Genomic DNA, 72,089 nt, shown 5'->3' with positions numbered 1-72,089 from the left:
TCTCAATCTAATCCCTTGTCAAAATCATTCCTTTCTAATCAATTCCTAATTCAATTCATTTACATCTTCATCCAAAATCAATCTTTCTAATCTTATAATTCAATTTTTCATAAAATCTTCCACTTTGTAATAGGAGCACTGTCATAAATCTTGGACTTTAATCCTAGCTATCTTTATTGACTCAAATCAATAATCATCAATCATCTTTCTCGTTCATCAAGATTCAATCCAATCTTTAGGTAGAAAGACCTTTCCAAAGTGTGATGTTAGACCTTTAGCCTTAGCAAACTTACTATAGTTGTACTCTTTCACTTGGGATCATTTTTTCATCGCCAAGTATTGAGTCATCTATTGTATATCCTATTCCAACTTGGGATCATTTGTCCATTTCCAAGTGGAAGAAGATATCATCGTTCAAATTCAACATTCAATTTTTTGCAATATCATAAGGTCTTTATCTACATCAAGGTTATCTCAAATCTTCATCTAATATCAAATCAAATCAAATCCAAATCAAACCTAAATAAAGTCCAAAATTGCTCGTAGTCCTAGTTCATATTTCATACATCATCAAATCTTTCATCACCACTCCTAATCTAAGTGCCATGGATAAAAATTGGCTTAACCAAATGGTTGGGGACCTTCAAAGGCAATATGGAGTCACACCTCCAACACAAACCCTATATCAAATCAATCCTCAAAACTTCATACTCAATTCTAATCCATCTCACATTTTTTATTATTCTACCTCTCACAAGGGAATTTTCCTCATTATCCTTCAACCACATATGATTTCATTCATAGCCCACACAATTCCTCAAACATAAATGTCATTTCCAAATAAATTGAGGAACTCAAGAATTCTATTTTTAGCCTAGCAAATCAAAAGGAAAAATCTACCTTCCAACACATATGTCCTTTTCCCCCATGTTTTGAAGATCATAATCCTCCTGTCCCATCCAACCCAAATCCTCCATGAAATTCCCCATATTTCTAGTTTAATGTCCAAATCCATCATCCCAATCCCTATCCATACCTCCACCTTCACACAATCCTAATCCTCCAAAATCAACATCATCCCCACCTTGTAATAGGTTTATCTCATTAGAATCCTTGTCAAAGTATAAAAACAAAAATAAAGTGGTCCAATCACCCAAATTCATACACCCAATTATATCTCAAGACCTTCCTCCAAAGAATTCCATTATGAATTCCTTTTCTTCTCTAGATTCGAGAATTTATCCATCTCATTATTCCCTTATCCCTCAAGATCCATTTATCCCTCTTAATCCATCTTATGACCCCCTTCTTAATCAAGATCAAGTCATTCCATGCATCACACACATTACTGATTCCATTTCATCTCAAGAGTTAGCATCCATAGATTCTCCACCTCATGAAGATGGTCCTTCTACAGAATCCACTAGCTCTCCCCATGTCAAGATAAAAATGTTCCATCTCAAAAATCCATTCCATCCACTCCATTATATTATCCTATCCCACTAGATGATCCAATAACTCCTTCCATCCCACTACATGATCCTCTTTTAACTCAAGATCAAAGTACCCCTTCATTTGCATTTCATAATCCCAATCCATTTCATGATCCTATTATCCCTCATGATTCCTCTCACGATATCAATCCTCCACAAGACCTTTACATACCTATCCAATTCACCCATGAACCCCCTACACATGGACTCACATCTTGTATTGAAAATGATAAGTATCCATTTAATAAATAATGTCTAAAGATGTTGGTACACCTTCCACTCCTTCCAAACCTAAAATTCGTCCATCCAAACCTAATGTTCCCATCATCCATATTCCAAGTCCATTTTGGGTCCTTATGGACCAAAGCCAAACCCTTCATCCCTTCCACCAGTTTTGGGTCCTTACATACATCCATCTACCATATCCAATTCTTTTGCTTCATCCCCTCATGCTCTTAATAAAGATCAACAAAGGCACACATCCTCTAATTCCTCCAATATTCACCCTCCAAATGCTATATTAATTCATTTAATATTTCCTTTGATGTTATAATTAATTAATTATATATGTCATATTCTTCTACTTATTTAATTAAATGTATTTAATTATATAAGTTCAATTTTTTAATGTATTTAAATTTAATTTAAATAAATCCCCTCTAATGCATTAAATTTATTTAATGCATAGTGCTCCATAAAGTCCTCTTCAAATAAATTCAAACTTATTTAAGTCCCTCCACTTTATTAAATTCTATAATCCTATGATTACATTAAATCCTATTTAATTAAATCCTAATCCCACCTAAAACCTAGTCTACCACCCATCACTCTCATCTTTCTAAGCCTGCCCATTAGTTAATCCCACTTAATTAATCCTAAACACCTTTCTAAACACATTTTAGTCCCTAAGTGTTTGCTCACATGTGTGAGAAACTCAAAGTCTAAGAAAGCTTCCCTTTTATTATTTTATCCAAAAAGTCTTACACTCTTACACACTTGTCCCCCTTCCCTTTCTCCAAGGTTTCTCACACATGTGTGAGAAAACTTGGAGACATCCCTTTCACCAAAAAGGCTTATGTTGACCTTTGCATGGCTTGTCCCCTTAGCCCATGTGTTTCCCTTGTGACACCTATGTGGATGCCACATAGATGCCACCTCCCTGAGGCCTCTCTCAATCCTATAAATAGAACCCTTGTCTCAAGCATTTCTCATCTCATCCGTATGCATTGTTATCGTGCTAGTTTAGGCTTAGAGATTTCTATTGAATATAGAGATTTTCATGTTTCATTACTAACCCTTTGATAGATGTTATATTTCTTGCATTTGTGCTTGCATGTTCATGATAGAATTGCACTCTTAGTTTTATTTCTTGTATACATCTCCATTATCCATTGAGTCCCAATGTAGTCCTTTTCATCAATTCAATCAATTCATTTATCCTCTAATGTAATTATATTCCCTTCTTCTAATCATTCAGACAAATCAATTTTCATAATCAATTCCTTCAATTTTCCATCTATTTGCATATACCTCGACCAAATTTCTAGTCTTCCATTAAGAAAACTTCCCTCTAGAGAACATTTAGCACTTGCTCTCTCACATTCCACTTCCATTCCAATTCAATTCATCCATCATCTTATCATATCTTATCGAAATTCTTCTATTATGCATATGATCTCATGACATTAAGCTTCACCCCATCAAACATAGCTCATCAAAATAGTGATTATAAACAAACTTACACAAATTCATAGTAGGACTAAATGATTTGAGAACCTTGTTCCTTCACACAATTTCTAGCAAAAAATAATAAACATTTCAATACAATTCAATCAAACAATTATTTTTCACCTTATAGGATGCATCCTTCCTACTTAGGCTTAGCAAACTTCACTATCAACATAACATTCATGGCAAGAACTATGGACTGAATGACTACTTGGTCATGAGGTCTTTTTGTTGATTTTATCTTTGTGTGTTAGCTACAGTCTTCCCAAGTGTGCCTCGATCTTCAATATCTTGGTATCATTTGCATGACTTAACCTAATTACATGTGTCATTTTGCAGTATCATCTATTTTCATGATTCTTTAGCACATCTATACTAGTTTTGAGTGATCATTATGCATTGCTCACTCGGGCACTGGGTTAGCACACTTTCCACCAAGATCTCTAAAAATAATTTGAGTGTGCCTAGACCTCTCTAGTGTGAAAATTTCATTTATTCCATCATGACTATGAAAACTACATCTATTGTCCTAAAGTCTCTATTTTGTTGAGAGTCTAGTTCTCACAAATGAATATTGTCATCTATGCTGCTATAGCATTTGGTGCATAACTCCTTATCCAAAATCAAACTAGGGTGTGCTCTCCCATATAAACACAATTGAATATCATGCATTCATGTAGTTAGGATTCATTTAGATTAATCATTATCCAATTCACCCTGCTTTATTCCAATCTTACCAACAAATCCTGCAAGGCCTTCTTTTAAACCTTTTTTGTTTTTTGTTTCCTTCCCATGTCTATTTTTGAGAAAATAGGGCAAAATATATTCCCCTTTCACCCCATTTCCTTGAGGGGGTGCCCTCGTCCCCTATCATCACTTCGACACAACTTGTAGGACTCCTATCCTCTCTAGGGCAACTTATATTTTTTTTTCTTTGATATAATTTCATTCTGACATCACATCAAAGATGGAAAAAATGTAGACACTTAAAATCATCCCAAATGATATATTAATTCATTTAATATTTCCTCTGATATTAAAATTAAATAATTATATTAGTCATATTCTTCTACTTATTTAATTAAATTATCTTAATTAAATAGGTTCATTTTCCTAATGTATTTAAATTTAAATTAAATACATCCCCTCTAATGTATTTCATTTATTTAATGCATAGTGCTCCATAAAATCCCCTTTAAATAAATTCTAACTTATTTAAGTCCCTCCACTTTATTAAATTCTATAATCCTATGATTAAATTAAATACTAATCCCACCTAAAACCTAGTCTACCACCCATCACTCTCATCCTTCTAAGCTTACCCATTAGTTAATCTCACTTAATTAATCCTAAACATCTTTCTAACCACATTTTTATCCCTAAGTGTTTGCTCACACATGTTTGAGCAACTCAAAATTCAAGAAAGCCTTCCTTTTATTATTTTATTCAAAGCCTCTTACAACTCTTAAACACTTGTCCCCCTTTCCTTTCTCCAAGGTTTTTCACACATGTGTGAACAAACCTTGAGCCATCCCTTTCACCAAAAAGGCTTATGTTGACCTTTTCATGGCTTGTATCCTTAGCCCATGTGTCTCCCTTTTGGCACCTATGTGGATGCCACAAAGATGCCACCTCCCCAAGACCTCTCTCAAGCCTATAAATAGAGCACTTGTCTAAAGAATTTCTCATTTCCTCCATATGCATTGTTATCATGCTAGTTTAGGCTTAGAGCTTTCTAGTGAATTTAGAGATTTTCATGATTTATTACTAACCCTTTGGTAGGTTTTAGATTTCTTGCATTTGTGCTTGCATATTCATGATATAATTTCACTCTTATTTTTATTTCTTGCATCAATTTCCTTTATCCATTGAGTGATCTCAAGAATGGTTGCTTGCATAGCCATCTCTCAAAGCATTCTTCATCATTTATTTTAGTTGCATATTTATCATTGCATGTCATTTATCAAATCATGGGATTCCACTTTGTGTTTGAGGAGAGCACATCCTCATCCCTCCAACTAGAGCACACCAACAAAGCCTCTTGTGGGAATCCTTGTTGAGCTGCTATGAGGATGCATAGGGACTCTTTTCTTACAGTTGTATTAGTGTAGTAAAATACAACGATAGGTAGTAGTTCTTTGTTTGATTTAAATCTTGATAAATGCACATGCTACTAATGTTTTCTTATTTATGCGTGCTCCCAATGAATTAGGTTTTCATTCATACACCTCCCAATATATATGATTGATTGTGATTATGTCAAAGGTCTAACATAATGAGAGGGTTCTAGATAAAATTGATTCTATTCTCCAATTAATGAGGTATTCTTTCCTTATAACATTTCTAATAATTGTAGAATCTCCTTCAATCTCTACATTCTTGCAACAAAGAGTTTTAGTACACATCTCTAGTCCTTTAACTAAAGCCATTAGTTCCTCCCAATTATTAGTTTTTGTTCCTATGTATCTAACTAATTTTTTTACCTCTGCACCTTCTAAGTTACGGATACTACAACCAATGCTCACTCTTGGATTCCCTCTTGAAGCTCCATCAAATCTAAGTTTGAAGCAACTATCCTTGGGTGGTTTCCATTGTCACTTCTCTCATTTTATTCTTGAAGTTTTCCCCTATTCCTATACAAGGGGCATAATTTTAGACCTATTCACTTGCCTCTTGCTTTGTCATCCCAATAAAATATTATAGCCTCCTCCTTTTATTTATACAAAACTCTATTGTTGGTAAGTTCAATGATAGAAGTCTCAATTTCTATTAGAAGTTGTTCTACATTCATCTTCTTATCTTGAAAATTTATTCAATTGTAATCCTTCCATAATTCTCACAAGACTATGCAAGGTGTAGATATCCATAAAGAGCTATAAATATTATATTTTTGAAGGAGGGAACATGCATGTGGAATATATGTTATAGTTATTGGAAATTTTGATACTCGCCCCAATTATGAACAAATCAATTTCCAACATTGAGTCAAACATGGATAGTGAACAAAAAGGTGGTCAATGGATTATTCCTCATTTTCGCATAAAGGACATCTACTTGGGCCTTGGAATTCCACTTTCTTAAATTTTTTTGAGGTAAGGACCTTCCTATTTAAAACTACCTAGGTGAAAAATCTTGCCATAGGAAGACAATCTTTACTACAACATTATGTTCTAGGGACGTAGTCATTGTGCTCATCTAGAGAGACTTGAGGAATTTATACTACTCCTTGAAGTTATATTCCTTCCTCTTCCTTTCATATCACAATAGTTTGTCCTGTTGAAAATATAAGAGGAGTAACTAAGAGGGGAGGGGTGAATTAGTTACTACAAAAATAAATCCCATATCCCTTAGATGTCAGTACAAAATAATCTCTATTGATGCTCGGTAAACACACTGGAAATGATGTATCTCGATAAATACTGAGAATACTTGGAAAAAACTTAGCATGAAAATCTTAAGATGTTATCTGAGATTACTTAATATGTTAGCTTAATTGTGAACACATAAAAGAAATAGCATGAATACATTTGACACCAAGATTTAATGTGGAAACCCAATTTGGGAAAAATCACCAATTGCAACTAGTTATTACTTTTTACTCTTCTGAAGTGAGCCCTATTAGGAGCCAACCTTGTTAAAAGTTACAAAACACACTATTAGGTGTGACCCTGTTAGATAATTTAATCACCTTGTTAGGAGTGGCCTTGTTAGAGATCTTTTGACACTTCAATTGAAATTCCACCTTGTTAGAGGATTTACAAATAGCTATTAAGCCAACTCTATTAGAGATTTAGATCACTTCTACAATGGTTAGCGAGTAACAATGGCATGACCTAATTGAGATGCAATTGAAATGCTGATCATAGATCTCAATTCTGGCTTGTATACTTGATCCTTCTTGATCAAATATATCTTTTCAGCTTCACAAGGATATTCTACTTATCCTTCTAATTATCTTCCTCTTAGCATCATAGGATCTTCAATTATCTTCCATGCATTCATTCTTCACACACTTCTCTCACTTTAACCCTCAACTTGACCTTTTATTTCTATTTTTCCTATAGTCAAGTCAGCTAGAATACAAGTTAGAATAACTAATATTCATTTTCTCAGTTGGCTAGAACCAATCATATAAATCAATTATGCCAAAAAAATAAAATCTTTCATTAGCCAACCCTTCTTAGTAGACACTAACTCAGAAATGATTTTCTTATGTTAACCAAGTGAACTTTGTCAACACAAAATATTCACAAAGTTCCTTTAGTAATTGAGTGAGCTAGGTTAGCACTAGTTTCATCCAACATTTCTTTCATTATCCGAGTGAGCTCGGTTAACAATAATCTTCCGCAAAATTTCCTATGACACCTGAGTTGACTCGATAGAAACTGTCTTTTGAACTGAACAAACTCTAGAATGCTTGGTAGTCATTGAAAATTGTCACCAATTCCTGAGTGAGTTCGACATACACTAACTAGTAATGATATGAATTTTTTTTGTAACATCAAAGACAATACAGAATTAATCAATTGTTTCATCAATCTCCCTCTTTGGCATTGATGGCAACACAACATGTCATAACACAATGAAATTTTTGGAGCAAGAATAAAATAAGAAACATATCCTTAATTCCATTCTAATTCTCATCCATGAGAACTCCCTCTATAAGTGTGAACTCTTTCTGTCTTTAGTTTCTTCCTCTATCAAAAAACTTCTCTCTGCTTAGAACTTCTATCACGTTCATTCTCCCTATTTGACAATTCTTTCTATGACATCAAAATTCTGTCTCTTTTCAATAAAAAAATTTCTATGAGATATGACAGTTAAATTCTCCCTCTTTAACATCTTATGCCAAAGACAATACTTAGTAAATATCAATGTACATCAAATATTGATTTATTTGAAATATGCCCATGTCAATATTGTACCAACTGATTGATTTTCAACATGCTCTATTTGATGCATCACTAAACTTCATTTAGTGAGTTTTAGATAGGGGAATGACCCCTAGCTTACCTCTTAGATACAAAAATACATCCTTATGTAGTGACTTGGTGAATATGTTTGCAATTTGTTCTTTTATATCTACATATTCACATATGACTTCTTTATCTTGTACCAATCCTCTCAAGAAATGATATTTTATAAAAATGTGTTTTATTTTTGTATGCATCACTATATTCTTTGATATGTTGGTTGCACTGGTGTTATCACAATATATAACTATTGGATCATTGATCTCTATCTTCATACCTATCAACAATTGCAATTGTTTGAACCAAACAATATTAGAACAATTGACTGCTACTACCACATATTTTGCCTCTATTGTGGACTGAGAGATATAATTCTATTTCTTGCTTGTCCAACACACCACTCTTTTTCTAATAAAGTATGCTCCACCAGTAGTGCTTTTTCTATCATTAATACTTCCTACCCAATCAACATCTATGAATACTTTTAAATCTAAATTGCCTCCTATTTTTTACCATAAACCATATTCTTTAGTACCTTTTAGATTTCTCATGATTCTTTTAACTACCTTCATGTAATTTTCTTTGGGATTTGCTGAGAATCTTACCACCATATTTATTGTTAATGCAATATCAAGCCTTGTGTGAACTACATACTACAATTTTCCAATCATTGATATGTATGTGGTTTGATCTACCTCTTTGGAATCATCATTCTTGGAAAGTTTATGTCCAATAGACATAGGGGTTCCAACTGGTCTTGAATCTTTCATTCCAAATTTTTTTAGTATCTCCTTGATATATTTAGATTAAGTAATGTAGATAACATCTTTCTTTTGTTTAATCTACAATCCAAAAAAGAATTTTATCTCTCCAAACATAAACATCTCAAATTCTTTACTCATTTCTTCTAAGAATGCCTTGTACAAGTCATCATTTCCTATGAATAGAGTATCATTAACAAATATTTCTTCCAACAAAATCCTTTTGTCTGATCCTTCTTTGATATACAGGCTTCTATTGTCATTAGTTCTTTGAAAACCAATCTATATCAAGTTGTTATGAAGTTTTTCATACCAAGCTCTGGAAGGTTTCTTGAGTCCATATAATGCATTGTGTAATTTGTGGACCATGTCTCTTTTGCTAGGATCTACAAAATCTTTAGGCCATTTAATGTAGACTTCCTCATCAAGAACTCCATTCAAGAATGTGGATTTCACATCCATTTGATAAAGTTTAAATTCTCTATGGGCTATTTATGCTAGTAAAGTTCTAACACCTTCTAATCTTGTAAAACAAGAAAAAATTTCACCATAATCAATACCTTCTTCTTGAGAATAACCTTGACGTACCAACCTTGCTTTCTTTCTAGAAACTTTTCCATCTTCATTCAACTTGTTTCTGAATACTCACTTTGTGCCAATGACATTTTTATCTTTAGGTCTAGGAACAAGAGTCCAATTTTTATTCTTTTATACCTATTTTATTTCTTCATTCATTGTTTCAATCCAAATTTCATTATCCAATGTATCTTTAACATTTATAGGTTCAAATTTAGCAAGTAAGCATGCAACTTTCAATTTTCTTCTTGTCATTCTTCCATCTGATTTGTCTCTAATGATCTGGTCAAGTGCATCATACCTTCTGACATGTTTTGCTAACACAAGTTCTTTGGATTTGGAGTGAGTTTCACTATGTTCATCATGAACTTAAATATCAAGCTTGGGTGCTATTGTCTGTGACTTGGGTCCTTCAGACTCAATTTGAACTAGCTCAATAGCCTCTAACTGTAACTCAGGTTACACTATTTGCAACTTGGTAGACGTTGGATATTTTGGGGACTCAGGAGGTGAAGCCTTAAAAGATCTTCTATAATCCTCAAGCTCTTTGTTGCTTTCTTCTTCACTCTTTTCTACAAACTCATCAATTCTCACATGTGCAATTTCTATGATGTTATGAGTAGACAATTTCAAACATTTGTATGCTTTACATCTATAAGAATACCCTAGGAATATGCCTTTATTACCTTTGACATCAAATTTTCCTTTACTATATTCCTTCAAGATGTAACATTTTCTTCTAAATACTTTAAAGTAACTTACATTAGGTTTATAGCCATACCATAGTTCATAAGGGGTTTGATTTGGGTCTTTCTTCAATTTTACTCTATTTAAAGTATGAACTATAGTGCTAATAGCTTCTTTCCAGTATTTGATTGCAAAATTCTTTTCTATCATCAATGTTCTTGCACAATCCATGATGGATCTATTCCTTCTTTCAACTATGCTATTCTACTAAGGTTTACCAAGAGCTGATACTTGTCTTTTAATTTCTTTTTCTATGAAAAATTCATTGAATTCATTGGAGATGAATTCACCACCTTTTTTTGGTCTCAAACATTTCAACTTCTTTCCAATTTATTTTTCTACTCTTTCCAAATAACACTTGAATTTTTGAAAAGCTTTTGATTTATCCTTTAGCTACATTGCAGTCATTATTCTAGAATAGTCATCAACAAAAAGAATGAAATTTTTTTCTCTAGTATAACTCTCTATTCCAATAGGTCCACACAAGTCTGTATAAACAAGCTCTAATACTTCTTCTGAATGATACTTCTTTCTTTTGAAACTATTATTTCCCATCTTAACAATTTGAAAATTTTTTCATAGACCCATATTAGGTTTCCTCAAGTTGGGAATACCTTTTACTCTTTTGCGTTTGCTTAACTTAACCAGATTATGAAAGTTCACATGACATAATATTTTGTGCCATAACCAAATTTCTTCTACTTGAGCAATAAAACATGAACTTTCACTGAGATCAAGATAGAATAGGTTAGCTTTTGTTTTGTTTCCCAGATCTAAATAGATTTCCTTTTCCATCCATTAGTTTGGCCTTCCCATTCATGAATTCTACCTTGAATCCAATTTTATTCAATTGTGCCACACTCAGTAGATTATGTTTTAATCCTTCAACCTAACAAGCATTATCATATACAAGTCCATTGGTTAAATAAATACATCCTTTTCCTTTTATGCAACAAGGTTCATTATTTTCAAATCTTATACTACTACCATCATAATATTCCATGTGCTCAAATTTTGTTTTATTTCTAGTCATATGATGTGAGTAGCCGCTGTCAATAATCCATGTATCATTTTTTATAACATGAGAGATAAGTGCCATCTCATCTCTTTTCATCATCAGATCCATCTTTTACAACAATAAATACCATTTCATCTTCATTGTTATCAAAAGCTTTAGCCATAAAACAAGATTTCTTACCTTTGTCCTTGCAACCCTTGTAGTTTTTGAATTCCTTCTGTCCTTTGTGCTTATTGCTTTTCTTTTTTTCCTTGTTTTCTCTATTTGGGCACCTAGTAGCAATGTGACCAACTTGTTCACAAGAAAAACAAATAAAAGGAATTTTACCTTTTGTACTTTCCTCTACCTTTGGAATATTTTCTTGCAAGTAGGACTTCAAAAACTTCAAGATCACTGTCAAAACTTTCTTCTATTTCTCCTTCATTTCCTGATTGATTGGCCTTTGATTTCTTTCTCTTTTTCTTGAGTGAGAGTTTGTCTTCAAATGTAGACTCAATACCTTTTGAACTAGGAACATAGTTATCATAGTTATCTAGCTCAAAATCTGTCAATCTTCCAATATAGCATCCAAAGTTATTTTGTTATTTGTATCACATCTCATCTCTTGAATATTAGACACTCTAATTTCATAAATAGGAAGAAGAGTTCTGAGTACCTTGCTTAAAACTATATTTTCATCAATGTCTCCTCCAGATGCTTTGATTGCACTCACACTTGCTTTCATTCTTTCCACATATTTTGCAACATTTTCATCTTCTCTCATTATTATCTGTTCAAATTTACCTCTAATACTTTCTACTTTAGGTCTTCTTAAATTTTCATCTCCTACATAAATGTCTTTTAGTTTGATTCACATTGCATGGGTTGTGGTTCAGTCTTTTACTTCATCAAATTCAACATAACTAAGAGTAGATGCAATATCAATCATTATGATGTTATGATTTTTATTTTCAAAAATATCTTCTACTAATAATGTTCCAGAAAGAGTCTTGTATTTGGTATCAAGATACTTACAACTAGAATCAATGATAGGTGCTAGATGTAACCTAATAAGTCCTTGTTGTACTATAAAGTTGTCTCTATTCAACTTGTGAATCTCTCTTCTATAAGACATTTTACTCTTTAGCTTAGGTCCTTGAAACCTTCACTGCAAGTACCAAAAGCTCTTATACCAATTTTTGGAAATACAAGAGGAGTAATTGAGAGGGGAAGGGTGAATTAGTTACTACAAAAAAAATTCTTAGATCACTTAGATGTTAGTATGAAATAATCTCTAAAAACTAAACTCTGTTGATGCTCGCTAAACACATTGAAAATGTTGTAACTTGGTAAATACTAAGAATGCTTGGCAAAAAATTAACATGAAAATCTTAAAATGTTATCTAAGATTACGTAATATGTTAATTTAGTTGCAAACACATAAAAGAAATAGCATGAACACATTTGACACCAAGGTTTAATGTGGAAACGCAATTTAGGAAAACCACCAATTACAACTAGTTACTATTTTTCCCTCTTATGAAGTGAGCCTTGTTAGGATCCAACCCTATTAAAGGTTACAAAATACACTGTTAGGTGTGACCCTATTAGAGGATTTAATCACCCTATTAGAGTGGCCTTGTTAGAGGTCTTTAGACACTTCAATTGAAATGCCACCTTGTTAGAGGATTTACAAATAACTGTTAAGTCAACTCTGTTAAGAGATTTAGATCACTACTATAAAGTTAGAAAGTAATAATGACATGACCTGATTTGGATGCAACTGAATTGCTAATTACAGGTCTCAATTCGGGCTTGTATACTTGATCCTTCTTGATTGAATATATATTTTCAGCTTCACAAGGATATTCTTCTTATGCTTCTAATTCACTTCCTCTTAGCATCAGCAGATCTTCAATTCTCTTCCATGCATTTATTCTTCACACACTTCTCTCACTTTAACTCTCAACATGACCTTTTATTTATATCTTTCCTATAGTCAAGTTGGCTAGAATAAAACTTAGAATAATTAATATTCATTTTCTCAATTGTTTAGAACTAATTAGATAAATCAATTATGCCAAAACAAGAAAATCCTTCTTTAGCTAACCCTACTCGGTGGACACTAACTTAGAAACAATTTTCCTATGTTAACCAAGTGAACTTGATCAATGGTACATATTCACAAAGTTCTTTTGGTAACAGAGTGAGCTTGGTTAGCACTGGTTCCATCCAATATTTCTTTCATTAACTGAGTGAGCTTGGTTAACACCCATCTTTCACATATTTTCCTATGGTGCCCAAGTTGACTCAATAGAAACTATCTTCTGAACTAAGAAAACTTTGGAATGCTTGATAGTAATAGAAAACTACCACCAATGCCCAAGTGAGTTCGATATACACTAACTGATAATGATATGATGTTTTGTGTAACATCAAAGATAATACACAATTAGTCAGTTGTTTCAACATGTCATTGCCAAAATTGAAAGTTATTTTCTTGTTTGATAATTTTCTTATTATATCTTCCACTTCCTTAGTGAGAGGTTTATGTCCTTAAAATCCTTCTATTTCCAACCTTTTCCTCTAGCCTCAAAGGCCACATAATATATGAATCATATTCCTTATCTAGATTCAAGAGTCATCCTTAATTGGGTTAGTTAATCATCCATTTCCAAATCACTATATCCTCCCCAAGAGTCTTCCTATAAGAGATCTTCCTCCCCAATCCCTAGGTTCCATGTTAGTCTATCCTAGATGGAGGATCTACAATCCATAATGAAATTCTCAATTCTTGATCCTCTAAGTAATGATTTCTCCTTGAATATGTTGATCAAATTAGTATTACTTAGGTATTTCTTAAAGTGTATATTTTACCACTTTAGGTGTGGATTCATGTACATTCTCTATACTAGTTTATCTACTAAAGATTTATCTTGGGTTTTTATGTCCCTAATCCCTACACCTCCCTCATATTTTGGCCTAGACACCTTATCCCAAATGAATAAGGATTTTTTTCTCTTTTATCCTATTCCTTGCCAATAGAAAGTCCTATGGAGTCTATTTATTTCTTCTCCATTTTGTCCAAGGAGATCACTAGAAGATAATTGATAAATAAGTTGTGTTGAAAAGACATAGTCTATCATCATTTCTCTACCCGCAGAATATATCCATTTTCCATTCTAGGAATGCATTTTTCTTTTTGATCTTTTCTATTATTTGATCCCACAATTTTGTGAAACATGCTCATTCTTCTAAAGGGAGAACTAGGTATTTACAAGGAAAACTTCCTCTTTTGAAATTTAAAATTTGGTAAATTTTTCGCTCTAGATTAGGATCAGTATTTAAGGAGAAAATTTTTGACTTCTAAGGCTTGATCTCTTAGCTTGATGTACTACTATATTGACTTAATATTTTTTTATATTTTTTTCCCTCCTCTTTGGTGCCTTTTACATAAAGCATAGTCTCATCAACAAATGTTTGGTGGATTGTTAGATCCATGTCACTAATGACCCTTATTCCTTTAATAGTCTTCTCATACCTGGCATTGTTTATGAATCTTCCTAACCCTTCTTCCATTAAGATAAAAAGAAAAAGGGATGTTGGATCCCCATGTCTAAGTCCCCTTCTTACTCCAAAAAATCCTTTGGATGGTCCACTTACCATTATAGATCAAATTTAGCCATTTTTTAAGGCTTCTAGGCACTTCCTAAAAAATCCCCTATCCACTCTACCACATGCCTTTTTAAAATATATTTTAATTAACATACTAGCTTCTTTTATATTTTGAATGGTATGAATGACCTCTTGGGAAATTATTACACCACCGAAGATATTTCTCCCTATACCAACCTTGTTTGTTCTTAACTTATCAGGTTTGATAGAAGTTTCTAGATTCTCATTACCATAGTCTTAGTAAACAATTTATAGAGATTGTTTCAAAGAGCTATGATATGATAATCATTAAAGGTATTTGATTTTTCCTTTCTTAGGATATGGGAAATAAACATATTATTTACCTCTTTGAGGAGTTTTTTGAATTTTGTCCTCCTTCCAAAGCCTTATTTACCTCCATGTCTATTGTAGACACCTAAATTTTATTACATCACTTTGGTAATCTTATTTAGTTATCTCTAAAGGCATCATTAATTAAATTCTTATTTAATTAATCCTTTGCCATCCCCTAGCTGATTAATTTAATTAATCATCTATAGTCCTAATTGATAAATCAAATAACCTATTATTTATCAATTAAATCCTATTCTTCTATCTAATTCCAAAATCCTCATTTATTAAATAAATCTATTTGATAAATAAAGCCCTCAATCTAATAACCCCTAACCTATTCCTAAATCCTCTATTTAGCCTAATCCACCCCATCCACCCATACTAACTAAGCTTAGTCACTAACTCACCCACCCTCATGAATGCCATCCACTTGCAAATCTCCAACAAGCTTAATCTAATCCTAAACCATCTCTATATCGCCCCCTAAACTTGTTACATTCCCTAAGCAAGCTTAAGACTTTCCTAAGCCAAGCAAAGTCAACAATCTCAACTCCCTCCAAAATATCCCAACCACCCAACAATGAATGCTCTTACAAAGGCAATAAAGACTCTGACAAGCTCTTACAAGCCATTTATGAAGGGTCTTTATGAAGATATTATCCCTTGAGCCTCCTTTGTTGACTCATCCTTCCCCTTTCCTCCATCCACTCACCCTATGACATGTGTCACTCCCTGATTGGTGCTAAACAAGCACAATCCATGTGCTCCCCTTTGAGTGCATCCTAGCCCTCCTTAAGCTTTCACCTCTCCTTACATCTTAGCCCTCCATCTCTCAAGCCCTTAGCCTATAAATTGGATCCTCTCATAAGCCATTTCAATCACAACCTTTTGAGCTAAAGTTATAATGCTAGTTTGAGAAGCAAAAGCCTTAACCATACCTTATAATGCCAAATTGAGAGCTCACAAAGCTACCAATTTGCCATTTCCATCTCCATTGAAGCTAGTTTGAGAACCTTGAGCATACATCCCATATCCACATAATAGACTCATCTCTAAATCAAGTGACCATTCTCATTGGGAGAGCCATTCCATGGCTCATATTCTCATTTGAGGGTTTTCACTTTGTCTCTCATATATGTTATGATTTTTATGCTAGTTAATGCTTTGTTCTCTTGATAGATTAGTATTACTTGCTATACATATTTCTCATATACATTTTGGCATGCTCGGTGGGACCCCACTATGGGTCATTTAATCATCAATTTCTATCTATATATTATTTTTTCTAACAATCTAATGTTTCTTGTTCTTTGAGTGAGTTGTAGGGTGTTTCACTTATTTTTGCAGGTTGAAAAGCGCACTTAGGAATAAGACATACCATCAAAAATTCAAAAATAACAAAAAGTTTAAAAAGTTCTGGAAAGAATTCTGCATTTTTTAGCTCTTTTCGTGTAGTGTCATTTCTGCAGTTTGGCATCTGCGCCTGCAAACTATTGTCTCTATCAGCTACTCTGTCGTCTCCACAACCAAACTGACATCTCTGCAGTTTGGCATCTCTGCCTAGTTTTTTGCTGTCGGCATTGCCACTAGACTGTCGTCTGTGCATTCTCAACTGTCGTCTCTGTAGATCGGCATCTCTGCCAGATACTCTGTCTTCTCTACGCCCACCTCTCCTGTTATGTCGTCTTCGCTACTGCCAAGACAAACCATCATCTCCGCAAATTAGCGTCTCTGGAAATTAGCATCTCCACTTGTCTCCTATTTTTTGCACCACCAAACTAACCTATCATCTCCGCATCTTTCTCTATCGTCTCCACAGATTGGCATCTCTACAAATCAGCGTCTTCGAATTTTGTCGTCTCCACCTGATGAACTATCGTCTCTGCCTGTTTATGTTGCATTTCTATTTTAACATCTTTGTTTTAACCTCCAAATATATAGAGGATCAAACCCAAATGACCCTCTCTAAAAAAAATTTAATTAGGCTTTAGTTAGGACCATCGAGTTTTCCTAAAAGTTACTTCCATTTTTAGCTATCATTTCTTTCTTGAACTTCCCAAAGGTCTCAATTTCTAATTCTTATTAAAAATCCTATATTTGTCCTATTTACCCATGAAAGAATAAAATGGGTTAGTATTTTTCAAAATCTATTTTTTTTAAAAGGACGTGCCACAAAAAATATGAGAGGAAGAATTATCATTTAACATTGGTATATAAACTATAAATTCTTTGATGTGGACCAAAAATGATAAATAGGCATGGTACTCATAAACCAACCCTCACAATTTTGGTTTGGATCTACGATTTGCAAACAAATTCACACTAGGACTAAATGAAATGTGAACCTTGTTCCTTCACACAATTTCCAGCAAAAAATCATAAACATTTCAATACAATTCAATCAAACAATTAATTTTCACCTTATAGGATGCATCCTTCCTACTCAGGCTTAGCAAACTCCACTATCAACATAACATTCATGGCAAGAACTATGGACTGAATGACTACTTGATCATGAGGTCTTTTTGTTGATTTTATCTTTGTGTGTCAGCTACAATCTTCCCAAGTGTGCCTCAATCTTCAATATCTTGGTATCATTTGCATGACTTAACCTAATTACATGTGTCATTTTGCAGTATCATCTATTTTCATGATTCTTTAGGATATCTATATCAGTTTTGAAAGATCATTATGCATTGCTCACTCGGACACTAGGTTAGCACACTTTCCACCAAGATCTCTAAAAATAATTTGGGTGTTCCTAGACCTATCTAGTGTGTAAATGTCATTTATTCCATCATGACTATGAAAACTACATCTATTGTCCTAAAGTCTCTATCTTGTTGAGAGTCTAGTTCTCACAAATGAATCTTGTCATCTATGCTACTATAGCATTTGGTGCATAACTCCTTATACAAAATCAAACCAAGGTGTGCTCTCCCATATAAACACAATTGAATCTCATGCATTCATTTAGTTAGGATGTATTTAGATTAATCATTATCCAATTCACCCTGCTTCATTCCAATCTTACCAACAAATCCTGCAAGGCCTTCTTTTAAACCTTTTTTCTTTTCCTTTTCCTTCCCATGTCTATTTTTGAGAAAATAGGGAAAAATATATTCCCCTTTCACCCCATTTCCTTGAGGGGGCACCCTCATCCCCTATCATCACTTCGACACAACTTCTAGGACTCCTATCCTCTCTAGGGCAACTTATATTTTCTTTTCTTTGATATAATTTCATTCTAACATCACATCAAAGATGGAAAAAATGTAGACACTTAAAATCATCCCAAATGATATATTAATTCATTTAATATTTCCTAAATTAATTAATTATATTAGTCATATTCTTCTACTTATTTAATTAAATTAACTTAATTAAATATGTTCATTTTCTTAATGTATTTAAATTTAATTTAAATACATCCCCTCTAATGTATTAAATTTATTTAATGCATAGTGCTCCATAAAATCCCCTTCAAATAAATTCTAACTTATTTAAGTCCCTCCACTTTATTAAATTCTATAATCCTATGATTAAATTAAATACTAATCCCACCTAAAACCTAGTCTACCACCCATCACTCCCATCCTTCTAAGCCTACCCATTAGTTAATCCCACTTAATTAATCCTAAACATCTTTCTAAACACATTTTTATCCCTAAGTGTTTGCTCACACATGTTTGAGCAACTCAAAATTCAAGAAAGCCTTCCTTTTATTATTTTATTCAAAGCCTCTTAGAACTCTTAAACACTTGTCCCCCTTTCCTTTCTCCAAGGTTTTTCACACATGTGTGAACAAACCTTGAGCCATCCCTTTCACCAAAAAGGCTTATGTTGGCCTTTGCATGGCTTGTCTCCTTAGCCCATGTGTCTCCCTTTTGGCACCTATGTGGATGCCACAAATATGCCACCTCCCCAAGACCTCGCTCAAGCCTATAAATAGAGCACTTGTCTCAAGCATTTCTCATTTCCTCCATATGCATTTTTATCAAGCTAGTTTAGGCTTAGAGTTTTCTAGTGAATTTAGAGATTTTCATGCTTTATTACTAACCCTTTGGTAGATGTTAGATTTCTTGCATTTGTGCTTGCATATTCATGATATAATTTCACTCTTATTTTTATTTCTTGCATCCATTTCCATTATCCATTGAGTGATCTCAAGAATGGTTGCTTGAATAGCCATCTCTCAAAGAATTCTTCATCATTTATTTTAGTTGCATATTTATCATTGCATGTCATTTATCAAATCATGGGATTCCATAGTTGTGTTTGAGGAGAGAACATCCTCATCCCTCCAACTAGAGCACACCAACAAGGCCTCTTGTGGGAACCCTTGTTGAGCTGCTATGAGGTTACGTAGGGAGTTTTTTCTTTTAGTTGTATTAGTGTAGTAAAATACAAGGATAGTTAGTAGTTCTTTGTTTGGTTTAAATCTTGATAAATGCACATGCTACTAACGTTTTCTTATTTGCGCGTGCTCCCAATGAATTAGGTTTTCATGCATACACCTCCCAATATATATGATTGATTGTGATCATGTCAAAGGTCTAACATAATGAGAGGGTTCTAGATAAAATTGATTCTAGTCTTCAATTAATGAGGGATTCTTTCCTTATAATATTTCTAATAATTGTAGAATCTCCTTCAATCTCTACATTCTTGCAAGAAAGAGTTTTAGTACACATCTCTAGTCCTTTAACTAAAGCTATTATTTCCTCCCAATTATTATTTTATATTCTTATTTATGTAACTAATTTTTTTACCTCTACGCCTTATGAGTTACAGATACTACAACCAATGCCCACTCTTGGATTCCCTCTTGAAGCTCCATCAAATTTGAGTTTAAAGCAACTCTCCTTGGATGGTTTCCATTGTCACTTCTGTCACTTTCTTCTTGAAGTTTTCTCCTATTCCTATACAGGGGCATAATTTTAGACGTATCCACTTGCCTCTTGCTTTGTCATCCCAATAAAATATTATAGCCTCCTCCTTTTATTTATACAAAACTCTATTGTTGGTAAGTTCAATGATAGAAGTCTCAATTTCTATTAGAAGTTGTTCTACATTCATCTTCTTATCTTGAAAAATTATTCAATTGTAATCCTTCCATAATTCTAATGGGACTATGCAAGGTGTAGATATCCATAAAGAGCTATAAATATTATATTTTTGAAGGAGGGAACATGCATGTAGAATATATGTTATAGTTATTCGAAATTTTGATACCCACCCCAATTGTGAACAAATCAATTTCCAACATTGAGTCAAATATGGATAGTGAACAAAAAGGTGGTCAATGGGTTATTCCTCATTTTCGCTTAAAGGACATCTACTTAGGCCTCAGAATCCCAGTTTCTTAATTTTTTTTGAGTTAAGGACCTTCCTATTTAAAACTACCTAGGTGAAAAATCTTGCCATAGGAAGACAATCTTTACTACAACATTGTGTTCTAGGGAGGTATTCATTGTGCTCATTTGAAGAGACTTGAGGAATTTATACTACTCCTTCAAGTTATATTCCTTCCTCTTCCTTCCATAATACAATAGTTTGTCCTATTGGAAATATAAGAGGAGTAACTAAGAGAGGAGGGGTGAATCAGTTACTACAAAAATAAATCCCATATCCCTTAGATGTCAGTACAAAATAATCTCTAAAATTGAACTCTACTGATGCTTGGTAAACACACTAGAAATGATGTATCTCGATAAATACTAAGAATACTTGGAAAAAATTTAACATGAAAATCTTAAGATGCTATCTGAGATTACTTAATATGTTAGCTTAGTTGTAAACACATAAAAGAAATAGCATGAATACATTTGACACCAATATTTAATGTGGAAACCCAATTTGGGAAAAACCACCAATTGCAACTAGTTATTACTTTTAACTCTTCTGAAGTGAGGCCTATTAGGAGCCAACCCTATTAAAGGTTACAAAACACACTGTTAGGTGTGACCTTGTTAGATGATTTAATCACCTTGTTAGGAGTGGCCTTGTTAGAGGTCTTTCGACACTTCAATTGAAATGCCACCTTCTTAGAGGATTTACAAATAGCTATTAAGCCAACTCTGTTAGATATTTAGATCACTACTACAATGGTTAGAGAGTAACAATGGCATGACCTAATTGAGATGAAATTGAAATGCTGATTACATATCTCAATTCTGGCTTGTATACTTGATCCTTCTTGATCAAATATATCTTTTTAGCTTCACAAGGATATTTTGCTTATCCTTCTAATTTGCTTCGTCTTAGCATCATTAGATCTTCAATTATCTTCCATGCATTCATTCTTCACACACTTCTCTCACTTTAACCCTCAACTTGACCTTTTATTTATATCTTTCCTATAGTCAAGTCGGTTAGAATACAAGTTAGAATAATTAATATTTATTTTCTCAGTTGGCTAGAACCAATCATATAAATCAATTATGCCAAAAAAATAAAATCCTTCATTACCCAACCCTTCTCAGTAGACACTAACTCAGAAATGATTTTCTTATGTTAACCAAGTGAACTTGGTCAACACAAAATATTTGTAAAGTTCCTTTAGTAATTGAGTGAGCTTGGTTAGCATTAGTTTCATCCAACATATCTTTCATTATCCGAGTGAGCTTGGTTAACAGTAATCTTCCACAGACTTTCCTATGGCACCTGAGTTGACTCGGTAGAAAATATCTTCTAAACTAAACAAACTCTAGAATGCTTGGTAGTGATAGAAAATTGTCAACAATGCTTGAGTGAGTTTGACATACACTAACTAATAAGGATATGAAATTTTTGTGTAACATCAAAGACAATACAAAATTAATCAATTGTTTCATCAATCTCCCTCTTTGGTATTGATGACAACACAACATGTCATAACACAATGAAATTTTTGGAGCAAGAATAAAATAAGGAACATATCCTTAATTCCAATCTAATTCTCATCCATGAGAACTCCCTCTATAAGTGTGAACTCTTTTTGTCTTCAATTTCTCCCTCTATCAAAAAACTTATGTCTTCTGGGAACTTCTGTCAAGTTCATTCTTCCTATTTGACAATTCTTTCTATGACATCAAACTTCTCTCTCTTTTCAATAAAAAAATTTCTATGAGATATGACAGTTAACTTCTCCCTCTTTAACATCTTATGCCAAAGACAATACTCAGTAAATATAAATGTACATCAAGTACTAATTTATTTGAAATATGCCCATGTCAATATTGTACCAACGGATTGATTTTCAACATGCTCTATTTGATCCATCACTAAACTTCATTTAGTGAGCTTTAGATAGGGGAATGACCCCTAGCTTACCTCTTAGATACAAAAATACATCCTTATGTAGTGACTTGGTGAATATGTTTGCAATTTGTTCTTTTATATTCACATATTTCAATTTGACTTCTTTATCTTGTACCAATCCTCTCAAAAAATGATATTTTATAGAAATGTGTTTTATTTTTGTATGCATAACTAGATTCTTTGATATGTTGGTTGCACTAGTGTTATCACAATATATAATTATTGGATCATTGATCTCTATCTCCATACCTATCAACAATTGTTTGAACCAAACAATATTAGAACAATTGACTACTACTACCACATATTTTTCCTCTATTGTGGATCGAGAGATATAATTCTATTTCTTGCTTGTCCAAGACACTAGTCTTTTTTTAAGAAAGTATGCTCGACCACTAGTGCTTTTTCTGTCATTAATACTTCCTACCCAATCAGCATCTATGAATACTTTTAAATCTAACTTGCCTCCTATTTGTTTACCATAAACCATATTCTTTAGTACCTTTCAGATATCTCATGATTCTTTTAACTACCATCATGTAATTTTCTTTGGGATTTGCTGAGAATCTTACCACCATATTGATTGTTAATGCAATATCAGGCCTTTTGTGAACTACATACTGCAATTTTCCAATCATTGATCTATATGTGGTTTGATCTACCTCTTTGGAATCATCATTCTTGGAAAATTTATGTCCAATAGACATAGGGGTTCCAACTAGTCTTGAATCCTTCATTCCAAATTTTTTTAGTATCTCCTTGATATATTTAGATTGAGTAATGTATATACCATCTTTCTTCTATTGAATCTGCAATCCAACAAAGAATTTTATCTCTCCAAACATAAACATCTCAAATTCTTTACTCATTTCTTCTAAGAATGCCTTGCACAAGTCATCATTTCCTATGAATAGAGTATCATTAGCAAATATTTCTTCCAACACAATCCTTTTGTCTGATCTTTCTTTGATATATAGGCTACTATTGTCATTAGTTCTTTCAAAACCAATCTATATTAAGTAGTTATGAAGTTTTTCATACCAAGCTCTAGAAGCTTTCTTGAGTCCATATAATGCATTTTGTAATTTGTGGACCATGTCTCTTTTGCTACGATCCAAAAAACCTTTAGGCTATTTAATGTAGACTTCCTCATCAAGAATTCCATTCAAGAATGCGGATTTTACATCCAATTGATAAAGTTTCAATTCTCTATGGGCTACATATGCTAGTAAAGTTTTAGCACCTTCTAATCTTGTAAAAGGAGAAAAATTTTCACCATAATCAATACCTTCTTCTTGATAATAACCTTTACATACCAACCTTTCTTTGTTTCTAGAAACTTTTCCATCTTCATTCAGCTTGTTTCTGAATACTCACGTTGTGCCAATGACATTTTTATCTTTAGCTCTAGGAACAAGAGTCCAAGTTTTATTCTTTTCTACCTGTTTTATTTCTTCATTCATTGTTTCAATCCAAATTTCATTATCCAATGTATCTTTAACATTTATAGGTTCAAATTCAGCAAGTAAACATGCAACTTTCAATTTTCTTCTTGTCATTCTTCCATTTGATTTGGCTCTAATGATCTGTTCAAGTGCATGATACCTTTTGACATGTTTTGCTAACTCAAGTTCTTTGGATTTGGAATGAGTTTCACTATGTTCATCATGAACTTAAATGTCAAGCTCAGGTGCCATTGTCTATGAGTTGGGTCCTTCAGACTCAGTTTGAACTAGCTCAGTAGCCTCTGACTACAACTTGGGTTACATTTTTTACAACTTGGTAGATGTTGGATATTTTGGGGACTCAGGAGGTGAAGCCTTAAAAGATATTCTATAATCCTCAGGCTCTTTGCTGCTTTCTTCTTCACTCTTTTCTATAAACTCATCAATTCTCACATGTGCAATTTCTATGATATTATGAGTAGACAAATTCAAACATTTGTATGCTTTACTTCTGTAAGAATACCCTAGAAATATGCCTTCATTACCTTTGACATCAAATTTTCCTTTACTAGATTCCTTCAAGATGTAACATTTTTTACTAAATGCTTTAAAGTAATTTACATTAGGTTTATAGCCATACTATAGTTCATAAGGGGTTTGATTTAAGTCTTTCTTTAGTTTTACTCTATTTAAAGTATGAACTATAGTGCTAATAGCTTCTTTCCAGTATTTGATTGCAAAATTCTTTTCTATCATCAATGTTCTTGCACAATCCATGATGGATCTATTCCTTCTTTCAGCTATGCCATTTTGTTGAGTTGTACCAAGAGTTGATACTTGTCTTTTAATTCTTTTTTCTATGTAAAATTTATTGAATTCATTGGAGATGAATTGACCACCTTCTTTTGGTCTCAAACATTTCAAATTCTTTCCAATTTCTTTTTCTACTCTTTCCAAATACCACTTGAATTTTTGAAAAGCTTCTGATTTATCCTTTAGCTACATTGCAGTCATTATTCTAGAATAGTCATCAACAAAAGGAATGAAATTTTTTTCTCCAGTATAACTCTCTATTCCAATAGGTCCACACAAGTCTTTATACACAAGCTCTAATACTTCTTTTGAATGATACTTCTTTCTTTTGAAACTATTCTTTCCCATCTTACTAATTTGACAATATTTTCATAGACCCATATCAGGTTTCCTTAAGCTAGGAATACCTCTTACTCTTTTGTGTTTGCTTAACTTAACTAGATTATCAAAGTTCACATGACATAATATTTTGTGCCATAACCAAATTTCTTCTACTTGAGCAATAAAACATGAACTTTGACTGAGATCAAGATATAATAGGTTACCTTTTTCTTGTTTCCCGGATCCAACTAGATTTCCTTTTCCATCCATTAGTTTGGCCTTCCCATTCATGAATTCTACCTTGAATCCAATTTTATTCAACTATGCCACACTCAGTAGATTATGTTTTAATCCTTCAACCTGATAAGCATTATCATATACAAGTTCTTTGGTTAAATAAATACATCCTTTTCCTTTTATGCAACAAGGTTCATTATTTCCAAATCTTATACTACCACCATCATAATATTCCATGTGCTCAAATTTTGTTTTATCTCTAGTGATATGGTGTGAGCAGCCACTATCAATAATCCATGTATCATTTTTTTATAACATGAGAGATAAGTTCCATCTCATCTCTTTTCATCATCAGATTCATCTTTTAGAACAATATATACCATTTCATCTTCATTGTTATTAGAAGCTTTAGCCATAAAACAAGATTTCTTACCTTTGTCCTTGCAACCCTTGTAGTTTTTGAATTCCTTCTTTCCTTTGAGCTTATTGCTTTTCTTTTCATCCTTGTTTTCTTTGTTTGGGAACCTAGCAGCAATGTGACCAACTTCTTCACAAGAAAAAAAAATTAGAGGAATTTTACCTTTGTACTTTCCTCTACCTTTGGAATATTTCCTTGCAAGTAGGACTTCAACAACTTCAAGATCACTATTAGAACTTTCTTCTATTTCTCCTTCATTTCCTAACTGATTGGCCTTTGATTTCTTTCTCTTTTTCTTGAGTGAGAGTTTGGCTTCAATTGTAGACTCAATACATTTTGAATTAGGAACATAGTTATCATAGTTATCCAACACAAAATCTGTCAATCTTCCAATAGAACATCCAAAGTTATTTTGTTATTTGGATCACATCTCATCTCTTGAATATTAGACACTATAATTTCATAAATAGGAAGAAGAGTTTTGAGTACCTTGCTTATATTTTCATCAATGTCTCCTCCAGATGCTTTGATTGCACTCACACTTGCTTTCATTCTTTCCACATATTTTGCAACATTTTTATCTTCTCTCATTTTTATCTATTCAAATTTACCTCTAATAATTTCTACTTTAGCTCTTCTTACATTATCATCTCCTACATAAATGTCTTTTAGTTTGATCCACATTGCATGGGCTATGGTTCAGGGTTTTACTTCATCAAATTTAACATAACTAAGGGTAGATGCAATATCAATCATTATGATGTTATGATTTTTATTTTCAAAAATATCTTCTACTAATAATGTTCCAGAAAGAGTCTTGTATTTGGTATCAAGATACTTAGAACCAGAATCAATGATAGGTGCTAGATGTAACCTCATAAGTCCTTCTCGTACTGCAAAGTTGTCTCTATTCAACTTGCAAATCTCTCTTCTATAAGACATCCTACTCTTTAGCTTAGGTCCTTGAAACCTTCACTGCAAGCACCAAAAGCTCTGATACCAATTTTTGGAAATAAAAGAGGAGTAATTGAGAGGGGAGGGTTGAATTAGTTACTACAAAAAAGTCTCCTAGATCCCTTAGATGTTAGTATGAAATAATATCTAAAAATTAAACTTTGTTGATGCTCGATAGACACACTAAAAATGTTTTAACGTGGTAAATACTAAGAATGCTTGGCAAGCAATTAACATGAAAATCTTAAGATGTTATTTGAGATTACTTAATATGTTAATTTAGTTGCAAACACATATAATAAATATCATGAACACATTTGACACCAAGGTTTAATGTGGAAATCCAATTTGGGAAAACCACCAATTGCAACTAGTTACTATTTTTCACTCTTATGAAGTGAGCCTTGTTAGGATCCAACCCTATTAAAGGTTACAAAATACACTGTTAGGTGTGACCCTATTAGAGGATTTAATCACCCTGTTAGGAGTGGCCTTGTTAGAGGTCTTTAGACACTTCAATTGAAATGCCACCTTGCTAGAGGATTTACAAATAACTTTTAAGTCAACTCTATTAAGAGATTTAGATCGCTACTATAATGGTTAGAAAGTAACAATGACATGACTTGATTTGGATGGAACTGAATTGCTAATTATAGATCTCAATTTGGGCTTGTATACTTGATCCTTCTTGATTGAATATATATTTTCAGCTTCATAAGGATATTCTTCTTATGCTTCAAATTCACTTCCTCTTAGCATCATCAGATCTTCAATTCTATTCCATGCATTTATTCTTCACACACTTCTCTCACTTCAACTCTCAACTTGACCTTTTATTTATATCTTTCCTATAGTCAAGTTGGCTAGAATAAAACTTAGAATAATTAATATTCATTTTCTCAATTGTTTAGAACTAATTAGATAAATCAATTATGCCAAAACAAGAAAATCCTTCTTTAGTTGACCCTACTCAGTAGACACTAACTTAGAAACAATTTTCCTGTGTTAACCAAGTGAACTTGATCAATGCTACATATTCACAAAGTTCTTTTGGTAACCGAGTGAGCTCGGTTAGCACTGGTTCTATCCAATATTTCTTTCATTAACTGAGTGAGCTTGGTTAACACCCATCTTTCACAAACTTTCTTATGGTGCCCAAGTTGACTCAGTAGAAACTGTCTTCTAAATTGAACAAACTTTGGAATGCTCGATAGTAATAGAAAACTACCACCAATGCTCGAGTGAGTTTGACATACACTGACTGATAATGATATGACATTTTGTGTAACATCAAAGATAATACACAATTAGTCAGTTGTTTCAACATGTCCTTGCTGAAATTGAAAGTTACTTTCTTGTTTGATAATGTTCTTATTATATCTTCCACTTCCTTAGTGAGAGGTTTATGTCCTTGAAATCCTTCTATTTCCAACCTTTTCCTCTAGCCTAAAAGGCCACATAATATATGAATCATTTTCCCCATCTATATTCAAGACTCATCCTTAATTGGGTTAGTTTATCATCCATTTCCAAATCAATATATCCTCCCCAAGAGTCTTCCTAGAAGAGATCTTCCTCCCCAATCTCTAGGTTCCATGTTAGTCTATCCTGGATGGAGGATCTACAATCCACAATGAAGTTCTCAATTCTTGATCCTCTAAGTAGTGATTTCTCCCTAAATATGTTGATCAAATTAGTATTACTTAGGTATTTCTTAAAGTGTATATTTTACCACTTTAGGTGTGGATTCATGTACATTCTCTATACTAGTTTATCTCCTAAAGATTTATCTTGGGTTTTTATGTCGCTAATCTCTACACCTCCCTCATCTTTTGGCCTAGACACCTTATCCCAAATGAACAAGGATTTTTTTCTCTTTTATCCTATTCCTTTCCAATAGAAAGTCATATGGAGTTTATTCATTTCTTCTCTATTTTGTCCAAGGAGATCACTAGAAGATAATTGATAAATAAGTTGTGTTGAAAAGACATAGTCTATCATCATTTCTCTACCCACCAAATATATCCATTTTCCATTCTAGGAATCCATTTTTTCTTTTGATCTTTTCTATTATTTGATCCCACAATTTTGTCAAATGTGCCCCTTTGTCTAAAGGGAGAACTAGGTATTTACAAGGAAAACTTCCTCTTTTGAAATTTAAAATTTGGTAAATCTTTCACTCCAGATTAGGATTAGTATTCAAGGAGAATATTTTTGACTTCTAAGGCTTGATCTCTTAGCTTGATGTACTACTATATTGACTTAATATTGTTTTATATTTTTTTCCCTCCTCTTTGGCGCCTTTTCTAGAAAGCATAGTCTCATCAACAAATGTTTGGTGGAATGTTAGATCCATGTCACTAGTGACCCTTATTCCTTTAATAGTCTTCTCATACATGGAATTGTTTATGAATCTTCCTAACCCTTCTTCCATTAAGATAAAAAGAAAAAGGGATGTTGGATCCCCATGTCTAAGTCCCCTTCTTAATCCAAAAAATCCGTTGGATGGTCCACTTACGATTATAGATCAAATTCACCCATTTTTTAAGGCTTCCAAGCACTTCCTAAAAAATCCCCTATCTGCCCTACCATATGCCTTTTTAAAATATATTTTAATTAACATACTAGCTTCTTTTATATTTTGAATGGTATGAATGACCTCTTGGGAAATTATTACATCGCCAAAGATAGTTTTCCCTATACCAACCTTGTTTGTTCCTCACTAATTAGGTTGGATAGAAATTTCTAGATTCTCATTACCATAGTCTTAGTAAAAAATTTATAGAGATCATTTCAAAGAGCTATGAGATGATAATAATTAAAGGTCTTTGATTTTTCCTTTCTTAGGATAAGGGAAATAAAGATATTATTTACCTCTTTGAGGAGTTTTTTGAATTTTGTACTCCTTCCAAAGCCTTATTTACCTCCATGCCTATGAAGTCCCAAATTGTTTGAAAGAAACATGTCAAAAACCCATATGACCCTAGAGATTTATCTAGATTCATTTGATTAAGAGCCATACTTACTTCTTTAAGTTAAATTTTTTGAGAATTGGCTATATGTAGTGATTTAATTGTTGTCATTAATGGCAACACATGATGTACATGTTGTAGAAAACCTCAAAAATAAAGATACTTAGCTTTTGGTATTGGGCAAATTGTCTAAGTATGAAATTGGTTTACAATAGTGTATTGTTTTGATGCATAACTTTCTTATATGATGTTATCTTGAGAGAGAGGTCAGATGAAAAAAAATCTACATATTGATGATGATGTGTATAATCTTAGACATCAGTACGAATAGTACAAAAAAGAGATATTAACAATTTACCAGTGAAGAGAACATTAAAATTAAAGGTAAAGGAATTATTTTATTTACAAAATAATCACTTGACCAATTAGGGCTAGAATCCTAGATGTTTACTCTAAGTTGGAAAAGTATATTGTGGTCCTAGTTGACCCAATAGTAATTTATATAAAGGCATGATATTTATGCAAAGACATCTTGTGAAGTCATTTGGGAAGTGATAGGAAAATTATGTGATTAAATGTGAAGTGATGTTATATGTGAATGTGAAGTTTTGTATCATATGTAGAAGCGATATTGTGATTCGAGATTAAGCCAAGGTCAGTGGTCAGCTAGAAAGAATGTACAACATCTATATACTTGAGGATTAATTACTTGTTTGGGTAGTGAGCTCTTCTTGCATCCATTGTACTACAACTCTTAATAGGATTGGAATCTCCTAATAGGGGCTCCTATGTACTGAATTCTTTTATAGACTCCTTATAGGGTCCATTCTCTAACAAGGAACATTTATATTAGTACATCATCTAGTGGGTATCATCCCCATTGGGGTTTTCCCTTGGCCATGGTTTCCCTAGTTAACAAAATATGGTGTTATGAGTTCTTTTTATGCATGGTTATTATTACTCTTCAAAATTACTTGTTTACTTTCTTATGCATGGTTCAAAGTAATAAATAATATCTAGTTGGAATTTTTTTATAGAATACTGATTCACCCCCCCTCTCAGTATTCTCTATTTATAACAATTAGTATTAGAGCACAGTTACTTAGAAGAGGTTTAATAGCTTGAGGAAGATCCCTATGGATATGGAATACTTGATGAAGAAACTTGAAGAGGCACTTGAACAAATTGACCTCCTTACTGAAGAAAGAGATAAACTGAAAGATAGCTATGAAGACTGCAAAGTATACATTGGACAATTGAAGGACAAGATTGAACATCTCAAATCTAAGCCTAAATATACTAAATCTTAAACTGGTGATGATGAATATTCAAAACTAGAAATAAAGTACAAGATCTTGAAGCATTAATTGAAGATTACCAATATAAAGTTGAGTTTGAAGACTAATCCTAGAAAAGTTGAATCTGATTTGAAGATTGAAAACTTAAATCTTAGATAAAATCTAGTAAAGAAGACATCTAAATTTGAAACATTAAAATAAGATCATGAAGAACTTCATAAGTACAACACTATTGTAAAAGGTGAACTAACCAAATTTAAGCTATAACTTGAAAAGCTTTATACTAGTAGAGAAAAGCTTGAGGAATTAATGTCAATACAAAGACCTACATATGATAAGACTAGTCTTGGCTGCCTATTTAACATGTTTGCAAAGAAACCTAAAAGTGGTCAGATCTAGAAGAAAAAGATAAATATGATGATAAGATTGATTCCAGTCAATCTTTTGATAAATCCAGAGAAGTTGAATAAGAGAATAAAACTGTGAAATTGGATGAACCTAGGCAAGTGTAATCTCCTAAGGAAACTAGTTATGAATTTAGAAGTAAGTGTTTTTCATGTAATGAAATTGGTCATATGAAAAGAGATTGTACAAATAAGTCATTTAATCATGTTATGAAATTTTACTGTCATAATTATCGTGGTATTGGTCATAATGCAATTGATTGTAGGAAACCTAAATATGATAATGATAGAAAAAATGGTAGAATGTCTGGAAATACTAACCCTATAGATAGAAGATGATATAATGAGAGGTCATCAAGAGAAAGTAGGCCTTATGAAGAAAAAAAGCAAAATGTGTGTTATAAGTGTAACAAATTTGGACACATAGCCCAGAATTGTCAAGCACCTATTGATTAGTAGAATCCTAGAATCAAAACCCTAGTATGTCAATTATGTAACAACTTTGGACATTAAAAAAAGTACTATAGAATGGACAAAAGAAACAATGTAAGAAACTTCAGAAATGACAGAAGGAATCATGAAAGAAACTTCAAGAATCTAAGAAATAATGAAAGAAACTTTAGAAATGACAAAAGGAATCATGAAAGTAACTCTAGGACTAAGAAAGAGAATGAAGATAAAAAAATGTAGTTAGTGAACTTCGAGAAGAACTTCATGAGGCATTTGTAAAGAGATTAAATATTTATGAGGAAAAGTTAGATGATGCCAAGATAGGAAATTGAAGTCAGCAAATTAAGCTTGTTCATAGCACTAGAATTGGAAACTTCATTTAGAGATCAAGCTATGAGTGGCAAGGTTGAGAGAAAATGTATTTAGATGAGTTTAGATTGTAACTAAGCTTGCTTACAATTGGGAGCTTATCAAAACAAGTTACAAAGGAAATAAGAGTTATTATTATAGTAGAGAAATTTTATTCTATGATAGAATATGAAATCTATGTTCTCACAAAAAATTTCATAAATTAAAGTTTTGTGGAGCATTGTCATGATGAAAGGAAGCTATGGTGAACCTTGGATAGCATTTGAAGATCGAACAGATGATCTTGAGTAGATATTTGATTTTAGAATAAAATAAATAGCTTTTTCAAGTTAGCAAAGTATGTAATTAATGCAAGTTCTAGATGGATAAATAGAGTACAAAATTGATTATTTCCACATTGTGATTATCTCAGAAGCTTAGAGCACCCAGAAGTAAATTAACATAGTGATTTCGGGCAAAACCCTACTTCAAAAGAGGTATTTTATCATTTTTCAAACATAAATTCTGTGATAAAATTCCATTTGGTGTAATTATGGATATGTCTATAGTTCAGAACATTGAGAATGTTGAGAGATCCAAATTAAAGATTGTTCCTGTGAAACCCTTAGAGGAAAACCCTAATTCAACTTTATCAACAACTCTGAACAACATAGTATATTTGGAAGATGTAGGAAGCTACTTGTTTAGCAAGTTTGAAACTATTGGAAGTAAATTTATCAACAAAGATATGGAAATTTTTTTCAATCAGGTTATGACTATTAAGCCCAGATATGAGCATTTGAAGGATTTAGACTTAGTTAGATATCACTTTTACCATGAACTTGATATCAAAGAGTGGAGTCATATTATATTAAGTATAATTCATAATGGAAAGATTTGGATGGGAGAAGATGTAGTTGACATTTTAGCTAACCTTATTCATGTGGTTACTAGTCTTAGAAAACAAGGAAGTGTACATATTGGTGAGAAATTAGTTAAGAAAAAGGTTGAAAGTTATACAAAGGAATTTTATAATGGTAAGGCAATGGTGATCAACACCATCAAACATGATGTGGGATTCTTGAGCAAAATCATTGCATATTCTATTTGTGCAAGTTCTAAGAGTGATGAGTTATCAATAGGCTTTATTTGTGTAGCCTAGAAGATTTGTGTTGAGAAGGAACAAGTAAATTTAAGTGATATTCTGAGAGTACAACTCCTTTAGAATTTGAAGATTAAGAGAACAAAGAATGGTGTATTTAGATTCTAGTCTCTAATTAATAATATTTTTTTCATGTACTTATTAATCATATTTTTTTTCATGTACTTAAGAGATTTCCATTTTTATTAGTTACAAAGATTATGAGCAATGAAAGATGCACTATGGATAAGATAACAGATGTATGCAAAAGGCATCCTATAGAAAAAATCTTGGATAGTGGTAATTTAATCATGAGGACATTTCAAAATGAGATGAAATAGAGATTCAAAATTGCACTTGGAATTGTTGACAAATTTAAGAATGGTATATTTTTTATGGTGGATATAGACCTAACCTATATTGAAGCAATAGAACCTTGGGGAACATTTTTTGAGCCCTTAGGTTATGAGTTAAGTAATGATGTAGCTATTGGTTATATTGATTTAATGTCAAAATCTGAAATAGATCAAGCATCTTATAGATTTGGAACATATAAGGAATTAACTTAGTCATCTTACTAGGCATCATTAGAGAAAGCATCTCATAAAAAGGTTGCAACTATAATGAAGAAAGCACTATTTGAGGCTAGTATGTGAGAAAAAGAATCATAGGTAGTTAGACAAACAATCTCTGGACTGAAACAAACTGATGAACAAGGTGTAATATATGTGACACCTCTGTTAGTTGGCCAAGCATCCAGTGTATCCATTATTGAAACTCCTATAGGACAAAGCATCTCATATGCCGTAGCATCAACCAAGAAACCAAGTGGATCTAAAAGGTAGTCAAATAGAGTTAAGTAGAAAGCTACTAGACCAAAGAAAAGGAAGAAGACATCATTGAAAATTGAAGATTCCATTGATGAAGAAGAAGTAGAGGAAAAAGAAGACAAACAACTAGAAAAGGTTATTGTTTCCAAGTAGCCAATGAGTAAAATAAGGCAACCCTAGGAACCAAAGATAGAGAAGATTAACACAACTATTGTTAATAAAGGGAACTTTGTGCAGATGAATAAGTTTTATGATTTGTATAGTGATATTGAGAAAGAATAGATTGATATCTCTTCTATGAGATATATTAATCTTAATAAGTTGAAACTTGAATACATTAAATGTTTTGTCAACCAGAAATTCTATGATAGACTTATAACAAAGAAGGCACCAGATCAGGAAGAAGATATGGAACTTCAAAAATTGATGATAAGAAATATGTGTAAGATTGGAAATGAAGAAGAAATAAAGAAATTGATGAGTAAACTACCACCCTATCTACAGAACAAAATAAGGCCAATTCTATTCATTGGTGGTGATAAGAATACAATAAAATGATGATTGAGGTAGAGACAATCCCTACCACTATAGAGAAAACTTTAGAAGTATCAATAAGTGGTAATACTATGAAAATTGATCAAAAAAGTGTTACAATTAACATTGATGATAATCCTTTCACAAGTTTTGATCAACTTGAGCTGCCCCACTCTGAACATATTCAAGATCAGTTGGGACTAATTGAAGAAGAGAAAAGATAGTTAGTTGAAGAAAAGAAGAAGATTGAGGAAGCCAAACTAAAATTTCTTGAAGAGGAGAAAAATAAAAAAGATGAAGAAAAGAGGAGAGAAGAAGTTGAAAGAAGAAAAGTTAGAAGTAGAAAAGAAAGAAAAAGAAAGAGAGGAGAAGGAAGAGGAAGAGAGAAAATCAAAGAAGGTTGTAGAGAAGAAACAAGAGGAAGATGAGGTGAAAGCATCTAGCTCATCCACTCCTATATATCTTTCTAACCTTATAGGTGATGATGATGATCAATATAACTTGATCTCATCTTTGAACAAGTTAATTGAGAAGAACAAATCAGTCAAGAGTTTACAAAGAGAATTAATGAAGGTGATTGATAGATTGCACAACACCCTCATAGCCAAACATATAGAAGCAAGCCCTGAATAGGGAGCTAAAGTAGTTGTAGATCATTTGATGAAAAGTTTACAATTTTTTTGAATGTTGTTGAGTCTAAGGCTCAAATTTCACATGATACTAATCATTTTAGCACCATTTGTCAAAATATTTAGAATGATTTGTTGATTCTTGATAATTGTATCAAGGAACTCCAAAGATGTCAACAAGTTGGTGAGGTATTGTACATCAAATGTACTTTATCTCATAAATTTACCAAATATTTGGATCATAAGATTCAAGGGAAGCTAAGTGAGCTAGAAGCTCTAACTAGTTAGATATAAAAACCCTCTTGCAAAACCAATGAGTTTGTATGACAAGTTGTCGGTGTTCACATAGACATTAGGAAACTATAACTTGAAAAAGAGAAAGTTCTAAGAAGACTATCAAAATTTAGAGAGTCTATTGGTCTGAATATATCAACCATTGAGAGACAGTTGGAGGAATGTGTCAAAGCAAAGGAAATTTATGCCAATTTCACATACTCTGACATTAATGCAGTTGAGATTGCATCATATGCCTTATGTGCAATGCTCACTACTATTGAAGTAGCAAAGGACACATGGGAGAAAGGTATGAATAGTATAAAGGAGAATTTTGATGATTGCATGAAGATAATAGTAGTTCGAGGCAACAAGACAAAATTTTTGATAGTTTTGAAAGTCTATTTGATAGCAAATAGACATCACTTTTTGAAAATTTTTGGACATTATGACCTTTGCCATTGATGTCAAAGGGGGAGAAGTTGTAGAAGAAAATTGTAGTAATTTATGTATGTAGTAATCATATCGAAAGGGGGAGAATTTATAATATGAAGTATATGAATAGATGATAAGTATTGTAAGTTTTGATAAAGTTTTTGTTACTTAGCCAATTTTCCTTACCTTATTGCCATCAATGCCAAAGGGGGGGATTATTGACAATTGGCTATATGTAGTGATGTAATTTTTGTCATTAATGGCAACAAATGATGTACATGTTGTAGAAAACCTTGGAAATAAAGATACTTAGCTTTTGGTTCTTAGAAAGTTATCTAAGTATGAAATTGGTTTACAATAGTGTATTGTTTAAATGTGTTGTTACATCCCATTCCTTAAATCATACCAATAGTATCAGAGCAATGACGCTCCCATATGCCAATTCACACAGGAGCCTATTATCAAAGATTAGGATTGGACACATAAGATTTGTCTAAATACCCTTCGTTAAGATGCAAAAAACCAAAGATGTCAGATAATTCATCAGACACTGTTAAAGGATGTTTGAAGAGGCTTTAGCTAGGCAACGAGAAGAGATGATGAATCATTTTTCACACTTTTTACAGAACTAAAAACCGCCAAGTCAATAGCACTATTCCATTGAAATGCCCCTTTTAAAGTACATGTAAAATTTTATATCCCAAATTTTGAAGGAAAAGTTGATGCTGATGTTGTTGATAATTGGTTATCAAAATTGGATCGATACTTCTCTATGAATCATTTATCTGGTCTAGAAAATATAATATTTGTTCTCTTGAAAGCCAAAAGCCATGTAGAACTAGCATGGGAAATGAAATTGTTGAATAAAGATAGGGAATCACTTACAGGAGATGAGTTGGGAATACTCTTTGATAACAAAGCCCGAATGGGGAGAATTTGTGGAATGCATAAAAGAGGCATATTTTCTTGAAGATATATATGAACATAGATATATAGAATGACAGTTTCTTCAACAAAAGAGGGATCTATCTGTATAAGATTATACCAATACATTTCATGCACTTTTAGTAAAACTTGATATAGAAGTTTCAGAGTAGTATCAAATTTTGAAATATCGTAGTGGGCTTCATAAATATATTCAAAATGAGATGAAATTCTTGAGTATTGAAACATTAGCAATTGCTTTCAAATATGCTACACAAATTGAAGAAACATTCAAATAGAAAACAAAAATAGATTACTTTCCAAATAATAAGCCAAGGGGTGAAGGTAGCAATTTTTTTCAAGAAAATATGTGGACAAGGGTCCTCCCCCAAATCCAGCTAAGAATATGTAGTGGGTTGCTAAAAAGACACAAACATATATATGCATGTGTTGTGACATACATAAGAGCCAAACTCATAACACAAAGGATTGCAAAATCATTAAAATTGTGATGACAAAAATAGGAGACAAATTTGAGCCTGAATCAATGTTAATAGAAACTTTTAAGAAATAAGGGAATGCTTTAGTTATAGAAGCAAACCCGTATGCCATAGTTGCAACTGCCAAAGTATTGCCACATGAAGATGAAGAATGATCATTTCATTCACAAATGTGGGTTAATGGTAAACCTCTACATTTTATTGTTATAGTGGTAGCCAGAATAATTTAATTTCCAAGGAGATGGTCAAAAGATTGAGTTTGAAAATGACAAGACACCCACAACATACTCAAATGGATGTGTTAATGAGGGGTAAGATATTCATATAAATCAACAATGTCGTCTACCATAATCAAACCATTCAAGGATGAAGTAATTTATGATGTGGCACCTTTAGATATATGTGATGTTTTTTTGGGGCAATCATACATGTATAAAAGGCATGAGGTGTATGAAACTAGACCACACAGTGTCACACTCAAGCTTGGTGAAAAGAAATATCGAATACTAGAGGTATGTCAAACTCAAGATGCTTCTTTGATTAGTACTAAACAATGTTGATTGCTCAAACTAGAACTTTTGTTCTTCTTATGATTCATCTTGAGCAAACAAAGTTAGTGGTTCTTAACACACATGCTAAGGTGACCACATCAATATACCAAAAAAATGGGATGGATGAAATTTTGAAAGAGTATCATAGTGTGCTTAAATTACCAATAGGGGTCCCAACACGTTATCAAGTCAAGTACTCTATTGATTTAATTCTAGGAACACCACTACCACATGAGCCAATATATAGGAGGCCATTATTGGAAAATGATGAAAGTATGAATATCAATTGCAAACCTTAAACTTGCATAAATGAGTAAACTAAAAAGTAATAACAATCATAACATAAGGAAACTCAAACACCATGTTTTGTTAACTAGGGAAACCTTGGACAAGAGAAAACTCTGATGGGGATGGTAACCACAAAATGATGCACTAATAAAACATATCTTGTGAAAGATATTGACCCTATTAGGAGTCAATATAGTGTAGTTTTCCCCTTTAGAGGACTAGGCCTTGTTAGAAGCCTTAACCCCATTAGGAGTTATAAGTAAAATACAAAGGTGATGTTCACTACTCATACAAACATATACAACTTTACAAGTTATATAGATGAATACCAAATCCTTAACTTTATTGGTATGTATAATATCTGACCAGTCCCTTGTTGTTGCTTGTATCAAAACATTCATATCACTTATCTTCTTTGTTGTAGCCATCAAATTCACTTGTATAAAATACCAAAAATGCATACGTGAGTTAATCATATCATTACAATACAATTGCACACCTCACTTAAACAAACTTTCCTCCCTTTATACTAAAATATTTAAATTGATGACCTTAATCTTATTCACATGTTTCCATATTTCAAAATCATAATCTTCCATGTGAGGGCTAACATATAGGATATCATCCCTACCTTATCGACTTCTTGATTTGACAAATTAAATCAATTCCTTGACCAAAATGTCAATATATCATTGACTTCTATGTTCTTGCAATGTCAAATATGTAACTAAAAATCTATCCAAAACATATGCAAATATGAATATAATACTTAGCAGCCTTAAACACATCTTCTATGATGTCCAAAATAACTTCTTCTAAGCTCACAATCTTATATATGCTCAGTGTGAAGCTCACTAAACAAAATAGCCTGATTGTGCATTGTATCATTGCCTCATAACTAGAGAATTTATAAGTTACTTCATACTAAACTTGACTCTTATCATTAATAGCCTGAATATATCACAATGTTTCCATAAATGATAACACCTATCAACTTAACCAAATTACCAAAAATATTATGGCATCTAATTGTGAAATGTCATAGTTTAAATTTCATTCTTGACCCTAACTATAAAATAGGCTATTTAGGCCCATCTTTGTAGTGAAAAGGCATTTTTTAGGGAAGAGGTATTGTTGTCACAAAAGCTGGCACCCTTGTCCAAAGTTTTTACCTAAGGACAACCTTGTGAAACATGAAAATAACCTCTAACCTATGGGAATTGAACCATGAGGTTGAGTCTCTGGAGAAGGCCGACTTCCTCTACTATTAGGATGCAGTTAAACTATTGTTGAAGAGAAAAGGGAGAAGGAACACATGAGAGTAACTACCTAATCTACTCTAAGGAGGTGATTCACCAAAATAGGGTGTTCAAACTAATCTCTACCCATACATGCATAGTAGCATTATCATGACAATCCAAGGATATAAAGATTCAAACATGCTTTAATCTATTATCTACATATAGATCAAACAACCAAATGAGTGACACAAGGAAAAAAAAAGCTTCACTTCTTATCATTCAAAAGCCAAAAGAGATACAAAAATATAGATTATAGATATCCACAGTACATCAAAGAGAGGCAGACAAAGCTTGCACAATACATTGGTGGCTGAAGGAGATAAGATAGGATGTCATATAATTTAGAGGCAAAGAGGGAATTTATGATAGTCTGTTGGGGCAATACTAGAGAAACAAAGAAGTTCTGACCCTAAGAAAGAGTACAATATCTGCTCTTATAGTTTAAGCATAGCTTAGATAGCTTCCACCCTAAGATAAAATTCAACCACTACAACTAAATCTACAGAGAATAATCACAACAAAACTAGAAAAGATATGATCACAATGCAAATCCATACGTGAGAAGATCACTTATTCACCGAACAAAGCTGTGAGAGGTCAGGAATGATGGTCATTAACATCTGACCGAGTAATGGATCAACCAATTGTGATGGAGTACATTCCTTTTCATTTATTAGACCTAGGGAATGATGAAAGTGGTTGCAGGAGATCGAAAAGCTCAGATCCATCATCAAGGAGCTACTTTCGTTGTCATCAACTTGCCAAATTAGCCATGTTATTTGGCCAACTGGAGTCAACCATCAAGCCTTTCCACATCGACCAAACATTTCTTACTATTCTACCACTCTGTCAGCATTCAACTTTATACCTTATGTTTGACCACCCATGATCGCAGCTTTGCCACCACCTTTCTTCAATAATAGTTCTTGCTTGTGAAACTATGACCAGTTAGTTATCATTGCTTTGTAACCCGCCCTAACATCTTTCATTAAGTATCGTGAATCTGTGAAGACTAAGATTTTGAGCCCATCTGCACTGTCACCACCTTGACTTGACATTCACCTTATAACCTTGCGACCAAGTAAAACAAGGGAAATCGCCTAATCAAAACTCTAACCTTATCTTCTTCTTAACCTATTGTGAACATGTACTAACCATAGATATCAAAGATATAATAGTGCAAAATGTATCCTTGAAAAACTAAAGACTTTCCCTTTTTGTATTTTCACAACTTAAACCATAGTATGTCAATATAGCCTTGCAACCAGGCGAAAACAAAGAAAACACACCTTCACCACTCTGACCTTGAGCTAGCTAACTTTGCAACCATGTGAACACAAAGAAATCACGCCTTTGTCATCTTGACCTTGGTTGAGCCAACTAACTTTGTGACGATTGAAAAACAAAGAAATCGCGCCTTTGCTATCTTGACCTTGGTTAAGCCAACTAACTCTGTGATGATGCAAACACAAAGCAATCACACCTTAGCCATCTTAACTTGGTTTAAGACTTAACCAACCGCAACTATGTGAATTTCATGGTTGCGACCTTTGAAATTTTCTAAAGCATAACATGAAATAAGGGATATAGATAATGTTAAATTATTTCATTAAAAACTCTAGGTGACTGTTGAATCGATTATCATTTAAATTTGATTTTTTGGTGGGAAGGCATTTTTGGCTAACATCTCTAGCGACTCAAAGGGGATGCAAGCCTACTTGGCATATGACCAGTGACCACAAAAAGATCCATTGGGCTATGGAGTCTCTGAATTTTAAAGAAAACTTATCCATTTCATCACCTTTGTGATATTCAGAGCAATAAAGCATGCCCCTCTACCTCTGTAGGTCTGCAAAAAAACTGGGACCAAAACTATCTGCTACAAAAAAACAAAACATGTGCCCGTGCACTTCTTGGAAAATAGGAAAGAACAAGAAGAAAACTAACCAACTATATACATGGACATTTATTCCTATAAAAAATAGGGCTTGAGATATATTTTATTGACTAGAATAGGCAAGATCTCACCATTAGGCCTACTTAACTGGAAAACATTGGCTTGCTTGCAACTAATAATTACACAGGGACCACTCCGTAAGGCATCAAATTTTGAGTGTCTCACTTCTCTTTCTTTGTCTACATCCTATTTCAACACAATATCATCCTCTCTAAAAATTTTGGACTTAGCCTTCCTATAAGTTCCTCTTCATCTATTGCTGATGTATTTCTAAGGTCTATGTGGCCTAATTTCTTTTCTCCTCTAGCTCCATCAAATCTACCATTTTATAGACATAGCTTCATTTTCTATTAGTTCCAACTGATGAGCTAGCTCAAGGACAAGAAAATCCAATGAGATAGGAAGTCTAGCTTCCCTGCCATATACTAACATGAACGGACAATTTCTAATAGCCCTCTCAGGTGTTATTCTATCAACCCACAAGGTTGTCTTCAATTTCTGCTGCCAACATCTTTGGTTATCTTCAATAGTCCTCTTGATGATTCTGATCAAATTCTTATTGGATGACTTAGCCAAACCATTACCCTTAGGGTAGTAATTAGAAGATGTGCTCAAGTAAATGCCATGATCAATTGCCCATGCACAAATTTGAGCTCCTACAAATGATTTGGCATTACCTAATATGGTGGAAGGAGCACCAAACCTTGTAGCAATTCCATTAAGGAATTCCACAACTAAAGCTTTTGTAGAATCCTTCAAGGCTATTGCCTCTATCCACCTTGTAAAGTAGTCTATTGCAGCCAAAATCCACCTATGACCAGAGCTAGAAGGTAGATTAATAGGACCAATAGAATCTAATTCCTAGTGGGCAAAGGGTTGTCGACTTGGAGTGGGTGAAGTGGGAGGGTTGCAAGTATTTGTTTACCTAAGAAGAAAACACACTTTTCTCACTTCCTAACATGTCTATGGTAGTCATGGAACAAGGATGGCCAGTAGTAATTGGCTCTCATGATCTTCATTATAGTGGTTCTTGTTGAAAAGTCACCACCATTAGGACCATCATGAATCTCCTTAATCATTCTCTCTAGTTGATATGCATCAATACATCTTAGCAAGGCTCCATTGAAGTCCTTCCTAAAAGAACACCGTCAACTATAGCATAAGGAATGGATTGCAATCTGAACTATCTTCTTTTAGCTTTATCCAATCCTTGAGGATATCCATTCCCAACTAAGAAGGTCTTCATGTCTTCTATCCAACTCCTTGGGTTATCATTACTCACCTTCTGTTGTTCTGCCAACACCAAGACAACTTCCTCACCAGGTTCGCAAGATGAGATCATCTGTTTGCACAACCCTTTCCCCCTTACTAGTTTGGTAGTCTTGATTTCTACATCATACTCCATCATATTAGTGATCCAACTTGTCTATTTCTCACTAATATCTCTGCTCAACAAGAAATCTTTAACACTTGCATGAGCAACTAATAAGTGGATCCTATTGTGGGATAGAAGATGTCTAAATTTCTTCAAAGATCTTATGACTACAAAGGCTTGCTTTTCACATAGTTGTACTTATTTTCATATTCTTTCAGCCCTTCACTAAAGAAAGAAATAGGCTGCTCTTCATCCTTATCATTTTATTGAGTCAAAACAATAGAAATACTTGACTCACCTCCTAAGGTGTAAAGAATGAAATCCTTATCAAAATTTGAATTGATGAGAGTAGGAGTTAAAGCTATGGCTGCTTTGATCTCTTCAAACCTTGCTTTCCCTTCCTTGGTCCATGAGAAAATCATATTCTTTTTAAGCATGGTTGTAAGAGGTTTCACCATGGTAGCTAAATTAAGGATAAGTCTCCTCACAAAATTTAATCAATGAAGAAAACTTTGTAGACCTTCCTTGTGACTAGGAAGGGAAAGTGCAAGTATTGCTTTTATTCTTCTAGATCAATGGTCAAACCATCCTTAGATACAATATGTCCTAATAATTTCCCTTGATTAGTGGCAAAGACACACTTTCTTAGATTTAAAGATACCCCATACTCTCTACATCTTACAGATAGTTATCTAAGATGACCAAAATGCTCTGCTACATCTTTTGAATATATTGTGATATCATCAAGGTAGACCAACAAAAACCTTTCAATCATGTTTTTGAAGGCCATCTCCATTGCCTTTTGAAATGTAGCACCTGCATTTGTTAGTCCAAAATGAATTTTACTATAGGCGCAGGTGCCCCATTTAGTGGTGAAAGCAATCTTATATCTGTCGGCCTCTTTGACTAACACCTGATTATAACCCAAGAATCCATCCAAGAAAAAGAATCTCTCTAAACCACTACCTTTGGACAATATATGTTCCATGGAAGGAAGGAGATGATGATCTTTAAGGGAGGCTTGGTTAAGATCCCTAAAATCTACACAGTCTAATTTCTCCATTCTTTTTCCTAACAGGGATAAGGTTTTTTGCCCAAGAGGAGTGCTTAATAGGGAAAATCATGTTGGCCTCAATTAATTTGGACAAATCATTTCTCATTAGTGGTTTGATCTTGGGATTTACTGGTCTCTACTTTTTCCTAACATGCTTGACATTGTCAAATAGATCTATGGTATGTCAAAATAAGATAGGCTCGAACCCCTTTAAATTATCATATCTCCAAGAAAATACATCATTCAATTCTTGACATAAATGAATAAAAATCTCTTGCTCAATTTTAGAACATACATTCCCCATGTTTAGCATTCTTCCATCAACAACTGCAACTAGCATATGATCTCCTTTGTTTGCAGCAAGATTCATGCCTCTATCCCTTGCTTGATCAGCAGGATTGAAGACACTCTCTAAGGTAATAAGACCCTTAGGCAACTCATTGGAGCTGAGGTTGCTAATTTGATCACCATATTGGTCATGCAATCTCGACTAATTTCTATCTGAGAACTCTACTTCATTCTGCAAGAAACTTACAATTTGTGCATCAGAATCAAAGACTTGCCAATTAACGTTATTATCTAGGACAACAGTTCTAATTTCCACTTTAATTTTCTACTTCTTATCATATTCAAGGCTCCTTGGGACATCATAAGATGCTCCCACTACCACCAATCTGTCAACATGTCTATTTCCTTTTCTAGGGATGCCTTGAATATTAAAGGCATTGAAATTTTTTAGCAAATCCCACACTTTGTGTTTATAAGACCTGGGAAAACAATTCTAAGTGATATTTTGATTCTCACCTAATTGACCACCAACTCACTATCTCCATATACACTTAATGCTCAAATTTCTCTCTTTTGAGCAAGTAAGAGACCCTGAATCAATCTCATACTCGGCCACATTATTAGTGCAATTGAATTGAAACCTAAATGAAAAGTAGTAGGGAAATTAGGTATCTCTATTAGGGAAGTGGCAGGCTCATTTGCTATGTCATTTTCATCTATCTCTAGGATGGTGTAGTTCATATTGATGAGATTAGGAGTGTAGGGCTCAATATGATGGAGGGCCAATGGTTCTGCTTTGATTGAAGCTTTGGTTCCATATCTTGTTCTAAAAAACATGTATGACCAATCAAAAGATATGTAACCACCTATTTGGGTAGTGAAATCTCTTGAAAGACAAATGAAAAAGTGTGGTTTAACCTTAGCAATTGATATATCTTGAACTGCAGTACATCAAGGGCATGCATATAAGGCCATTTCAAAATTTCTAATGACAATACTACCATCTAACTACAATACATCCTTAACAATGGGTTCATATTTCACTTCTAAAATATCAGCAACACATTTGGGCATTACTGAACTACTGTCCCCTGAATCAATCATGCAGTTGTGGACTAGCTTAGCTCCTATAATCAAAGAAATATAAAATGGAGGAGGTCTAATCTTTTTTCTTGTTTCTACCTCTTTTGATGGTTTTACCAAACTCATGAAATTCTCCATGCTAAGTAGTTGATCTCTGAGTTCAATGCTTTCCAACTCTTTTTGTAGTAGCCTCTTTTGTGATGGTATAGTACCAACAACATCCCATATAGAAATGTTCACATTTGTTCTCTTCATCTTCTCTACACACTAAAAGATGCATTAGATGTCTTAGTAGAGACCCTAGATGTAGAAGGTTGAGATGGAACAATTTGAGGGTCATTCACATCTCCTCTACTTCCATCTTATCTTCATTGCCAAGGGACATTAGTAGGCTGACTAGCATTATGTTGTTGGGTAAGTGTTTTTACATGAGGCACTGCACTTGATGTTGAGGCCTACTTAGGAGGAGGAGTAACCTCTTCCACTACTCTTCTCTTGTTCCTGGTATTGTAAGCATAGGAATCCTAGTTTATATTACAATGCTCTTCTGCCAAATGATTCATGAAAGAAAAACCATCCTTCTAAAAAGTGCTAGCAAATTGATTACCATTATGTTGTTGAGCAACTACTTGCTCTGGTATAGTTAAAGGAAAATAGGATTTTTCCTTCTAACACATGCAATATCCATAGGAGTAGTTACAAGAAGGGTAGAAATTTTGATCTTGGGAAAGATTGTTTTGAGGGACTAAGGCCCTATTTAGGTTGGTGTTTGAAGTATAGGGGTGGCTGATAGTTCTATTCTGATTTTGAGGGTGGTTGATAGGTTTATTCTAATTTTAGGGGACATGACTTTGGTTTGGAGGTCTACCATGAATGGGACCTTGATTTTGGAGTTGGGGAGGCCTATTATTTTGAGCTTGCTGGCTTTTCATAGCTACCAACTCATTTCCCATCTTTTGTACTACTGCACTATTGTCCTCCATCTTCTTTTCTTGATCCTACATCCTCTTATCCACATTCTGCATCAGTGTCTACATCATGGCCTCAATCTTATCAACTCCATTAGAGGATGTAGAGGCTATCAGGATCACATCAAAAGGCTGACTTGCAGAGGAAGTATGAATAGGGGCTATAGTAGGCTGATGATTGGGCATGTCAGGGAAAAAATGCATTAGGGGTCTTGGAGCTAACTTCCCTCCTTGTATCAAAATATTTTCTGCCTTTATGGAAACCTCATAGGCATTTGGTAGAGTGTCTCCTCCTATAGATTGCAAAGTGATAGCAATATCACTATTGAAGGTTCTGAGATAATACAAGAATCCATTACCAGGAGAGGGCTTCATTGTAGTAGATATTATGTTTCATGTCTTCTAATATCTATAGTTGAAATCAATGATACATTCATGAGGTTCCCTCTTGATAGTTTTTAGCTATACTAAAAGTGATAGGTGATCACTTTTGTCCTCAAAATGCTTGCATAGGGCTGCCCCTAACCCATCCCAATTAGTAATAGAGTTATGACACAAACCTATATACCATTGTATTGTCTTCCCTTTCTAAGATGAGGCCAGAAGCCTGACTTCTACATCATCTTCAGTGATGCTATGAATATTGCAGATGTTAGACACCTCTTGAATGTGCTCGATAGGGGAAATGAAGGTTTCACCAGTAAACTTAGGTATACTTTTATGAGTTGATATTGGTATGTCATGCCTTTGGGCTAATAAGAGGGGACTTTCCCCATTAAAGGTGGTGAAAGCATGAGCTCTAGCCATGTAATCAAGTGATCTATTAATATGAGCAAATGGTATTCTAGACTAAGACCTAACAATAGGAGGAGTGGAAATAGATCTTGCAAGGGTATGTGCTACTACTGCACTCCTAACTAGTGATAGAGATACCCTAGCCTTTCTTCTTGGATTAGAAAAAGAAAGCTCTTGGTATTGGAAATCACCTTTGGAAGATGCCCTTGTATGTGTCTTGGGCATGAATCACAACAGCTTTGAATCTAAAACCTGATTGTGCTTGAAGTTTGGAGTTGCCATGCACTTTTGAATGAATGAGCCTCTTGAAATCTTTATACTAAAGGTAGTACTACCTCCTCAACATGAACATGGAATCTCTCTTTGACACTAGTGAACTTTAAATGTTTTAATATGTGGTTCCACCAGGTGAGCCAAAAACTATTGTCACAAAATCTTGCACCCTTGTCCAAATTTTTTACCTAAGGACAACCTTACAAAACATGGAAACAACCTCCAACCTATGAGACTTGAACTATGAGATTGAGTCTCTAGAGACGGCTTTCTTCCTCTACTATTAAGACGCACTTAAATTATTCTTGAAGAGAAAAGGGAGAAGGAACACATGAGAGTAACTACCTAATCTACTCTAAGGAAATGATGCACCAAAATAAGGTGTCCAGACTAATCTCTTCCCATACATGCACAGTACCATTATCTTGACAATCCAAGGATATATGAATTCCAACTTGCTTTAATCTATTAGCTACATATAGATCAAACAACCAAATGAGTGACACAAGAAAAAAAAGGCTTCACTTCTTATCATTCATAGGCCAAAAGAGATACAAAAATGTAGATTATAGATATCCACATTACATTGAAAGAGATGTAGAAAAAGCTTGTAGAGTACATTAGTGGTTGAAGGAGATAAGAAAAGATGTCATATAATTCAGAGGTAAAGAAGGAATTAACAGTAGTCTGCTGGGGTAATACTAGAGAAATAGAGAAGATCTAACCCTAAGAAAGAGTACAATATCTTCTTTTATAGTGTAAGCATAACTTAGATAGCTTCCACCCTAAGATAAAATTCAACCAATACAACCAAATCTATAGAAAATAATCACTGCAAAACTAGAAAATATTTGATCATGATACAAATCCATACGTGATAAGATCACTTATTCGCCAAACAAAGCTTTAAAAGGTCAGGAATAGTGGTCGTTAACTTTTGACTGAGTATATGGATCAACCGACAATGATGTATTCTTTGCATTTATCAGATCTAGGGAACAATGAAAGTGGTTGTAGGAGATCAAAAAGATAGGATCCATCATCAAGGAGTTTCTTCCACTATCATCAACTTGCCAAAAAATTTATGTTATTTGGTCCATTGGAGTCAACCATCAAGCCTTTCCACATGGACCAAACATCTCTTACCATTCCACCACTATGTTAGCATTCAACTTTATACCTTATGTTTGACCACCTGTGATCGCAGCTTCACCACCAACTTTCTTCAATAATAGTTCTTTGTTGTGAAACCTTGACCAATTGGTTATCGCTGCTTCACAACCCACCCTTAACATCTTTCATTAACCAATGTGACTCTGTGAAGACTAAGATCCTGACTGCATCTGCACTGTCACCATCTAGACTCAAGGTTTACTTTCTAACATTGTGACCAAGAAAAACAAGGGAAATCACCTGATTGTAACTCTAACCTTAGCTTCTTCTTAACCTACTATGACCATGTACTAGCCATAGATCTAAAAGATTTAACGGTGTGAAATGTATCATTGAAACACTAAAGACTTTCCCTTTCCACATTGTCATGACTTAAACCATAGAATGTCAATATAACCTTGTGACTAGATGAAAAAAAAGCAAAGGCACCTTTGCCACTCTGGCATTGGTTGAGCTAGCTAATTCTACAATGATGCGAACACAAAGCAGTTGAGCCTTCTCCATCTTGACCTGGTTAAGCCAACTAACTCTGTGATGATGCAAACACAAAGAAATCATGCCTTTGCCATCTTGACCTTGGTTAAGCCAACTAACTCTATGATAATGCAAACATAAAGCAATTGTGCCTTCACCATCTTAACCTTGGTTAGCACTTAACCAACTATAACTGTATGAATTGCACAATCATGACTTGAAATGTTCTAAGGAATAACTTGAAATAAGGGATATAGCCAATGTTAAATTATTCCATAAAAAACCATAGGTGAACATTGAACGAATTATCATTTAATTTTGATTTTCTGGTGGGAGGACATTTTTGGCTAATAGGTGTTGTGAGAAGGGCCTTCAAAATTTGGTAATATCATATCCCAAAGGGCATTTAACTAGTTCTGTTAAACTAAAATGCATGTAATAATTTCTTATTTCATATAATAGAAACTTCATTGTCTATTGTGTTCAGTTCTTTCTCTTGAGTGAGTGTTTCAGTTGCTCCCATGATCAAAACTATGGAGACCAGAAAGGAGGAAAAAGAGGAAGGCATGGACAATGACCGAGGAGAGGTAGTTTTATAGTATTTTTTTTCCATTACAATGGAGAAGGGCATCAAGCCTATGTAGTGCCCCCTATGTTTGCATTTTGTACCATGACCTATGTTTATTTGACATATACTTTATGATATTATTGTATATATGCATTTGAAGGGCTTTGATGATTTGACATTATTTTGATTTCTTGTATCATAGCTAATAGTTGTTAGGTTCTATAGTGTTTAGCATGAGCATATCTGCATGATGATGCTAGTGATGTGACATGATGCTTTATGATGATATCTAGTTATTTTTTATTTAGATATAAACTATGTTTATGGTTATATGATGGACATTATCAAATTTCTAGTTGATGTGCCTCTGCTACAGACATTTTCTTTGTTCCTACAATAAACTCTTATTATGATACAAACAAAGGTTTTAAATGGAAAATTTTAATGAATTAAATTAAATTATTATTTATGCAATTTCATGCACTACTGTTTCGGCTATATTATTTATTATGCATCTCATAGAAACATCTCTCCACCATTGATATATTTCCATCAATATTCATCCATCTCTAAGTAACACTTCTCTTCCAATAACAAAAATACCTTCTCCCTTATATCCAGAGGATTTTTCATGTACTTCTTTCCTCCATTGACATTAAAAAAAAAGGCATCATTATGTCAATCTACTAGAAAAATATCTACATCAAGCTCAAGTGTCCAAAGACACTATTAAGTACCAGTTACCAAGAGTCCTTCCTGACTCAGTTCAAACATAGATACTCCCCCATAGAGGAAGCATGAGCATCCTGTCTAGATAAAAAATAGTGATCTATACCACTAGACTGATGCAATATTTGCATGACCTACTCAAAAGTAGGTAGGGGCATAACCCCAAGCATACCTCTCAAATACTCAAATGTATCCATTAGAAAAGGTTTTGTAAAAATATCTTATATTCGCTCCTTTATACTAATGTACTCCAGCCTAATCTCTTTGCAACCTTGTCTCTCAAAACATGATACTTAATAGATATGTGCTTTGTCTTAGAATGCAATACATGATTCTTAGACATACTCATTGTACTTGTGTTATCACAATGTTTGACAACAAGCTTTGTAAACTAAACTCCAATATCCTTCAACATTTGCTTCATCCACACAATCTGACTGTAATTATTTTCTATTGCTTCATACTCTACTTTTTTTATGCTTTGTGAAATGCAATCTTGTTTCTTTCTTAGCTAAGAAACCAATCTTCCTCTTATGAAAAATGCTCCACCATTTGTACTCTTTTTATCATCCATATTGTCTCCCCAATTCACATCAGTAGATGAACATTTAGTAATTTCATTTGATTTGTCATACCACAACCCAAAATTAGGTGTACCCTTCAAATATTTGAAAATCATTTTTACTATTTTATAATGTGCCTCTTTAGGATTAGCTTAAAATCTCATGAAAATGCCAACTGCATTAGCTACGTTTGGTCTTGTATGAGTCAAAAATTGTAAACCCCCAATCATGGATTTGTACTTCTTTTGCTCAATAGTAGGTTTCTCATCTTTGCTAGAAAGTTATGACCAATTACCATAGGTGTACTAACATGTTTACAACTTTCCAAACCAAATATTTTCACCAAGTCCTTCAAGTACTTAGTCTATGATAGCAGAGAGAATATTGCTCAATATTGCTCTAGGATAAAAGATGGTGTTAATGCAATTAGAGGAGCTACTAGTAAAATAGATGATGATATTGTACTAAGAAAAGTTTTGAGAAAACTATTGCTCATTTATGCTATTAGAGTTTATGCAATACAAGAACTAATATGTATGCTAGGGAATGATCTAACTCTTGAAGGTCTAGTAGGTAGGCTCACTACTTCCGAGCTATTTAATTTTGATGATTACAAACCTAAAAATATCAAATGTACTTTCAAAGCTAAATTGTCATTAAAAGAACCTTATGAGAAGAAGAAGAAAAATGAAAAATATGTGTCCAATGACAGTGATACAGATGAGGAAGATGTAGATAAACTTGAAATGCTACTAGCAAGGAGATTTCATAGAGGTAAAGGCAAGTTCAAAGCTAAGTTACCTATCATATGTTTCAATTGCAATAAGGTTGGTCATATTGCTACTAGATTCGTAGAGAAGAAGAATTATAGAGGTGGAGACAAGTACAAAAGTAGAAGAGATCAAGATAACAAAGATTACAAAGACAAAAGCAAGAAGTCTTGCTACATTGTTGAAGAGGATGAGTCAACTACAGTAGTGTCTTGTGTGAACAAGAATGATAGATGGATCATTGATAGTGGGTGTTCACATCACATGACATGAGATAAAAGTAAGTTCATTACCTTGAATTATTATGATGGAAATAGTGTAAGGTTTGATAATGATGCACCATGTTTGAGAAAAGGAAAAGGTTCTATCAAACTCACATAAAATATTTTATATGACAATGCTTATTATGTTGAAGGACTTAACTATAATTTATTGAGTATGTCACAATTGAATAATTTAGGTTGTAATGTTGAGTTTGAAAATAAGATTGCTAAGATATATGATACTGATGGAAAAATAATTGGGAAAGGTGATCAAACTAGAGGTAATCTATTCTACCTTGATATAGAGAATACTACTTGTTTAGTTGTAAAATTTGATGATGTGTGGCTATGGCACAAGAGGTTATATCATGTTAATTTTGATAACTTGATTAGTATTAGTAACATGGGAAGAGTTAGAGGTTTTCCTAAGTTGAAGAAACTTGAAAGTATAATTTGTAAACAATGTTAGCTAGGTAAAATGAAAAAGTCAAATTTTAAGAGTAAGACTCATACCTCTAAAGGAATATTAGAGATTGTTCATACTAACTTGTGTGGACCAATTGAAGTAAAAAGCTACAAAGAAGATAATTTCATTATGCTATTTGTTGATGATTATTCTAGAATGATGCCAGTTATGTTTCTGAAATAGAAATTTGATGATTTCCAAATGTTTAGATGGTACTTAGAAAGAGTTGAGAAGGAAACGGGTAAAAGTCTAAAATGTTTGAGATCTAACATAGGAGGAGAATTTACATCAAATGAGTTTGAGATTTTCTGTAATAATAGAGGAATCAAAAGATAAACATCTGCTCCTAAAACCCTTCCACAAAGTGGAATTTCTGAAAGGAGGAATGGGTCTATAATGGACTATGCTAGGACATTCATGATGGAGAAAAATAGTTTTTTGAAATACTATATAGAAGCTATAAGTACAACTGTCTATACCTTGAATCATGGGCAAGTAAAGAAAGGTACTCATTCAACACCTTTTGAACTATGGTATGGATACTCACCCAATGTAAAATATTTTAAGGTATTTGAAAGCAAGTGTTACATTCTCAAAGATTTCAGGAATGGTAAACTAGATGCAAAAGGTGAAGAAGGTATATTCCTTGATTATTCCACAAGAAGTAAAGCTTATAAGTGTTTAAATACTAACACTAACAAAGTTGTTGAAAGTGAAAATATTAAATTTCATGAATATACATAAGTACATGAGGCTAAACCTGCGAAGGAACTAGAAGAATACAAATCATTTGTATACTTTTATGAAGGTATGCTTGCTGATAAAGATGTTGTAAATCAAGTTGCAAACCAACAACAACTTTTAGTGATTGTTGATTCACATACTATGGATGTCAAGTTACATTTAGGAACTGAGCTACATTCAGGTGTCAAGTTACATAATGAAGTTGAGGCACATTTTGATTCAGAGGTTAGTGTACATGAAAGAGATGTTGAACTACCTAATAGAGATATACATAATGATTCACATGTTGATAAACCAAGTGAAGAAAATAAAGTAGAACAAAGATTGTCTAAGTATGTCAAGAGACATCACCTTGCTACACAAATCATTGGAGATAAAGATGCTAGACCAATGACAAGGAACAAGTTGAGAAATGATACATGTTTGATGAGCATGCAAGAACCTAAAATAATGAAAGATGCCTTAGAAGATGTGGACTAGAGTAAAGCCATGGAAGAATTGATTGAACAAATTGAGAAAAATAAAACATGGAGTCTAGTTCCTAGACCAAAAGATAAAAATGTGATTGGTACCAAGTGGGTATATAGAAAAAAGTTATATGAAAATGGTGAAGTCACATGGAACAAGGCAAGATTAGTTTGAAAATAATATGCATGAGAAGAAGGGATTGAGTATGGAGAAACATTTTCCCCTATTGCAATATTGGAAGGAGTAAGAACTCTTCTTGCTTAATCTGCATACAAAGGTTTCAAAGTTTACCAAATGGATGTTAAGTTTGCATTTCTGAATGGTATATTAGAGGAGGAGGTTTATATAGAACAGCTAGAAGGATTTGTTGATGCTAACAAAAAAACATGGTATGTAGACTACACAAAGCTTTATATGGTTTGAAGCAAGCACCAAGAGAATGGTACGACAGGCTTCATAATTATCTTGTAAAGATTGTATTTGAGAGGAATGATGATAACAACAATCTGTACTTGAAGATAGAGAAAGGAAAAGGTATTTTACTTTCTAAAAATTTTATTTAGGAGGTCAAGATACTTTATGTAAGGCCTTTGGAAATGAAATGAAGCAAGAATTTGAGATGTCTATGTTTGGAGAGATCAAGTTCTTTGTGAGTTTGCAAGTACATCAAATGAAATATGGTATATACATCACTCAGTCAAAGTATGTTAAGGAGATATTGAAAGCTTTTGGATTGGAGGATTCCAAGCCAGTAAGAACACCTATGGTAATTGGCCATAAATTGTCAAAGAATGATGATTCAACTGAGGTGAATCAAACACTTTACAAGTCTATGATTAAAAAATTGCAATATGTAGTATATAGTAGACCTGATATTGCATTATCACTTGGGATAGTTGCAAGATTCATCGCTAATCCTAGGGAGAATTATTTGATGGTAGTTAAGAGAATAATGAGATATCTAAAAGGAAATGAAGATTATGGTCTATATTATAAGAAAAATAAGAAGTTTAAATTAAGAGCCTACACTGATGTTGATTGGGTTGGAAATATTGATGACAGAAAAAGAACTAGTGGAGGAGCATTTTTCTTAGGAAAAAGGCTGGTTACATGGGCTAGAAAGAAACAAAACTGCATCTCTCAATCTATTGTTGAAGCTAAATATTTTGTTTTTGTAGTAAATTATACATTGTATGGATCAAACAACTACTCAAAGGTATGAAGGAAGAAATCACTAAACCTATGATACTTTATTGTGATAATACAAGTGCTATAAATATATCAAAGAATCATGTGATGCATACAAAGGCTAAGCACATTGCAATCAAGTATCATTACTTAAGATAATTAGTTCAAGATAAAGAGGTGAAGATGGAATATGTTGACACAAAAGAGAAAATAGTTGATATCTTCACAAAAGCATTACCCAAGGATGCTCATGAGTATCTAAGAGGTAAACTAGGGGTGATACCCCTATCAAAGACTATCTAAGAAGCATGAGGAGTGTCCTACATCAAACAAGTTGATTGACATATGTTACACATTGATTCAATGGATCTTACTTTAGGAGCTACCTAAAGTAATCAAAGAGCTAGAGTTACAAATCAGTCATAAGCTAGGTGACCAAGAGAGAAACTGAAAATGTCTATATCTGCATATGAAGATGACAAGTCTTTGGCATTGTTATCAAAGAGGGAAATAAAAACATTGAGATCAAAGAGAGAAATCTGAGTTCAGGGAGAAAAACAAATTTGGAGAAGAAGGAGAAAACCAAAAAGAGAGACATAAAGGGAGATAGAAGATACATGGTGCAAGAGCACCTAGATAAAGAGTTTTCTAATTTCATTTCTACATGTACATATGTCCATCATGCATTAGGATAGATCAAGTTATTCATGTTTGATATGTTGTGTTCATGTCATCTAGTTTTTTGATTGCATTCAGTTATAATAAAGGCTTATTTTGTAAGGCACTTACATGATTTGGCACACTTATAAGCCATCATGTTCAAGTTGTAAACTAGCATATAAGAATGTAATTAGTTCATTCAATTCAATAATTAGGATCATCTAAGTGTTTCATAGGGGTCACAAAAATAGAAATGCATGGTAGTTTAATATTGCTTGCATAATACAATGTTGCACTTTTAAAACTAAGAAATTCTAGAAATTTTAGAAGTATAAAAATATTTTAAATAAACAAGAACTCAAAAGTCCAAGAGTCACATTTATATATGCTTTTTTGGTCGAATTATATCATAGGTAAAATGTATGAACAACAAAAAGGGGTTTTTTGACAAGTTTGGATATAGAAAGAAGAGAGATTTTCTAATTTTTGAAAAAATGTTTTTCCTTGTCTGGTTCTCATTTTTATGTGCAAATTGGTTAATGTCTAAAATTTATATGGTTGGATAGATATTATAATTAGCTTTCTAAAAAATTTGGTTGGAGCTTCTAACTATTTCATATGAGGAAGAAAATTGAAGTTTACTGAATAGTGGTTAAAATTTTGGGTATTGTTCTTCACATTTCTTTTCTTGTTTCCAAATTTTTCACGTGTTTGTGTGGAAGGATAAGGGTTTGAATCACTCATAAATGTTTAGGGGGTTGTAATATCTTTCAAATGAATTAGATTTGAATTCTTGAGATGTTAGGATGTGTGAGATTAGATAAAATCTTTGACAGAAGGTCTGAATTTGCTTGAAAACCAAGGGTTTTACAAAGAAATTTGTTGTTTTTGATATCTTTGCATCATTATTTGTATTAGATCTTGGGGAAAGCTCCTAAAAAAATTTGGTTTTATGTCAAAATCAGAGTCTAAAATTGAGACATCAAACGTGGTCACCAATGCTAAATTGGCAAAGAAGATGCAAGAACATGAGAAAACGAATAAGTGGTTACTGGATGAACTTGGGAAGTTGAAGGGCCAGATGGAGAAAAGAGCAAAGGTTTCCTCAAAGAAAGAGGAAGAAGGGGAAGAAGAAAATACCCCGAGCATGAGGTGGTTAACTTTCCTACAGACCAGAGATACTTCATAGAAACCCTTGAAAGAGTTGGCAAGAAGGATGCCAAAGGTGACCTACCCATCTTTTCAGGCAAGATGGATGTTGATGCTATTGTGGATTGGATAAAATCCTTGAGAAACCACTTTGAATGTGAAAATTTAGTAGAAAAAGATAAGGTAAAGATTGCCAAGTCAAAGTTGAAGGGAGCATCCCTCACTTGGTGGAATTTCACCTAAGAAGAAAGGGTCAAAGAAGGTAAGAACATGCTAAATTCATGGGGTAGGATGAGTGCCAAGGTAAGAGAAACTTACCTACCTGAGGATTATGAAATAAAACTACATAGAAGAAGACAAATTTTAAGACAAAAGTAGCTAGATGTCACAGCCTACATTAAAGAATTTCAAAAATTGAGCCTAAGGGCAAAATAGAGTGAATGTGAAAGTGTAAAAGTTGCTAGATACCTCAATGGATTGAGGTTGAACATTCAAGAAGAAATTAATCTGTTGTGTCCTGATATAGTTCAATAATGTTATCAATTAGCATTGAAGGTGAAAGCCAAATTGAAGAGAAGAAAAGAGTAAAATAGCAGAGGAAGAGGAAGAAACCAAAGGGGAAGAGGAAACTTCCAAGGAAGAGGAAAAATCCATGAAGATCATAAGGAGACAAAGAAAGAAACTAGTGAAAGTGAAGGAAATTTTAGAGGTAGAAGAGGCAATTCAAGAGGTAGGTTTTGTGGTAGAAGGGAAAGTCCAATAACTTGCTTCAATTGTAGTAAGGAGGGACATTATGCATCTAGGTGCCTAGATAGAGCTAGTTCAAGTTCACAAGGTGAAAGAAGAACACATTTGGTACAAGATGATGAATACCGAGAGAAGAAGATGGTTGATTTAGATAATGTACCTGAAAGAGGAGAGAATTTTATTACGAGAAGAACACTTTTGAAGGTGCCTACTACCATGAAGCCACCACAAAGGTAGACCATCTTTAGGACTGCTTGCAAATCAAGAGGTAAGGTATGTAATGTCATTATTGACTTGGGATCTACTAAAAATTTAGTTTCTCTTGAGATGGTTGAGAACTTAAAACTTAGGAGAGGACCTTATCCTTTTCCTTATAAGGTTTTATGGCTAACAAATGGTCAACAAACTCTTGTAAATGAGCAAGCATGGGTTAATTTTCAGATTGGAAAGTATAAGGACAAAATTTTGTTTGATATAGTTGACATGGATACATGCCACCTATTTTTTGGTAGGCCTTGGCAATATGATTTTTAGGCACAACACAATGGAAAACTTAATGTATACACCATCAAGAAGGATGGAAAGGTGATTATATTGATTCCATTTGTTGATCGTGAAGAAGTGGAAGAGAATAAAGAGAGGGGAGCCAAAATTATGATGGTTGATAAGAAGGAGTTCTTACAAGACATGAAGGATGAACCTAAACCTTGTTTTCTTTTGATACCTAGACGACAAACACAAGGATCAATTGAAAATGACAAGAAGAAGGATGAAACAAAGAAGACAATTCCTAGTGAAGTGAAAACACTTTTGAATAAGTATGAAGGTTTGATTTTAGAAGGTATGCCAAAATATTTACCACCTATAAGAGACATTAGTCATTGTATTGATTTCATTCCTAGAGCTACTTTACCAAATAAGGCTTCATAGAAGATGACACCTCAACAAAATGAGGAGATTGCTATACAAGTAAGGGAGTTGCTAGATTCTGGTTTAATAGCAAAAAGCTTAAGTACATGCATTATACCTACTATTTTGGCACCCAAGAAGGAGGGAACATGGAGGTTGTGCACTGATTCAAGAGCCATTAATAATATTACAATCAGATATAGGCTTCCAATGCCAAGAATTGAAAATTTTCTTGGTTGCTTGGGAGGTGCAAAGCATTTCTGCAAGATTGACTTAAAGAGTGCATACCATCAAATAAGGATAAGGGCTAGAGATGAGTGGAAGACAGTGTTCAAAACCAATGATGGATTGTATGAGTGGAAGGCAATTCCATTTGGACTCTCAAATGATCCTAGTACCTTCATCAGACTTATGAATGAAGTGCTCAAAGACTTCAATGGTAAGTTCATCATAGTATATTTGGATGACATATTAATTTTCAGCAAGACAAAGAAAGAAAACCTAAAGCACATTGACATGGTTTTGAGAAGAATTAATGAGGAGAAATTGGTGATAAACTTAGAAAACTACTTGTTCATGCAAGAGGAGCTAACATATCTTGGTTTTGTGATCTCCCAATGTATCTTGAAGATGGATAAAGATAAGGTAAGTGCTATACTATCTTGGCCACCTCCTAAAACATATGAAGACGTAACAAGCTTTCATGGTCTTGCTACATTTTATAGGAAATTCATAAAAAAATTTAGTCATATATGTTCTCCTATGTTAGAAACTATTAAAGGTGGAAGGAAGTGTAAGTTTGCATGGAGTCAATCAGCAAATGAAGCTTTTAAATTGCTTAAGAAAAAGGTTAGTGAGCAGCCAATTCTTTCTTTACCTAATTTTAACAAAGTTTTCCAAGTAGAATGTGATGCTAGCAAGGTCGCTATAGGGTTTTTTCTTAGTCAAGAAGGAAAACTAGTGGCTTTCTCAAGTGAAAAGCTAAATGAAGCCAAGAAGAAATACTCTTCATATGACATAGAAATGTATGCTTTGGTTCAAGCCAGAAAAAGGTGGAGACTTTACTTGTTACCAAAGGAGTTTGTTGTGTATATGAATAACCAAGCACTTAGCTTTTTTAATAGCCAAGACAAGATAATTCATAGGAATATGAAATGGGTGGAGTCTTTGCAGGCCTATACCTTCACCATCAAGCATAAGAAGCGTTTAGCAAACAAGGTTGCCAATGCTCTTAGTAGAAGGAACATGACTGTCTCCCAAATTCAGCTAGAAAGTGTGAGGAATTGAAGCACTAAAGGACATGTATGTAGCATATTTGGATTTTGGTGAAATATAAAAGGTATGTATGGAGTTTGGTGATAGATACCATGTTGATCTTTCTGATTTTTTGATACAAGATAGACTTCTTTTCAAAGGAGGGAAACTATGTGTACCTAGCTACTCTATAAGGTCAAATATTATAAAAGAGAAGCATAGTGGAACAATGGGTGGACACTTTGGTTTGGATAAAACCTTAGAATTGGTTAGGAGGTATTACTATTGTCATAAACTTCAGACTGATGTTAGAAACTTTGTGGAAACATGAATGATTTTTCAAAGAGAGAAAGGGAGGTCTACAAATGTAGGGCTCTATCAACATTTTCCAATACCATCTCAGCCATGGGAAAGCATAACAATGGATTTTGTAATGGGGCTGCCAAGAACAAAAAAAGGGCATTATAGTGTGTTTGTTGTAGTGGATAGGTTTAGCAAGATGGCTTACTTCTTGCCATGTAAATCAACCAATGATTCTTCCCATATAACAGATCTCTTTTTCAAGGAAGTCATAAGGATTCATGGGCTAACTCTCAACATAGTTTCAGACAGGGATGTGAAGATTGTGGGACACTTTTGGAGGACTTTATTAATAAAACTTGGAACCAATTTATCCTTCTCATCAGCCTATCACCCTCAAACTAATGGGAAAATAGAGGTACTTAATAGAACATTGGGAAATTTGGTGAGATCACTCACAAGGCAACATGGAGAAAAGTGGGATGCAATCATACCCTGAGTTGAATTTGTATGTAATGACTCTATCAATTGGAGTATAGAAAAGTCACCATTTCAAGTGGTGTATGGAATTCATCCTAGAGGGATCTTGGAGTTAAGAGATATGAGTTCACAAGAACAAGTTAGTGCATAAGGAGAGGAGTTTGCTACAACCATAAAAGAGATCCATGATGAAGTCAAAGGACAACTCCAACAAACCTCTGAAAACTATAAGAAGCATGCATATCAAAAAAGGAGACACTTAGAATTTGAAGTTGGAGACTTAGTGTGGGCTAACCTCAAGAAGGAGAGGCTGCCAAAAGGTAAACATACCAAGCTCATGTTGAGAAAACTATGTCTTAGCCAAATACTGAAGAAGTTTGGAACCAATGCTTATGAGATTCAATTGCCACCTGAGATTGGAATCTCTCCCATCTGCAACATAGTGGACCTCACACCATTCAAAGCAACCAATGAAGGAGTTGATATAGGGTAGATTGTTGATGTAGAAGACCAAAAAGATCCACCATTGAAGGAGGCATAAAAGCTAGAGAAGATACTTGACACGAAAATATTGAAGAAACAAGAGGAAAGGAGTACAAGTAGTACTTGGTAAAAACTAGAGGCTATTCTAATGTAGATGTTGTGTGGATGACAAAGGAAGATATAAAGAAGAAGGGTACCACTCTACAAGAGCCCATCTCAAATGGGCTTGAGATAAATTTTCCCAGGGTGTATGGTGTAGGAGCACCTATATAAAGAGCTTTTAAATTTCATGTTTACATATACATATATCCATCATGCATTAGGATAGATCATGTTATTCATGTTTTATAGGTTGTTTTCATGTCATCTAGTGTTTTAATTGCATTTAGTTATAATAAAGGCTTATTTTGTAAGGCACTTACATGATTTGGCACACCTATAAGCCATTATGCTCAAGTTGTCAACTAGCTTGTAAGCATTTAATTAGTTCATTTAATTCAATATAAGGATCACCTAAGTGTTTCATAGGGGTCACACAAATAGAAATGCATGGTAGTTTAATATTGCTTGCATAATACAAAGTTGCACTTTTAAAACTCAAAAATTCTAGATATTTTAGGAGTATAAGAGTCCTTTAAATACACAAGAACTCAAAAGGCCAAGAATCACATTTATATATGCTTTTTTGGTCGAATTATATTATAGGGAAAATGTATGAACAAAAAAAAGGGTTTTTTTGACAAGTTTGGATATAGAAACAAGAGAGACTTTTTGATGTTTGAAAAAATGTTTGCCACTATCTAGTTCCCATTTGTATATGTGACCTAGTTAAGGTCTAAAACTTATATGGTTGGATAGATATTCAAATTATCTTCACAAAAATATATATTGGAGTTTCTAACTCTTTTGATGAGGGAGAAAACTGAAATTTATGGTGCAGTGGTTAAAATTCTAGGTATTGTTCTTCAAATTTTTTTTCTGGTTTCCAACTTTGTCACATTTTTGTGTGGAAGGATAAGGGTTTTAATCCTTCATAAATTTTTAGGGGGTTGGAGTATCTTTCAAATGAATCAAATTTGAACTCTTGAGATGCTAGGATGTGTGAGATATGATAAAATCTTTGACAGAAGGTTTGAATTTTCTTGAAAACCAAGGGTTTTACAAAGAAATTTGTTGTTTTTCATATCTTTGCATCAAAACATGGAATATCTATTCAAAGGGAGAAAGTGTACCTACTGATTACATCTACCTAGTAAGATGGAGTTAATGTCAAAGGAGATATAAGAAGTGATCAAGAGAGAGTCATAAGGATGAGTTGATTTGATTGTCTATTGATCATAACATAATTTTGTAACCTATTAAGAAGATGTAAAGTTGTTGATAGAGGGACAGATTTCAATACAAAGAATTATTTTCTTTTTGGTAATTTGTAATTGATTAAGTTTGTTCAGTTTTTTTTCCATCAATGCTAAAGAGGGAGATTGTTGAAAACAAATTGATACAAGTATGAATATGTGTTTCAATCATTGTTTTGTCACTAATGTCAAACCTACTACTTGTTGGTAAGACAATTGTTTAGATGATTTGAGTACTATCATTTGTTTGATTGATGAAGAGGATTTAAACAAATGAGGTAACAATTGCACCTCAAGGAAAGGTTGACTTATGCTATTGAAAAGGAGTACAAGGATCAGTTAAGATAGTGATATTATAATGCATTGATAATTTACTTAAGGTTGCAAAGGATGGTTACACTAATTAAGTTTAGAAGAACAAGTTAAACAAAGTTTGTTTGCCAAGCTTAATAATCTGCATAGTAGGTGTCAAGAAATGTTAGTGTAAGCTGAGCAAAAAATCAGTTGGAACCAAACAAAATCAAATTTCAGTGTATGTCGAGTGATACAATATAAACTGAGTAAAGTTTTGTTGATCCCAAGCACCAGTAAACTTTAGTTTGTGCTGAGTGATTTGATAGTGGATGTTGAGCTACACAGTATGTGTCGAGCATTAGAAGATAGTTAATGTTGAGTGTTAGCATTTTGAGAAAGATCAAGAATTCAATGAATCCTAGTTGACAAGTTTGATTTCTTGGATTGTGTGAACCTTGTGGAAGATAAGCTTGATGAGTTGGTGGCACACAATTCAAGATAAACTATTTTGAGGTGAATTTAGAGAGGATTGAAGGAGAAGTTTCTAGAAGGGGATAAATGAAAAGAAGGGTAGATTCATTGAATCTTATCTAATCCAACCTAACCCTAAAATGGACAATGGAGGATGAACAGAAAAATATCTTAATTCTCTATTTTTAGAGATGTCTAATCAGAAGCAAAGGATTGTTGGAAAATGAAGATGGGGTAACTGAGAGGGGAGGGGTGAATTAGTTACCACAAAAACAAATTCAACAGTCCCAAAGATGCCTTAAACTTAGTTGCTGCTGCTACTCGGTAAACACATAAATTACTGCTTAAAACTTGATAGATGTTTAGTTAATTTATTAAGCATTTACTGAAATAAGCAACCATGCAAAAGAAAGTAATCATGAACACAGTAGACACCAGATTTACGTGGAAACCCAATATGGGAAAAACCACCAGCAACTAGTCACCAATTTTCACTCTTCTAAAGTGAGCCCTGTTAGGAGCCAACCCTGTTAAAGGTTACAAAACACACTGTTAGGTGTGACGCTGTTAGAGGATTTAATCACCCTGTTAGGAGTGGCCTTGTAAGAGGTCTTTATAACAATTCAACTGAATTGCCACCTTGTTAAAGGATTTATGGAATGGCTGTTAAACCAACTCTGTTAGGAGATTTTGGAATCACTGTTACAATGGTTAGAAAGCAACAATGAATGATCTGAAAATACATGCAACTTATCTTGCTGAATACAGATCTCAGTTTAGCTCCACAAGATCCTTACTGATTAAATATATCTTTGCAGCTCCAAGATTTCCCTCTGCTCAACTCTACTTAGGCACACACAAGTCTCTTCCTTGCACTTCCTTGCACTATCCGTATACACTCTCTATTCCACACTTTTTCGCATCTTGAGCACCTCTTTATATACTATACATAATACCAGGTCGGCCCAACCAACTTGAAAAAACATATTCCAAAGTCGGCTTGAACTAACAATCAAAACAAAATTCTTCACTGGCCGACGCTGCTCAGTCAATACAGAACAAAAAAAAAAATTCTTCCTGTGTTAACTGGCAGAACTCGGTAAAAACTACAATTACCGGGGAATTCGGTAAACCTGCCACTTCCTTTGGAAACTGACTAGACTCGGTAAAAGCTGTCTTCGACTACCGAGTGAGCTTGGTGAAAACTAAGCTTTCCTTAGCTTACCGTGCGAACTCGGTTAACACTAACCATCCGCTACAAAATCCTTTGATACCCGAGTGATCTCGGTAAGAACTAAACTTTCCTTAGCTTACCATGTGAACTCGGTTAACACTAACTCACCGTGTGACATACAAGAACGCTCGGTATACACTGCAAAAGGCTTTACTGACCGACTGAGCTCGGTAGACTCTGTAAACTATTTTCCTGACCGACAGAACTTGGTAGACTATGTCTGATAACTGATATGGCATTTGTGTAACATCAAAGACAATACACAATTACTTAATTATATCCAACAATATCCCTCTTTGGCATTGATGGCAACACAACATGTCATAGCAGAAATGAATCATATCTTTCCAAAATTTGATTATGTAATTCCTTCACAGAGGGAGATTACTGTAAGAGGGAGAGTTCTCTATCTTAGAGGGAGAATTGTTAATTGTGTTGTGTTGCTGTAGACTTGCTTTCAAATTTCATTTTTGCTATGACATGTTGTGTTGCCATCAATGCCAAAGAGGGAGATTGTTGGATACAATTAAGTAATTGTGTATTGTCTTTGATGTTACACAAATGCCATATCAGTTATCAGACAGAGTCTACCGAGTTCTGTCGGTTAACACAAGAAGCAGTTTTTTTTTGTTCTGTATTGACCGAGCAGCGTTGGCCAGTGAAGAATTTTGTTTTGATTGTTAGTTCAAGCTGACTTTGGAATATGTTTTGTCAAGTTGGTTGGGCTGACCTGGTATTATGTATAGTATATAAAGAGGTTCTCAAGATGCAGAAAAGTGTGGAATAGAGAGTGTATACGAATAGTGCAAGGAAGTGCAAGGAAGAGACTTGTGTGTGCCTAAGCAGAGTTGAGCAGAGGGAAATCTTGGAGCTGCAAAGATATATTTAATCAGTAAGGATCTTGTGGAGCTAAATTGAGATCTGTATTCAACAAGATAAGTTGCATGTATTTTCAGATCATTCATTGTTGCTTTCTAACCATTGTAACAGTGATTCCAAAATCTCCTAATAGAGTTGGTTTAACAACCATTCCATAAATCCTTTAACAGGGTGGCAATTCAGTTGAATTGTTCTAAAGACCTCTTACAAGGCCACTCCTAACAGGGTGATTAAATCCTCTAACAGGGTCACACCTAACAGTGTGTTTTGTAACCTTTAACAGGGTTGGCTCCTAACAGGGCTCACTTCAGAAGAGTGAAAATTGGTGACTAGTTGCTGGTGGTTTTTCTCATATTGGGTTTCCACGTAAATCTGGTGTCTACTGTGTTCATGATTACTTTCTTTTGCATGGTCGCTTATTTCAGTAAATTCTTAATAAATTAACTAAACATCTATCAAGTTTTAAGCAGTAATTTATGTGTTTACCGAGTAGCAGCAGCAACTAAGTTTAAGGCATCTTTGGGACTGTTGAATTTGTTTTTGTGGTAACTGATTCACCCCTCCCCTCTCAGTTAACCCATCTTAATTTTCCAACAACTAGTATCAAAGCTTTTGGTGCTTGCAGGAGGAGATTTCAAAGATCTAAGCCAAAGATCAAGATGTCTTACAAGAGGAAAATCCCAAGGCTTAACCGAAACAACTTCTCAGCATGGTAGAGATTAATGAGACTTCATATAGCTTCCATTGGTGACACTGGTCTGAAATATCTTGATGAGGAATATGTAGAACCATCAGGTACATTATCAGTCAATGACATTGCTATAAAGAAGACTCATAACATTATGATGATTGATATTGCATCTGCCTTGAGTTATGAAGAGTTTGATGATGTCAAGGACTGCACTACTGCCTATGAAATATGGGAAAGACTGAAAGAGATCTATGGTGGAGATGACAATGTCAGAAGAGCCAAAGCTGAAAGTCTGAGAGGACAGTTCGATCAGATGAAAATGAAAGAATATGAAAACATTGCCAAATATGTTGAAAGAATTAAAGCATGTGTCAGTGCTATCAAAGCTTCTGGAGGAAGTATCAGTGAAGAGACAGTCATAAGTAAAGTTCTTAGAACTCTACTTCTAGTTTATGCCATCAGGGTATCAGCCATTCAAGAAAGAAGGTGTGAGGCTAATCACAAGATAAAACTAGAGGCCATAGTTGAAAGATTGACAGCATTTGAACTAGATAATTTTGATAATTATGTTCTAGCTGCAAAGAACATTGAGTCTGCATTTGAAGCCAAGCTTTCACTCAAGGACAAAGGCAAGAAGAAGAAGGAATCTCAGTCAAAGAGTGAAGATCAATCAGATCAGAGTTCTAATAGCAACCTTGAAGTAATTGAAGCTCTACTTGCAAGGAAATATTCAAGAGGAAGAGGTAAATACAAAGGTAAAGTACCCCTAATCTGCTTTTCATGTGAAGAAGTCGGTCATATTGCTGCAAGGTGTCCAAACAAGAAAGATAAAGATGAAAAGAAAGATAATAAATGGAACAGTAAGAAAGATCTCAAATCATTTAAGGATAAAAGTAAGAAATCATGTTTTATGGCTAAAGATTCTAATGATTCTAATGATGAAGAAGAGGATGAGATTGTTTACATTGTTGTAAAAGATGAATCTGACAATGAAGAAATGGAACTCATCTCTCACATAAGTAAGAATGATACATGGATCATTGATAGTGGCTGCTCACATCATATGACTGGAGATAAAACAAAGTTTGATCAATTTGAAGAGTATGATGGTGGCAGTGTAAGATTTGGAAACAATGAACCTTGTTGCATCAAAGGAAAAGGAAGAATCACTCTAACCCAGGAACTTGTATGTGATAATGCTTATTGGGTAGAAGGCCTAAAGCAAAATTTGTTGAGTGTGGCACAGTTACTCAACAATGGACTCAAAGTAGAATTCATCCAAGGCAAAGCAAGACTGCTGAACGGTAAAGGAAAGCTGATTGGATCTGGTACTCAAACTAAAGGTAACTTGTTCTATCTTGAACTTGGTGAACATTCATGTTTTATTCCTCAAGTAGAAGAGAGTTGGTTATGGCATAAAAGGTTATGTCATGTGAATTTTGACAATTTGGTAAAGATAAGCAAATTCAAGAAAGTGAGAGGCATTCCTGATTTAAAGAAACCAGAGGTCGGTTTATGCAAGAATTGTCAAATTGGAAAGATGGGTAAGTCTAGTTTCAAAAGAAAAAATTATCAGTCTGAAGATTTATTAGAAATTGTGCATACTGACTTATGTGGACCTATTGGAACTGAAAGCTATACTGGTGAAAAATATTTTATTTTTTTTGTTGATGATTATTCAAGAATGATGACCGTCATGTACCTAAGGAACAAATCAGAAGCATTTGAAAAGTTCAAATGGTATTTGGAAAGAGTAGAAAAAGAAATAGAGAAAAGATTGAAATGCCTAAGGTTAGAAAGAGGTGGTGAATTTATTTCACATGAATTCAATAACTTTTGTATTGAAAAAGGAATCAAAAGATAGGTTTCAGCACCAGGTACTCCTGAACAAAATGGCATAGCTGAAAGAAGGAACAGATCCATCATGGATTGTGCAAGAACCTTGATAATAGAAAAGAATGTTGCTATCAAATACTGGAAGGAGGCTATCAGTACAGCAGTTCATACCTTAAACCGAGTACAGTTGAAAAAAGACTCATTCAAAACTCCCTATGAATTATGGTATGGCTATAAACCCAATGTAAGTTATCTGAAAGTATTTGGAAGCAAATGTTATATCTTGAAAGAATCTAGAAAAGGTAAATTTGATGTAAAAGGTGATGAAGGTATATTTCTTGGATACTCATGCAAGAGTAAAGCATATAGATGCTTGAACTTATCTACTCACAAAGTCATAGAAAGTATACATGTGAAAGTTGATGAGTTTGCAGAAAAGACTAAAGAAGAAAGCAGAAGAGAACCAGAAGATTACAAAAGATTCGTCTTCAGTGAACCGGATATAATATCAACTGCATTTGAGAATCAGAAACCTTCTTCTACCGAATCATCACTAACTGAGTTGCAGGAAACATCTACCGAGCCAACATCTACCGAGTTAGAGAATACTGAGTTAGAGATTACCGAGCCAGAGGTAACCGAGCATGTGCATACCAAGCCAGTTGATACCAAGCCAGACCAAACCGAGCATGAAGGAGAAATGCAAGAAGATAATGACAAGATTCATCCAAAAGGAAAAGAACCTGTTCTAGCCAAGTATGTCAGGAGACATCATTCAGCAGATCAGATCATTGGAAATAAATTTGAAGGAACCATCACAAGAAGTAAGTTGAAAGGTACTTGTTTACTTGCTGATTTTGAACCTAGAACTGTCAAAGATGCATTAGAAAATGATAATTGGATTGAAGCAATGAATGAAGAAATAGAGCAGATAGAGAAAAACAAGACATGGACTCTTGTACCCAGGCCTAAAGACAAAAATGTAATCGGTACAAAGTGGGTTTTCAGAAATAAGTTGGATGAAAATGGTAAAGTATCAAGAAACAAAGCTAGATTAGTGTGCAAAGGATATTCTCAAGAGGAAGGCATAGATTATGGAGAAACTTTTGCTCCCGTTGCTAGATTGGAAGGTGTTAGAACCTTATTAGCATATGTTGCTTACAAAGGATTTAAAGTTTATCAGATGGATGTCAAGTCAGCATTTCTAAATGGTATACTGGATGAAGAGGTCTACATTGAACAACCTGAAGGTTTTATAGATCCAGATAAAAAGAACATGGTTTGCAAATTGCACAAGGCACTGTATGGTCTGAAACAAGCCCCTAGAGCATGGTATGAAAGATTGCATAGCTATCTTATTCAAATTGGATTTCAAAAAAATAATGATAACAGTAGTTTGTATATCAAGGAAGGACCAGAAAATAAGATTGTCCTGGCAGAAATATTTGTAGATGATACTGTTTTCACAGGGAATGATGATCTTTGCAAAGAATTTTCAGAACAAATGAGCAAGGAATTTGAAATGTCAATGTTCAGTGAAATCAAATTCTTTGTTGGACTTCAAATTCAGCAGAACAAGAATGGCATCTACATCACTCAAGAAAAATACATCAAAGAGATATTGAAAAAGTTTGGTATGGAAGATTGTAAACCAGTTGGAACTCCCATGTGTACTGGACTAAAACTTACCAAAGAAGATGATTCAAAGGAAATAGATCAGACATTGTACAGATCTATGATTGGAAAGTTGCAATATGTAGTTCATACTAAGCCAGATATTGCTCTTGCAGTTGGAATTGTGGCAAGATTTTCAGCCAAACCAAGAGAAAATCACATGATGGCAATCAAGAGGATAATGAGATATCTGAAAGGAACTAAAGATTATGGATTATGGTATAAATTTGGAGGAAACCTAGAATTAAAAGTGTTTACTGATGCTGATTGGGCAGGAAACCTTGACGACAGAAAAAGCACAAGTGGAGGTGCATTCTTTCTTGGAAAGAGGTTGGTTTCTTGGACAAGCAAAAAGCAAAATTGTACATCTCAATCAACAGCAAAGGCAGAGTATGTTGCTACAGCAGTAAACTGTTCTAATATTGTTTGGTTCAAGCAATTGCTACAAGGCATGAAGATGGAAATCAAGGAACCAGTTGTCATGTTTTGTGATAATACAAGTGCAATCAACATATCTAAGAATCCAGTAATGCATTCTAAGACTAAGAACATTGCAATCAAGTATCACTTTGTCAGAGAATTGGTGCAGGACAAGAAAATCAGATTGGAATATGTCCATACAAAGGAACAGATTGCTGACATATTCACAAAGCCTTTACCTAAGGATGCATTTTTGTATCTTAGAGGTAAGTTAGGGGTCATTCCCCTATCTGAAGTTCACTAAAAATAAGTTTTAGTGATGCATCAGCTCTTAAAAAATTGAACAATCATTAGTTGATGCAGCAAATCAAGGAAATATTGCATATGAATCAGTACTAAAGGTACAATGAAATTCATTGAAATTGGATTGTCTTTGGCATGTGTTGTCAAAGAGGGAGAGTTTTACTGTCATATCTTTCCGAAATTTTATTATGTAATTCCTTCATAGAGGGAGATTACTGTAAGAGGGAGAGTTCTCTATCTTAGAGGGAGAATTGTTAATTGTGTTGTGTTGCTGTAGACTTGCTTTCAAATTTCATTTCTGCTATGACATGTTGTGTTGCCATCAAGGATGTCATGTGTGAGAACTTAAGGAAGACAAGGAGTCTAGGGTGTTTCTTAATTCAGTAACTTAAGAGAAGAGACTACATTGGAAAGAAAAGCAAGAAGGCTTAAGGGTATGGATGCTTGAAGGGTGAACAAGTTGTCAGATCTTAAGTGTGTGAAAGCCAAGTAGAATGGAGGACTGAAATAGAGATCTGTAATCTAGAAATGGAGTTGTTAGTTGTTATTAAATCAAGCCTTACAATTACTCTCTAGTCATTGTATTAGTCTAGGGTAAATCATTTGGATTAAGGTTGACCTAGCAATCATTTGTAAATCCTTTAACTGAGTGACATTCCAAGTGAATGATGTTAAGTCCTCTAACAAGGCTCACACCTAATAGGGTGATTGAAATCCTTTAATTGAGTCACATTTAACAGTTTGCATTGTAACCTTTAACAGGGTTGGCCTTTCACAAGGCATCACTTCAGAAGAGTGAGATTGAGTAGGATGTTACTGGTGATTTTTCCCAAATTGGTTTTCTACATTAAATCATTGTGTCAAATGTGTTATTCAATCTGTTATGTTTCATGTTTACATTTTTGCAAAGTTGATTTGACAGTAGCCTACAAGTTTAAGTATATGTATGATCTAATGTATGCATGGATTATAAAAATGTTTTATGGATATGATTTCACTAAGCTATGAAAAATTTAATTGTACATATGGACCTTGGATAACTGATTCACTCCCCCTCTAAATTATTCTAAATAATTCCAACAAAAACATCATCATAAACATAATATCCATGAACACATGAAATATCCAAGTATAAAGTAGTTCATCAAATATATAATGTAAGTATGAAAATAACATCAACCAGATTAGCTAACCAAGTACCACTAAATCATATCACATAACCATGAAAACTAGCCTAGAAAAGAATTTGATAATAGAACAAAAATAAAACTAGGGATAGGCACTACACCCTTGGGGAAAAGGCATGAGTCATTCTAATAAATCCATGCATTGGACCTTTAACAACATGCTCATGGAATCCTAAAATTTATTCTCTTTCACAATAAAAATAAACCCTCAACCAAATATCTCTCTCATGTTATGAAGCATAGGTACCACCAAATAGATTTCTATTAGATGTCTCTTCCTTGAATGATTTAAATTTAGGAAGAGAAGAGGAAAACTAGACATGTAGTAGGTCTAAAAGAGGGAGATATACTAAAGGTCAAATGATTAGAAGAAAATTCAAAAAATGCATGGAAGATTTTATTTCTCAAAGGGGGTCATGTTCTTACGATGATAAGAGAATAGGAAACATTGAGGTGACCTTGAGGTACAAGCATCTCCAGAAATAATGGACATCCAATGAATTTCCTTCAATAAATACTAATGTTTGTGTTAATGAGAGGATATATTACATAGAATCATTGTCACTACATGGTTTTGGCCTATTCTCCATGTTTAGTATAAAGGCATATTACAAAAAAGTTACTAAACTAATGGAGTATGTTGGACCTTGTTATATTTACAAAGACCGAATGCAATTGATTTGATATACAAAAATTATGTATAGATATGTACTATAAATAAATTATATATAACTAAAAAATGATGATAAAAGTAAAAGTGAGACTATGGAAATTAATAGAAGGCCAAAAGAAACATGAAATATTGAAGAGTTTATAAATAGTACATGACCGGAGTTAACTAATAGGAAAGACAATTGCATATTTGAGGCACAGTTGGGAAACTGTGTATTCATATGAATTGAGTTGATAAAAT

Source organism: Cupressus sempervirens, chromosome 3 (genome assembly GCF_028749045.1).
Source record: "Cupressus sempervirens isolate cs-2001-9-10 chromosome 3, ASM2874904v1, whole genome shotgun sequence".
Lineage (NCBI taxonomy): Eukaryota > Viridiplantae > Streptophyta > Pinopsida > Cupressales > Cupressaceae > Cupressus > Cupressus sempervirens.
Note: the sequence above shows the minus strand (reverse complement) of the source record.